General features: G+C 39.7%; 3 protein-coding genes across 5 annotated transcripts in view; 1 reads left to right on the top strand and 2 right to left on the bottom strand.

Annotated features, from left to right (window-relative positions):
• Positions 1-14,057, top strand: part of LOC143295664 (serine/arginine-rich splicing factor 4-like) — a 22,441-nt gene extending 8,384 nt beyond the window's left edge. The window contains exons 2-9 of one of the 3 annotated variants that reach the window (XM_076607280.1): positions 1-15; positions 549-619; positions 3,343-3,435; positions 4,658-4,666; positions 5,248-5,317; positions 7,452-7,525; positions 8,154-8,267; positions 11,907-14,057. The exon at positions 1-15 is cut by the window's left edge and continues 109 nt beyond it. In XM_076607280.1, coding sequence (XP_076463395.1) covers positions 1-15; positions 549-619; positions 3,343-3,435; positions 4,658-4,666; positions 5,248-5,317; positions 7,452-7,525; positions 8,154-8,267; positions 11,907-12,237 — 777 coding nt within the window. In that variant the 3' untranslated portion in view covers positions 12,238-14,057. Of the gene's footprint in view, positions 16-548; positions 620-3,342; positions 3,436-4,630; positions 4,667-5,247; positions 5,318-7,451; positions 7,526-8,153; positions 8,268-11,906 lie in introns of all 3 variants that reach the window. The other 2 variants (XM_076607279.1, XM_076607281.1) reach the window with 2 other exon arrangements.
• Positions 14,058-22,118: 8,061 nt separating this feature from the next.
• On the bottom strand, positions 22,119-57,829 carry LOC143295830 (fasciculation and elongation protein zeta-2-like). Its single transcript, XM_076607473.1, has 8 exons — positions 57,500-57,829; positions 55,156-55,264; positions 50,879-51,031; positions 38,359-38,470; positions 35,293-35,570; positions 32,489-32,564; positions 26,081-26,146; positions 22,119-25,180 (listed from the first exon to the last, which is right to left on the bottom strand). Exons 1-8 carry the CDS (start codon positions 57,811-57,813, stop codon positions 25,161-25,163), a joined length of 1,128 nt encoding a protein of 375 aa, XP_076463588.1. The 5' UTR covers positions 57,814-57,829; the 3' UTR covers positions 22,119-25,160.
• Positions 57,830-64,791: 6,962 nt separating this feature from the next.
• The window catches only part of LOC143296357 (translation initiation factor IF-2, mitochondrial-like), a 34,336-nt gene continuing 27,038 nt past the window's right edge, over positions 64,792-72,089 (bottom strand). The window contains exons 16-17 of the mRNA XM_076608234.1: positions 70,779-70,919; positions 64,792-65,518 (exon numbers count right to left, since the gene is read on the bottom strand). Coding sequence (XP_076464349.1) covers positions 65,346-65,518; positions 70,779-70,919 — 314 coding nt within the window. The 3' untranslated portion in view covers positions 64,792-65,345. The remainder of the gene's footprint in view (positions 65,519-70,778; positions 70,920-72,089) is intronic.

The following is a 72,089-nucleotide window of genomic DNA, read 5'->3' as shown; positions in this document are numbered from 1 at the left end:
GGCTATGGATTTGTGGTAAGTCCACATAAATAATCTGATATATTGGCATTGTGCTTGGTTAAATTGAACTTTGTAGTTACAGTGACTGATAAGCATATAGTGTGGAATTTTTGATAAATTACATGGTCACATGAAACATTTATTATTAAAATGAAAGGTTTTGATTAAAACAAAGGGTTTGAAGAATAGTAACTGAAATTAAAGCTCTGATTATCCCCCCTCCTTGATTTGCAGTTTTGAAGAAATAGAAAACTTGAGTTTCCAGAACAAAATTGAGAAATGCAGAACATCATGATACTGATACTGAAAATATGCCAGGAAACTTGGGACACTACTGCTGAAAATATTCTTATGCACCACTCCTCTGTTCATACTTGTCCAGGTTTGTCACGCATTGTCAGTTGCACTTACAACTTGATCTGATTACTTGATGCAACAGTTTATGCCATGATCTAATTCACTATGAATGTCTTTGATTGATGCAACAGTTTATGCCATGAGGCTAATTCACAATGATTGTCTTTCATTTTAGTTTGTTTGTTGTGCAGGAATTTGAAGACTACAGGGATGCTGATGATGCTGTGTATGAACTGAATGGCAAGGAACTGTGTTCTGAAAGGTAAGGCTTGATTGACTCTAGGCTTTTCTGAGTAGCTCAGAGCGGACTTCTCACCCAACTGGCAGGTTTTTAATCTCTCTCAATTTTTGCATTCAGCATAAGTTAATTAACCCTCTTACCCCCAGGATGCTCAGCACTAATCAACCCTGAAATCCTATGCCAAGGCAAATAACTCTTGCGATTTTCGATAGTTGGTAATTATAAACATTGATTAAAAATATAATTACCTTCTTTTGTTGCACGTTTATTTTTCATGCATTCGTCGTCTTTTTATTCTTTTTCTTACTCAACTTGAATTCCAACAATGAACATGCTGATTTTTATGTTCTTTTCATTTTGAGGGATGGTGTGTTTTCTTATGATGGTCGGGAGAAAAACAACAGCAAACAAACAACAAACAACAAACCTACCTCACATGTAATTTCTCCATAATGAAAAGAAAAATAAGATCCATTTAACTAGCAAAATCAGGAAGATCGTGCAGAATTCAGATAAGTATCAGTGCAATTAATTTGTAACAGTATTGATTCCGACAGTCTGGCGATTGATTTGTGATTTTGGAGATCCGGCAATTGATTCACAATTTCGGAGGTCCAGCGATTGATTCATGATTTCGGAAGTCCGGTGATCGATTCACACTCGAGTACCAACTGCACTCTCAATATCAGTAAAACTCAGGCAGTGGATGTCTAGGTCACTCAGTACAGTCGACTTTTACAAAATTCTCACGCAGAAATCATCTTCAGAATAGTCGTTCGGATTACGCTACTACGATCGACAGTCATCGAACTCATCTTGCAACTTTGAAACTTCAAAACTTTGGCAAAACTTTACCAAATCAGTAGTATTGAACTAGCACAATCAGGAAGATCGTGCAGAACGCCGATGAATATCAGTGAAATCAAGATGAACTCACTGACAGTATTGATTTCGGAGGTCCGGCATTTGATTCATGGTTTCGGCAAAACTTGGTCAGTCGATATCTAGGTCACTCAGTTCTATCGATTTTTACAAGATTCTCATGCAAAAATCATTAAAACTGTTCAGTCATCTTCAGAATACGCGTTCAGATTACGCTGAAGCTCTCAGCAATCATCAATCTCGTCTTGCAACTTTAAAAATTCATAACTTTGTCAAAATTCAAGCCATTCAGACTCTGTAAAGTGCAAAATGTATGGCAGGAAGTGCCGAAAACGAGGCTGTGAATCTTGCGAGAGTCTCGTTTATGTAAACAACAATGGCTGCGTCCATAGTAGGCACGTGTTTAGACGGTGATACTGGGCAGGTTCAGGTGTAACACTGCAAGCTGATATTGGGCAGATTAGGTGTATAGTGGTTAACACTCTTTCAACAAAAACACCCGGTAGCAGCATGCTGTGTCACATGCAAAAGCGTCGGGTATCACCAGCTAAACATGTGCTTACATGGGTGCAGCCATTGCTGTTTGCATGAACAAGACTCTCATGAGATTCACAGCCTAGTTTTCGGCACTACCGATTTGCTTGAGTTTTGACAAAGTTGTGAATTTTTAAAGTTGCAAGAATAGTTTGATGACTGCGAAGAGCTTTAGCGAAATCTGAATGACGATTCTGAAGATGATTTTGAATTGTTTTAATGTTTTTTGCGTGAGAATCTTGTAAAAAATCTATCGTATTGAATGACCTAGAAATCGACTGAGTTCTGTCAACAGTGAGAATGAAGTTGGTGCTTGAATGTGAATCGATCGCTGGACCTCAGAAATCATGAAACAAACGCCGGAACTCTGAAATAGGTACTGTCAGTGAGTCAGTCGTTGATTTCACTGATATTTATCAGCGTTCTGCACAGTGTTCCTGATTGTGCTAATTCAGTGGATTTTTATTATTCTTTTCATTATTGAGAAATTACATGTGAGGTAGGATTGTTGTTTTTGTTTGTTTGCTGTTTTTTTTCCCCACCATCAAAGGAAAACATCCTTCAAAATGAAAAGAACATAAAAATCACCATGTTCATTGTTGCAATTGATGTTGAGTAAGAAAAACAATAAAAAGATGTGTTGAAGAAACTGCAGGCTAGTTGACCATCAAGTTTGACACTTTTTTTTGTAAGTACAAAGCAACATGAGCCTGGAAACAAAAATTCTTTGGCAACTCTTTATGATGTGTAGAATGCAGGAAAAATGAATATGTGTAACGAAAGGTGATTATATTTTTAATCAGTTTTTATAATTATGTACTATTCAAAATCACAAGTTATTCCCTTCAATGGATGATTAGTGCTGGGCGACTGGGGGTAAGAGGGTTTAATGACACTTGCCCCTCTCACATTTTGAGGAGTCCCTTGCATCTGTCCTTTGTACTGGAGAGGTGTGAACCATGTGGAACATTAAATAATGGAGAACTTATTTTTAATGATTTCTCATGGTTTTTTTCTTGTGATTCCTTTATGTGATAAGATGCATATCACAAGTAAGTCTTGAAGGCCTTGCCGCTCTTGTTTAAAAAAAAGAAGAAAAAAAGAAAGAAATGTAGAAGCCAGGAGATAAGTAAAGGTTTTTTTTAATTGTTAAGGTTTGGATAATTTGAGTCCAACACAACAGTGTTCTATAAATTTTTTGGGGGTGAAAATATGTACAGTTGGATAAAAAAAAAGAAAAAAGAAAAAGAAAAAAAAGAAAGAAAGAAAAAAAAAAGACAATTTTAAAAGCAAAATTAAACCTGCATTTTTGCATTGTTTCTATCTAGGGTCATTATTGAGCATGCAAGGGGGACATCACGAGGTGGATATTACGGTGGTGGTGGCGGAGGTTCTTCACGCAGATCTAGCTGGGTGGACAAGTAAGTGCTTTTTGATTCTCCCTTTACATACACTTGCTTTCTTGCCTTTCTTTTTAGAGCAACAGAGCATTAGTTCCATGTTTTTTTTTGTTTTGTTTTTTAGCTTGCTTGTGTTAATACACAGTGTGAGTCTAAACTATGTCATGTTTTGATTGTGTGTATGCATATGTGTGTATGTGTCCTTGGTAAACTTAAACAAATTAATAACTCTTGAAATATTTCATCTGTCTGTGCCAGGTTGGGCTTAAAATGGGGTTAAAAAAATCACAATCTTATTATAAGACTGCACTTCTGGGAAGGGCACAAAATAATATAGATAAGCCAAAAAATGTTTTGACATTCACATTACCATTACATTTTTTCTTTTTCACAAAACCTTTTTCTGACTTTTCTGCCACACTGGTTGATATTAGCAATAGTAGGTGTTTTTTGTTGTTTTTTAAATAATTTTTAGTTGTAATGTGACTTGTTCTGTTCAGTAAAGAAGTTATTATGGTCACAGATACAAGTAACAAAGTGGCTGTGTCTAAGTCCCCACTGTCAGAACTGACAGCTATCATTTATGTATTCTGTAACTTCATATCCATATTGGTACTTTTTTTATAACTGGCTGGTCCTCCACGTGTTAAAAAAAAAAAGAAAAAAAAAAGTATGAAAGTGATATGTGACAGGATTGCTGTAGCTGCACAAAGTATATGAATCATCTTTCATGTTCACCAAATCTATTTTAACACGGTATTTTTCCTTTTTCTTTCTCTTGCCAAACTTCTGCGCACACACAGACATGGCCACCCTCTGATCACCACAGTGTGACCTGTGTCTGTCTATATGTATGTTAAGTTTCCTTTGGTTTATTGTAGATGGTTCCTAATGTAATTTTTTGTTTGTTTTTTGTATGATGTGAATGATACTTTTACAAGTTTTAGCATCCACAAACATGGCCAACTTCTGATTGCCACAGTGTGACCTGTGTCTGCCCATTCAAAAGATGTTTGTCTCTTTTTGAGCTAATTGTAGATGTTTCCAGGAAACGTTGCCATTCTTGTAAAAGACTAGTTTAAAAAAAAAAAAAAAAGTTTTTAAAATGATCGTATGGTGCAGTGATATGTAGTTTGATTTTTACTTTTAGTGTAATAGGATGTTTTAGCATTGTCAGAATGCTTTTCCGGTGAGATGATGTTGTTTTTGTGTGCAGAGAAACTAATCATGGGCTTCTGAACAGGGCGCCCAGGTTCTGTAAATTTTGTTATATCTCATTCTGATTCACTACTCTGCGTAATCTTGCTGCCATCTCAAAATTACATTAACTTTGTTAGCATGTAGTAAAGCCAGTGGTATTTCAGTTCTTAAATGTCATTTGGTATTTTTGGTAGATCATCTGTTTCTACTTAGACTTTTTTCCCCCCAGAACACTTTTGGCTAAAATGCACCAGGCAACCTGTTTATCTGGACTGTTATATTAAAGAAAGGGTGAAGTTTTTCATGTTAAGTAGAAGGAAAAAGTGAAGAAAAAAGACTTGTGTTTACTTAAGCATTCATGGCAGAGGTTATAACATCCTAAATTAAAATATTTGCATTTAACACCCAGTCTTATAAAATCTATACAATAATGTCCTTGAAAAGTAACTCTTGCAGGTTCATTTGTGTTGTATTGAAGATGCTTAAAGTGCTCAGAGTGTTATTTGCGGTTAAATGTTAAAATATGTGAAAGAAAAATGAGCAAAACAAGAAATGACCATCCAAAGAGGAGTCGGAGCAAAATTGCTATTCAGCAGAAATTTACGAATCGCTGGGCACCCTGTTATATTTCAGATATGGACCTCCAACAAGGACAGAATACCGTTTGATTGTTGAGAACCTTTCATCTCGCGTCAGCTGGCAGGTATGTTTTTCATCTCTTTGGACTGTTTAAATGTTAGAATTAAAGTATGCACATTTGATAATGTTAGCATGTTAAGATACATTGTTTGAACGGTTGATTGCTTTGGTCTCTTGTCTGTCTGTCTTCTCTCATGATCATTTTTGTTCCATGGAGATCAAAGCTGAACAGAGCAAATTCTATTGTTAAGGTTTATTTCTTGCAGAGGCTGTTATTTGCATGATTGTGGTTCATAGAATACTGTCAGAAATGTTAACACAGTTTTCTGTTCAAAGACAATTTTGTTCATCCACCGCCACATTCATTTTGCTTCAAAACAGCAGTGAATTGCGTTCTTGTTTCTTTTGTTGTCCTTTATTGTGTTTTGCACATATATGGGTCACAGAATACTTTAGCTATTGGTTTAATGTTTGACTTGTGAGATTTGTAATGATCTCAGCCAGGAACTGTTCAATACATCATGCTTGATGTGTTATTTACATCTAAACAATGGAATAGATGCTGTTGACTCTCAAGAAAGAAAACTGCATAGTAAGTGTGTGCACAGCATCGCTGTCTATTACTTCCACTTCATAAAAAGAGCTATGGTATAGATAACGCTATGGACATGGATTATGACTGCTGTGGTGCAGAATAAAGCTCTGTGCTTCATAACATTTGTTGATACTTTTATTGCATTTTGTTTTTGCTATTTATTAGGGGGATTTGTTCTCAAAGGAATAAAAGGGAAAAGATGTGAATCAGTTTAAAAAAAACAGAAAAAAAAGAAAGGAAAATGCAAATGGCTGTGAGTCTGGAGAGCATTGACATTAATGATTTAGTGAATTGCATTTGAAATGTGGTGGTGTGAAATTAACGTACAGGATGTTTTCCTATTTGAAAGCTCTTGGCTTGCTTGACTGTTGGGGCGAAAAGGGCTTTCTGATGATGGCTCACAGTCCTCAACCCATACAAGTTCTCAGATGAAGGGGTCACTGGCTCTTGGCCTTGGTGTACGAGGTGGCATGACCGAGGATACAGTAGAATCATTCATAAAAGGGAAAGAAAGTGTCTGGCTGTACTGGCTGTGGCTCTGTCAGTGGAGGAGGATCCCGAGTGAAGTCTTCATGGCCTGCATCTCCTCTATTGCACCTAACCAACGTGCTGTGGTCCCTTATCCCACTGGTGGCTGGGCTGAGCATCTCTAAAGGGTATCTGACCAGGGCTAAGTCTGAGGGGCGGCTCGGGGCTGGCAGGCTTGCAGGCAACCCAAAGAGAAATGTAAACAAAAAACAAGGGCTGGCACGCATTGGGGTTCTTTCTCTGGCAATGGGAGGCTGGCTGACAGGGTTTGGGAGCCTCCCTCCTACAGACTGCGTACGCCCAGGCTTCCAGGTCTACGCCTTGGTGTGCCCATCCCCCTGCCGCTTGATAGGGTTTCCCTGGCCTTGTAAACACAAAATGCTGGTTAAGGTAATCATCCTTCCGTTTGATGTCTTTTCTTTCCCCATTCCCACCAGTGTAAGTAGCAGATTCAGGAGTTAAATGTCTGTTGAAATCCAAGGTGATGAAGCTCAATTGGGGATGAAAAATGAAATTATTTTGGGAAAATGTTGGGTAAGATGAACAGCAAAATGAATACAAAGATGATCAGCAGTGGGGAGTGGAGTGTCGGAAATCATTGTTGAAGTTCTTCCTGTTGTTTCAGTGCTCCATTCAGTACAGCAAAAAAAGAAAAAAAAAGAAGAAAAAAGAACGTGTATGTCTTGGGAAAAGGGGCTGGGGAGAAATTTATGTGTTGGGTTTGATTTTTAAAAAAAAAGAAAGAAAAAAAGTTATGAATAGAGAGTTTATATGTCCCCAGAAAATTTGTATCATTGAAAAAAAAAAGGGCTGTCATTCTTGATGTCAAAGGGGTAATTGATCTATAGTTGTCCATGTTTTTTGCTTTGTGTGTTTTTTTTAAGTTTGGTGTTTGAGCCTCCTGGACAGAAGGAAGTGAGTATTGTAACTTTGTATTTTTCCAGCTGCTTTTAACCTTAACTGGCTTTTGATTTAAAAGAAAAAAAAAGAGATTTTTATGACTTGCTTTTGGTTTTATGTGACTGAAATTATATGCGTATCTGATGAAGCTTGTTTGGTTGCTGTTTGTTTCAAGGACCTGAAAGACTACATGCGCCAGGCTGGGGAAGTCACCTATGCAGATGCTCACACAAGACACAGAAATGAAGGGTGAGTATGAACAATGACAATACAGTATGGCATATGTTACAAGAATTTGAGGAATATGTTGAACATAAATAATTTACATGGTTTCTCAGTTCATTTATAAAGAAAACAATTCAGAACTAAACTCTAAAACAAATATTTGGAAGCTGATACATTTATCTGGAAGCTTGTCCTGTGTGGTGTTTGTTGTACATGCAATCTTAACTGTGCTTAGTTTGCTTGGTGATAGGGAGTTTACAGAATTAGAGTAGACTTTGGAAGTTTCTTACCACTAAGCAAACTTGGCAATGCAAAGATCGCTTGTGTAACCAGGCCCTGGAGTGCTATAAATAATGCAGCCTTGACCATGGCACTGCATGAAACTGGCAAAATTTTTTTCAGAAGTTGTCTGGATGGAGGCAGGTCAAGTCTGCAGATTTCTATTTTAACCAGTTGTGTAACGCTTACATTCAGTGGAAAAGTACCTTTTTAGGAAAGAAATACATGATACTTTGACATGAAGGAAATACACTATACTTCAGAGCACAGAATCTTTAGAAAAAAATTTGACATTCAAGAAACTTTTTATTATTATTTTTTAATAGTTTCCTGTGTTGGATAAGTGAATTTAACATGTACTGATTGTTTGCAGAATAATTGAATTTGCCACATATTCCGACATGAAGAATGCCTTGGACAAGCTTGACAACACTGAAATCAATGGACGCAAAATCAGGCTGGTTGAAGACCGTCCTAAAAAACGCAGGTATGGTTCTGTTCTCATGCGTGCACACACATATACATTGTGCGTGTGTGCTCATAAATGGTAATACAAAACATTCGATGTCACTAGTTTTGGTTTGAATATATGTAAAAATAGTTATTCATTATAAACCATTTACTAAAGTGTTGCAGATATTTCAGTTATTTTCCTTGCTTATACATACAGGGATGCGAGAGCTGTGTGGAAATGCAGAGATACTTTTGTGTGTGTGTTTTTTATTTTTATTTTTTTTGATTTTATTATTTTTTATATACATATTTTTTATTAAGACAAAAAATGTTTTGTAAGTTAGGCTTGACTGCCGCAGAACACCAGAAATGCCATTCCTGAGATATGTGCATATCCGGAGATAAAAGGGTGTAGGGGTGAAACTTCAGTATGATGTTGCGGACAGCTGACAAAAAAACAAAAACAAAATACCGCCCCACTTTTCATCCGTCCCAATAATGAAAGGCTGTTTCTAATCTGTTCTGTGTTGACGGAACCAACTCTTGTGCCAAATATTGATCTGGCTGAGAGTCCATTCTGAGTCATTTTGATGAAATCTAGCATGCTTTGAATGAAACAAATGTGCTTTGATTTAACAACAAATAAACAAAAAATGATTCACTCCTGTCCTCAGGAGCTTACTAGTGTTAGCATAGCCCGATGTGCCAATGTGTATTTTTCACACAAAACCTACTTATCAGGGAACACGCACACAAACGCACAGACTCTCTCCCTGCTAGGGCCATTCATCACTAATGCAACAAAAACCACAACACTTCACAATGTTTTTTTTTCTTTCTTTTTTCTTTTATTTTTAATATATATACTGAAACTTCATCAGCTGATACAGATGATGCTGACGATGCCGTGTTGCACTTATTGGTTGCAGTTAGTATATGTTATTTAGATATGGGATCTATAGCCGAAGTACCAGAGATTGATCTTGGATAAGAAATGTCTTCGTTTTCTGTCATATTTTAGGCTTATTATTTTGGAAACACCATTCATTATTCTGTATGTTTATGTGCTATTTAAAAAATGTTAATATTGACTCCTGCAGAACAATAGTTGAAGTATTGGTGATTTGTGCACTGTTATACAGGTTTGTAAACGTTTTTGTTTCTTTTGGTCAGCTCCAGCCCCCTAACCCCCTAGTGAGGTGTCATCTTTCCATTACACCTGGGGCTTTTGTATCACCCTTACACATTCGGCTACAGTACACTTTTTTTATTCAGTCCCTCTCACATCCCTGGACAAAGCATTGTAATCCCAAGCCTGATAAAAGAGTAGGTTTCTAGTGCACACAGTTGAAGGGGAATTGAATGATCAAAATGCTATAAAGGGCTGGGAATTTGTCAGTTATCAGTTGGTCTGAAATTCAACATTACAAAACACCAATCTTGAAACACCAATCTTGAAATAATTGGTACAGCTGTCAGTATCACTTGGCAATGACTACCAGCTTATTTGTGGCCTGTTGGGAATAGTGGTATGATAGGCAGAAAATCGCAATATCCTGGCATAAAACCTCTTCTTGCCTTTGTGGGCTGCACCTCCCACATTCACATGGTATCTACAAATTTGAGAAATCGATCGCGCCTTAATTTTAGCCCGATATCCCAATCGAACCATATAATTATGTGACCTGGTTTGAGACAAAATTTGACAAAAAACAAGAACGCCAGAGAATCGACAGACAGACAGAAAATACGAAAAAAAACTTAGCCGTATGGAGAGCACAGGACAGGAGTCATAATGGCTGCCGGAAAAAGAGGGCGCTAGCCAGCGGGACAAAGGGGAGGTTACCTACTTCCGGGAGGTTATCGGCCGTAGTTTCATTTTCTCCGCATAGGCGGATAGTAGTTTGCACAGGCAGGAATGTCAGACCCCTGCCGGAGTCTGCACTAGTTGGGTCATGGTTAAGTATGTGTAATTAAAATTTGATTTTCAGGTATGAGATTTACATGGAAACTTGTAAATGGGTTTTTCCATTTAAAAAAAAAAAAAAAAAAAAAAAAAGCAGGAAAGCTTCAGAGTCAATTCCTGAGATCTGAGCAAATCAGGGGCGAAAAAGGGGGAGGTGGTGAGACTTAGGTGTGGTATTGCTGACAGCGGCTGTTGTGCTGCAGTAGCCAATGTATTTGACAACAAAATCAGAAGAAGAAAAAACTGCCACCACCACCTTGATTCATCCATCCCGACAATGAAAACCTGTTGCTCATCTGTTCTGTGTTGATCCATTGAACTGCCAAACATTGTGCATTACTTAGATCATGGAGTCAATGACAATGTCCCCAAATTGAGAGATTCTTATGACAGCAAGCACATTTTGAGTAAAAGAAATATAAAACGCCAGCAACACAACATTCACTCCAGTTTTTCACACCTAACATTGACTGGGAAAACACTCTCAAACATATACACACACGCACAATTTTACCATCACTTACACATTCATATACACCTACTCCTACCCAACAGACATATACAGATCTATACAGAAGTGTGCGCGCGCGCACACACACTCTGACACACACACACCTGTCCATCCCTGTCTTAGACATCAAATGCTTTTTGTGTGCTGATACTACATCGACTAATGTGTCAGTACACTTCATGGTTGCAGTTTGTCATTCGTTATCGGCTTATAATTATAATAAATGTGACTATCCCTAAATTATGGATCTTATTTTCGTTGAGTTTATTTATTATTTTTTTGTGGCACTAGCACTATTTTCGCTTGCTTTTCTTTGTGTTGTTCCCGCTTGTGTTTATTTCATATTTCATAACCTACAGTATTGACAGCTTTTAATAATAATAATGGTACTTATATAGCGCTAAATCTTGTGCATAAACAAATCAAAGCGCTTCCGCACCAGTTTTTGTAGTATCAGTATGTGTTCCGGTACCAGAAATAAGTGCGGCTTATGTATAAAGTTCATTTTTTTCCAAAATTTAGTGTTTGTGTGTCCATGATAAACTTTAGGTTGTCAGTGCTTATTTTTATACCAAATTTGGTAAAGAACGTGAAAAATCGGCTCTTTCCACACATTCTAATTAGAATGGCAATGCTCTTTTTGGAAGGGCACAAAAAATTGTAGAGAAGGGAAAAAAATGTTTCCACAGTCAGTATGTTTCTTTTTCACAAAACCTGTTTTTTTTAAAAAATCATTAAGTAATAGCAGCCAATTTATCATTTTCAGTTCTAATAGAAACCTGCTTAGTACGGAAGTTACATTGATGCATATATTTGCCAGGAGCAGCAAAATTAGCCAAGTGATCAAACATCAAATCTGAATATTCTGGGTGAGACAGATCTTGGTAATCCAAAGCACAAAATATGATTGAAGACCGTTGAGTTCAGTGCAGGACATCACAGGTCATTTGACCGGTTGATAACAAAACCAATGGTTCGTTTTTTAAATTTCATGGATTGATATAAATGAAATTACTGGTAAACACTCCACCTGCCCCATTGGTGATCTGTTCTGTTCTTAGCAGGAATCTCCTATGAGCTGTGAAGACTGCCTCTTGTGTCATGCTTTAACCATTTACCTTCCCCTTTTTTCTTATCATTTTCATGAGAAGACATTGAAAGAGAGCTTTGTGGTGATCACTCCCTTTTCCTTGCAGTCGCTCAAGATCCCGCAGCCGGCGCAAGAAGTCAAGATCTCGCAGTCGATCAAGACGGTCTAGAAGCCACTCGAGGTCTCGCAGCGACTCGCGCAGCCGATCAGCCAGCAAGTCAAGGTCCAAGTCTGGAAGCAAAGATCGCAAAGCCAAGTCGGAGGACAAGGACAAGAGCGACTCCAAGAAGAGATCCAAATCTATGTCCCGTTCCAGGTCACCTTCCCGCTCCAAGTCGCGGTCTCCATCAAGGTCCAAATCACCTGATGACCACAAGGGAGATTCCGCTCCAAAGCACAATGGGGATGCTCAAGGAAAAGAAGAGGATGAAGACTAGTGTGCTTCTGCCCAGAAACCTGTACATTCACAGCAACGACATAGATCAGGGCAGTTTGACTTTTGTCTATTTTTGGGGGTGGATATATGGGTCGGTAGCCCCTTGTCGTGCACTGTGAATAGCCTTGCCTTAGACAGCAGGGAAAAACATTGGGTTTTTTTAATGTTTTTTTAAAATACCAGAAATGATTGATTTTGTGTTTTGTTTTTCATGGATCAGTGCTGCCCATACTGTTATTCCTCTCGTTATTTCAGAGTGGGAGAATGTGAGGATGATTGACAAAGTCTGTGTTTGTTTTGTGTCCTAAATGTATTACATGTGGTTGTGTATGCTGGAAGTGTCATTACAATTGGGAGGGGCTATCATAGTTGAGAGGTACAACTTGTTCGTTAATGTCAGTGATAAGAGGTTGAGGGATTTAATGTTCTGTGTGCAGGTGTTTTGTATGTTCATTTCATATAGACATTCAGCTTTTTTTGTGTGTGTGTAGTGATGTTTTACACCATATCACTTGCAAGTTCCAGAATAGTTTTTAGTTAAATCAGACTGAATCACCAGTGTAACCAGTAAACATAGATAATGTGGAGGTGGTAATGTATTGAGTTTTTCACTCATTTTTGTTGCTTGATTATCACTCTTCAGCTGTTTTCCTCCTTTTTTGTTTGCATTCCTCTTATTGTGTCGCAGAAAATCCTGTGCCATAATAACTCGTAATTTTCTTATGAAAGCTGTTTTCTTTGTGCGTATGCATGTGTAGGGGTGCGGGTGCAGGATAATGATCATTCATTATTCTCATAGATATGCTCCACACTAATCTATTCCTGTTTGTGAGAAAAGAGTAATTGGTTGATCATGATGAATGAGAGTGGGTCCAAAGTGTTTGCTTATTTGTTCACCTTCTGAAGTCATGCCCATTATGGATTCTCATCACATCAAGTGTCCTAAATAAAATAAAAAAAAAGAAAAAAGCGTCACATTCATTTTACATCTGACTTTTAGGGGGGAAATGCATCACTTTTTTTGGGGGGGGGGGGGGGGGGGGGGGACACCTGCAAACCATTCAAGTCCATCGGAACAGAGCGATTGTTCTCACAGAACATACTGGTTTTGGTTTTATTGGCTTTCAAATCTTCTTGAATGGAAGGGTAAAGTAAAAGTGAATTGTCACAGGATTAAGAAACTGGCAAGAATTGCCATCAGATGTCCGTTACGCTGTCTGCTCCAAGTATCATTGTATTTTGTATTAACCCTTTTTTTGTCAATTTTTTTGTGTGCAATTCGAGTTGCTCTCCCCTGGGAGAGAGTGTTGCTACGCTGAGAGTGCCACCTTTTTTTTTTTCCAGCATGCAATTTTTTTTGTTTTTTCTAAAGTGGATTTTTCCACATAAATTTGCCAGGGACAACCCTTTAGTTGCCATTTGTTCTTTTACTTAATCGAAGTGCATGCTGCACACAGGACCTCAGTTTATCATCCCATTAGTATGACTAGCATCCAGACCACCACTCAAGGTCTAGTGGAGAGAGAGAAAATGCTGACGACAATGGGATTCAAACTAGTGTGCTCAGATTCTCTTGCTTCCTAGGCAGACGTATTACATCAAGGCCAACACTCCACGGAAATAACCAACTGATTTCAGGACAAGGAGTGGTGTAGTCACCAAGGGGGATGCTAGGGTATATTGGTGTATTTATGGAGTTCTAAAAATCATCAATGCTGCTCTTCCATCTCCAACACCATTTTGTTTTGTCTGATTTCCTGATTTGTCAAGCCCTTCTTTCTTTACATTTTTGTCATTGGATTAAATTTATATTCAGAGGCATGTTTTTTTTGTTGTTGTTTTTGGGTTTGTTTCTGGTATGTTTGCAGCTTGATCTTGATGTGTGTAACAAAAACACAAGGGGAACTACACCTGAGCATATTTTCTGTGAGTGAGCGATGTGCAAGTAATTTTTATTTGGAATGTGTCGTGGATTGTTTTCAGGTTTCATTAGCTTCACTCACTGCCCTGTTGAACTCCCAGAGGATACCACCAAAGTTTTGGAAATTTGTTTAGTGTCAGCATTATCCAGATAGGAATGGTTGCACTGATCTCAGTACAATCATAGGAGTGATTGCATTGATCCCTGTACCTTCATCTTCTTTAGCAGCTAAAGTCCTTGAGAGTCCTGATACCGTCTTGTTGAGAGTTGTGCTGACTTCAAATGCAAAATAAAATCTTCAACACAAAATGGGTTAACATGCTTTTTTGTATATTTACTTCGGTGTGAAGGAGATCCCGGTGTATGCAGTGCTCTTGTGTTTGACAACATTGTTACCAACTGATACGCAGAGTTAACTGAAAGTGTGCTGACGAGGGCATGTTGAGCAATTCTGGTTTGCTGGAACATAGGCTGCAGGTCTTTCTCTGAGAAATAAGCTCCAACTGTGAATCACTGGTACAGTGTAGACTAGCTTGTAACTTTTGTTCAAGGATTCACATGCTGGACATGTCCTGTACTGGCACTGTATGGAAATTTCAGAATGTTGGAATGTTTTATCTTCTGAAACTAGAGTGGTAGTGAAGTTTGAAAAAGAAGAAAAAAATGACATGGGATGCTTTATGAAACTTTACCAAGGACTGAGGATCCTTCAGCTGAAAGTGGTGGGATCATGTTTGGAAATTAAACCGAAAATTATCCCGACATGTTTCATAGTTTAAAAAGTACCCATTTTCTACAAGAACAGTTTTATGTCTGCCAAAGGACTTCGTTGTTCCAGACAGGTATTACATCATTCTAGCTTACCGTGTGCACTTGAGAAAAAAGCACGCACGCACACACTCTCACACTGAAAACGCGATACTCCAAATATAAAAAGGAAAAATGTATATACAGCCTGAAATCTGCAAACTTGAAATACAAGCTCAATCACAAAATTGCCAGAAGTCCACATGGTAAACTTAATAAGCAACTACTGATTATTTGATATTGGGAGAGCACTTGGTAAAAAGTTTGGGAATACACAGTAAACATTGCACAGAAGCCCAATACAGCCACATTTGTTAAAAAAAAAAAAGTGCACATCTGTGAAATGCTTCAGCTGAAAGCATAACCATGCACAAACATCTAAAGCTCATTGACATTTTTACACATTAACGCAGTTGAAACACAGGTCACAATGCTGCCTCAAATCAATATACTGAACAGAACAGAAAAAAAGTTTTGATACACAGGGAAAATAGTATCCATTCAGAACAAGGTTTCATTCAGAACAAAAAAGGTTTCACACAGTATCCAAGCAAGCTCTTAAGAGATCAAAGAGCACTAACCCATTTTCTTTTTTTTATATATTTTTTTTTTACCTTTAACGAACTAAAATTACTGGTCAAGTATTGAGCACTGGTTTTATTTGAAAAATCTGAGCAGAGATTACATGGGTTGATAAAATGGATGGTGAGTTTTACTTTTAAAGCGCTGATAAAAACAACAAAATCACATAACTGAAATTAATAAGTCTCTACAATAATGCTACTTTGATAAGTTTTTACGTTACACCTGGGCTTGGTTGCACAAGTGACATTTCCAGTGCTGCTCAGTATGAAGAATTTTCCTAATTCTATCAATGCAACCAAAAGCCCAGGTCTCCAGTCAAGTTGGGTGTTAACAAGGTCTGAACAAGACCATAGCTGGAATGTCTTTTTAACTTTAATTGACCATGTTGAAATGGTCTTTTTAACATTAAAGCTGACCTTATAACATTGTTTTAGCTTCTCTCTGACTGGTCATACTGAAGAACTGTTTGATTTTCGGCCTTGTTGATCAGCAACATGGAGGAGGATACTGGTAAAGAAAACAAACCAACCCTGGAATTGTTTTCAGTCCTGAATTTGCTTTCTGACCAAACCACACATATTACTGCTATGAACTGCCTACCTGCAGGCTCATTTTGTGGTAATTTAAGGTGAAAAAACAACAAAACTCCACATATCATACTGTACAGCTAACATAAAAAATTAGGCTATTAACTGGCCCACACACACATGGCTGTTCCAAAACAAAGTGCACTGAACTCTGACTCAGATTGGCATGTTTTAATGTGCAAATTTCTTTGTTACGATTAGTATGGAAAAAGAACCAGTAGCTGTAATGACTTGAACTGATCATCATGCCAGTTTTGATATAGCTATATTGACGGCTTTTGTTAAGCTCAGTATCTGTTTTTTTGCTTCAAATAATATGCATGTTTTTGTCTTTTGTTTTCCTGATGATTGAGATAATAATTTTCACTGTCACCATGACCTAAAAAAATGTTGCCTCCAAAATCATGTGTTAGGTAGAATGTTTCATACAGATAATATGACTCACAAGTGCCTCTGTAGACAATTTTTTTTTTAAAGTTTGCAGATGTAAATTACTGCAGTGAGTACTGATTATCTGCTCCTTATTCTGGCAAATACTAACTGTTGGCCAAAAACTCTTGGGCGGCAAAAATAGTGTCAGATGCAAATTTTTTTTTTTTTTTTTGGTAGAGATTTAAAAATCCTACTCTGAGCCTGCCTCTGATATATACAGTAAATGATATTTCCTCATGATTCTGAGATCAGGAGTAGTAACACAAAGTGAAGTGGGGAGAGGAAACAAGTGGTGTCCATACAACTGAAGTTGGGCATAACTGTCATGATAAATTTGTGCTAGACAAATGACCAGCATGAAAAACTCCAAAAGCAAATTGCACATTTGTGTAGGTCTGACTAGGAAATGTTGCTAACACTGTACACACCATCCTCGGCATAAACATTTATATCACACATAAAGCTCACAGACTTAAATGACAATTTTCATCACAAATGGAAAACACTCTGGCAGAACATTATATACATTCAACAAGCTTTCCATCGTTTTTTTCTTTCTTAACACAAATATCAAGACTGCTTTCATACAAAATAGCAAGGTCAAAGAAAGAAGTGAACTGCAATAATAGGATAATACACATTCAGAAATTGAGGAATATTCATCATCATGATTGCCCATAAACAAGTTGCTGAACACAAATACACATTTAAACACGAGTAAAAGTAATATTGGTACATGATTTTTAGGCTTCAAAACTTGAGACAACTGGCAAAACACTGAAGCATTCTGGTATGCCCATGTGGTGTGAAACAATTCATAAGGCTACATTTACACTAAGTCCAGCCAGTTGCCATCAGCCTGACACAGCAATGCACAACCAGTTGCTGTCAGTTGGAAACAATACAGTGCTCTCCAGACGGAAGAAACACTGGGATTCATGCTACTGGTATCATTGAAGAGTTCCGTCCCTTGGATCAGCCATCTGTCTTCGAAAACACAAGACAAAAAAATGGCTTTAGAGGGATTGAGATGGATGGTCAAAAGTGTGAACACTTAATGCCGACATACATGATAGGAAAGCACAAAATTATGTGCACACAATTCTTGTCCAGATGCTACCAGCAACTGGCTGGGCATTGTGTGAACATAGCCAAATCACACCATTACTTTTGGAGAAAGTCTGGTGGGTGAGGGGGAGATGACTTAATATGCTCATTTTTTCAGGGTCACAATCTGCAAACATTTTATGATGCATTCTGGGGACTACATGAAAACAAAAATTCACAAGTGATCACATTTGAGAACACCAGTTGGTGATAGAAGCTTCTGGACAGACCTAAGTTTAGGTTTGATATCAAGATGAATTGCATGTTGGCAGGTGTGCTTGCAGACTTTTCTCCTCTGTCTGAACTCTCCAGCAGAAGGTGGGGGCCATCTCAGCTGGCTAACTGCTAGATTTGATGCACCCTATGGTCAAAAGTCACCAAACTGTCCAACAACACTTTCTGTATTATCTAAGCAAATGTCCTTATTTTTCTCCCCCTCCCCTCCTCCATATGTAAATACTGTCACATTAATTTTGTCATTTCAGGACATTAGAGAAAAATATTCAGCCTAGTAACAAAGATATGAAAACCAAGAACAAAGTAAATCATGGTCAGTCACTGAGATTGGTAATTTTTATTTAGACTTGAAATGTTAAAAACAGAAGTTGTGGGAGCAACATATTAAAACATCACAGTTTCTACAATGTGGTTTCTAGCACATAACATAAATCCAGAATCATTTCCAATTTATTTACATAATACAAATATTTAGAGAATGCTTCAAGCAAAGCATTAACATTTTGTGCCATTTGTGTAAACATGCTCAAAATGTTCACACGAGTCTACAGATGTCAAGAACATGAAAGAAGTGTCAACAGATCACTGAATGCAGAGTTGCTTTTATTCTTTTTGTTCATAAAACAACCTACCTTTTAACAAGAGATAAAAACACCCATATTCTCTACTTAACAAATAAACCAAACAATTCATTTTCTACTAAAAACAATGTTGTATTTTGTTTACATTCACATTAGCTATATAATAATATACACACACAATGCAACAAAGTCCTGCGCATGGATTCCAAGATTACATTAACATAATATTGTATCAACCAAAACGTCAAAATCAAGTCCACATATTCACAGACAGGAGATTTCTTACAGAGGATGAATGGCTGAGAGATGCTCCAAAAACTGGCAATACCAACTCAAAACTTCACATATTCATTCAAAGAATGAGGCACAGATGCAGATAAAAGCATTAGAGTCATGATTTGTTAGCTTCTGCAAATTATAAAGAAAGAACTGACAGATCAAATACAGTTGTTTTCAAGTTAGGTCTTTAAAGGCTATGTTCACAGTAACACCAGCCAGCTGCTCCCCACCAATTACTGTCAGCCTGGCACAGCAACACACATTCGGCAGACACAGCCAGCCGCTACCAGCTTGAAACAATATGGCACTCACCTCACAGAAGAAACAAATATTATTGTGGTGGATTTTAAAACATAAAACATTAAAATGGAATTCTCTTCAATAATGTTTTCACCCCATTCAATGGAATCTCAGCACACATGGAGAATACTATCATTTAATGCCCCATGTGATGATTGATCTATAGAAATGATTGGAACACGTAAGAAAGCAACCTGAAACTTTTCAAAATCTGCTAAAGTATTGTACTGAAGATCTGACAGTAAATAAAATTTCCATCCACTTTATCATTAATTAACAGATTGTTTCTGTACAGCAATGGTAAGTTTTTCTTCATCCATCATGAATCATAGGGATTCATACTTCTGGTATCATTGAAGAGTTCTGTACCTTGGATTAGCCATCCAACTTGTGTGCACAAGTAAAAAGCTGACTGGTTCTGCCTGGTGACCAGTGTGAACACTTTTCGCCAGCATCCAGGATATGTGCACAATTTCTGGCTTGCAGCTGTCGGCAACTGGCTGGGTTTCGTGTGAACATAGCCATAATATTCACTAAATTTGGCCTCCAGTTCCGACCAAAGATATCAAAACATATATCTGCTGACAGCTTTTTTCCATGTTTGCCTTTTAAACATAAAAACGCAAAAAGCATGAGAGAGAGAGAGAGAGCTGACAGCCCCAACATGTAATAAGTTAGGCAAGCAATCAAATAAGACTAACGAACTAACTAATTAACTAACTATATATATCTACACACACACACAAACACACACACATACACACACACACACACATATATATATATATATATATATATATATGATCTGGAGCATTAAAAAAAAATTCACCAGTTTTCTGTAATCAGTTTGAAGAGATTTTGTTTCCAACTGTAAAATATGTGTCATTTCAAACTGGAGACTCTTGGCCAAAACACAAGACATCATTTTGTAGGCTACTGCAATAAAAAAAAATATATAAAAAAAATTAAAAAATTAAAAAAAAGCTCAGATGTAGTCAAAGGTGACCAATATATTGAATAAAATGCTCCCCAAAGCAACAACAACCCGAGGTAAAATGAGAGAAAACCAACAGCTATACATAACATCTCTTCCTACCAACCATATGATTTTGATCAGAATAAAGTAACAATCTGTTGATGAACAGCACATGCAAACACTGAATTTTGTTGTCAGCACAATCTATGCAAGAAACATTTGCAACATACACACATCTGCACACTTATGCGCTGATACACCTTTATAATTTTTCAATCTCCCTTAAACTACTGTAATGCTAAAACCATGACTAAGCCATGTACACACTACTCATATACTGATCTATGGTTAAAAAAAAACCCAACTTAAACACAACCAAAGCATTAGCAATTAAAGTATTCCAACTTGGTGACAGCATGGTTTAAGTTATTCCTTTCAGTTTTCTAAAGTGCGGGAATGGTTGGGAACAAGTGACCATATTTTAGGAAAACTTTTTTAAGCAGCCAAATATTTTCAGACATAATTTTCAGTTCACACATACATATATTGGGTGTCCCCCCAAAAAGTGAACCTCTCTTTGACAAGTATTTTCTCAGTGATAGAGAAACCGAATTCACTGAAAATTTTTACACAGCAACCTTAGGGTATTGTCAACAAGTCTGCAAATATCTAAAAGTTTGGACACACATTATGCGAGTATTGTCAAATTCAAAACAGCATGTCAAAAAATCCAGTATCAGAGCTGTGCAATGTGACCTTCATCATGTTCATGCCAGCTGCCAGGTGTTGGCATCTGTCAATCAGTGTCAGTCTAAAAACAGCCTATCTGGGTGTCAAGTCTATTGATTTTTTGATTTTTTTTATTGTCTTCTGTATCCAAAATCAGTTCTGTCCAAAGTTTCAGTTTGGAAGGATCAACCATGCCTTTGAGTGAAAGTGATAAGGTTACCATTGAAAACTGTTTCAAGGAGAATGGCTCGGGTGGAAGAAGAATCATAAAGGAATTTCCGGGCAAGGGGTGGAGTCATGTCACTGTAAATCGCTAAAATACGCACTACAGGGTCTGTAGCACATAAAATGGGCAGTGGGAAACCCATGACTGCATGTTCAGAGGAGAACAAGGACCGTGTTAAGGAACTGATTCAATGCCAGGAGGAGAACCCAGGGACCCACAAATCTCTTAGAGAAGTTGCAAGCGATTTACAAGTGAGCAAGTCTTCTGTCAAAGAATGGCAAAAGAACTGGAGCTGAAGCCCTTCAAGAGGATACGGGTATCAAGGAGGGACCAAAATGTTAGAGGGAAAAGAAAAACTCGCTTCCCTAACTTGAATGACGGCTACTTGGCCACTGATGTGAAAAAGATCATTTTCACAGACGAGAAAGACTTTACGTTGGAGAGATAGATAAAAATCACCCAAACGATCGCGTTTATGGGAAACGGAAACAAGAAATTCAGCCATCTCGTCTCTATCATGAGACTTCTAGATTTTCAAAAAAGATAATGGTTTCAGCTGGAATATCCTGGAAAGGAAAAACATTCATTTTATTGACACTGATAGAGCCAAGGTTAACAGTGAAAGCTAAATTCAGTTACTGGATGACAATCTTCTCCCGGATTGCAGGCGTTTTTATCCCACACACAAGTAGGGTAACCCAGGCCCATCTGGAGGAGGCTATACCAGAATTCATCAAGAAGGATGAATGGCCTCCACAAATTCCTGACTGTAACCCAATGGATTATGCCATATGAGACTCTCTGAAGGAGAAAGTTTACTGGGGAGTGAGAGATAAATTGAGCGAGCAGGCGTTAAAGGACAGGATAATTATGTCATGGGAGGAGATATTGGTGAACAAATACGTAAAAACATTTCTGCTTGAAAGAAACGGCTTCGTTTAGTCATGGAGGAAGATGGAGGCCACACGGAGCATAAACTGAAATAAGTGAGTTTTCCTCTGATACTGGATTTTTTGACATGCTGTTTTGAATTTGACAATACTCGCGTAACTTGCGTCCAAACTTTTAGATATATTGCAGACTTGTTGATGATACCCTAAGGTTACTGTGTGAACATTTTCAAAGAATTCAGTTTCTCTATCACTGAGAAAATACCCGTCAAGAAGAGATTCATTTTTGGGGGGACACCCGATATACTTGCAGTCATGACAGCAACAACAACAAATAATAATAATGATGATGATGATGACTATGTTCACCAACTGAAAATCCTTGATACAGGACTTGCTAAGAACAATACCATAGATCCTGTAAGTCATCATCATTATCATCACCATCATGTAACTAAAGTAAAATATAAAGGAGGAAGGCCAAAAACATACATACCTCTCTCCAGCCAACTACCAAATGTATTCCACCTCTCCATCCATCCATCATAATTTCCTGGATGTTTGGTTAATTTTGCTGTTAACTTCATAAATATGCTATCCAAGTGACGTACACCATGCTCCTCTTTAGTTTGATTTTAATCCTCCTCTCATACATTTGCACAAACTACATGCACACCTCCTTATACGTTGGATCAATGTCTCAGTTTCCAGTTCTCTCTCTTTTCTTTCCTGTCTCTCCAGTGCTGTTTCCAGGTTACTGTCAAATCTCTTTAACACACATTAATGATGCGACAGGTATCAAGGTGGGATTCCTATCATTATTGTAAATTACCATGTCTCTTGGATGCAAGTGTTCCACCCCCTCTCCTCTAATCCCATCTCTTGCTCATCCCCTATTCAACCACCTCGATTCAAGCTTTTAGTTTGTTTGATTTGACTGGTTTGTTTGATCTATCACATGTTATCAGTCCTGTGGTTCTGATATCAATGGGTAACATACAAGATGATTATAAACTTCTTTTTAAAAGTTCCCTGAACACATATTCCAATTTGATTTATCAATCGGATACATATATAACTGTTCAAAAACAATGATTTACTATCACAGCCTATTTAATGGGGGTGTGCCTACATTTACAATGATATTTCATGTTGAAGTTTCCATGATGTCTACTTGTTTGCTCAGCATTTGATAATAAGAAAAACAATGATTCTCTGATGACTGTTCACCATGGCTGTGGAACAATAGTTATAAGATTATCATCCATATACCCATTTGTACATTCATCTTCACCTTCAAGTACTCAATGGTTATTTGCTGATATCTCACTTGGGTGCACTCAAATCTGATAGCCAGGGTACAAAAAGAATCAGAGACCGAAAGAGAGAATGTGTGGTTTAGTTCATGGTGGCTACAGTATCTCTCAAATTATTACCGGAACTCTTTCTAGGAACTCATTTTCTGCAGACATGAACATATTTTCTGCATGCATAAAAAAACAACAGACAGACAAATGACTGAAGTGAACACATCCCTGCAAAACTGAGATGTAGTAACTGATGAATACTTGCACAAGTATATATGACTGTACAAAATAACCATCACTTACTCTGCTTCACTGAGAATTGCTATAAAAAGTAACCATTGTTTACAATGGATTACAAAGTATAACTAAACAGAGTGACCATCATTACCTGCTGTTAATTCCATGCATGCCAGATTTGACCAGATATACTGCTGCCTCCACCCCTGTGATTTTATTTCAGGTCCATTGTTGGATTTCAAAGGTAATAAAGTACATCATATTTCTATCATATGCCCAAATTTCATGATTAGATTGATCCAGCTCAAAAATATCTTCCACATGTGCCTTCATTTCTCTTGTGGGTAGGATACTGAGTGTATGACTTTCCTGGGCAACGCTCCATGTGTTTTTGACATCCAAAAGTGAATTCCACATTCAAACTGGATTTTCATTTTTGCTGTATAACATTAACAATATGAATTCCACAAACCAAAACCAGAAGTACAGAATCATTTGGCAGGCAAGGTAAAGAAAAAGTGTTCAGTACCTTGCAAAATTTTCCAGATGTGGGATGCAAAAAAGTTGGTACCAGACATTCTTGAAAAGTTTAAAATCAAACAGCTATTCAGCCTTTTTCCAAAAATCCTGTTCAGGATGTATGAAGCAAACCCTCAGCCTGGATACTAATCTTGTTTTTCACGTTGTGTCAGTGTGAAGATCCTAATATTTTAGGCAGGTATACAACTTCATTAGAACACTTTCTTGTGTTGGATGTAAATGTAAGTGTGTGCATGCAGGCATACGCGCATGTGCGTGTGTGTGTGTGTGTGTGTGTGTGTGTAAAATGTGAGAAAGGCCAGACTTTTCCCTGAGAAATGTGGATTATTCATGTTTACGCAGAAAGTGATAGGCTGGGCTTGTTATGTGTTATGAGAGGTCAGAAGATGGCAGAAAGACTGAAATAATTTCAGACATGTTGGAGTGAATGAGTGGTGGTCAGTCCTGTAAATACAATATTATGTTTATAAATCATCTACTCACTTCACTGTGAATCACACATGACAGCAGGAAAAGCAACAGGAGGAGAAGTGAAGAGACAGACAGAAGAAAAAATAAAACATTACCTGCTCACTTGAGTTTAAACATGGTGTTTGTGTGTGAACAAGAGAAACACACTATAGTGCACATGGCAAGCAAGTTCTCTGTCAACTGATGAATCCACTCTTATTTCATATGAAGTTTACCAGCTGTTTGATCTTCTCTTCCTAGAAACAACTGTTAGAACACTATCACATCAGTTTATGACTTCAGCTGGTGAGCTTTACCCACACAATCCAAATAATCTTAATTTTGTTTGTTTGTTTCTGTGGCTACAAAGATACTGACTGCCAATCTGACATGGGCTATTCTTCCTCGCTGTCTACTATTTGAGGCTGGTTAAACTGCACTGATCCATTGTTTAATCCTGATTTTAAATAAATGTTCAAACTTCTCATTCAAATTTCTTGCATGGGAATCCTGAGCCGGTTTGTTCTGAATAGCTGTTATTCTCCACCATTAAAGGGTAAGAACCACTGTGCATCCTACTCCAGGAAAACTGAGTGTTGGTGAGTGTCGATGCTGACAAGATGTGCTGACAGCAGTGTGGTGTCTGGCTGGGGATTCAGCAGTAGGTCAGACTGGTGTGACAACTTCTCATCAGGGTGACAGTGATCCACTTTCTTGGAACAGCTGTTTGTGATTAATGGGCTGGACACAGCACTGAAACCACAAATGAAACAGAAATTAGAACAAAAAAGGCCTGGCCTGTATAATGTTTGTATTTTGTTTGTTTGAAGAACAGTCTGGAGTGTTTTAAATTCTGTGAAACAATCAAAGTTCACCTGTTAAAATTCCTGTGTTGTATAACATTCCATACTTTTGCACCCATCTGGTATCAGATATTACAAATTTTGTGCTTAATTTCAAGTGAGTATGAGTGTGAGTGCATGTGAGTGTGTGCGTGCGTGTATGCATGCGTGCATGCATGTGAGTGTGTGTGTGGGGGGGTGCATGTACGTATGAGCACTGTGTGTGCATGGATGTTATTTTTAAAATGAAATGGATCATTCGAATATCAGACAAAATTATCCACAACAAACCAAAATCCTAACAAAGAAGCACTGCACAGAGTCAGTTACAGATTGCATCACTGTTATGCTTTCAGACTCAAAAGGGCACACACTTCTACTCCATGGTTATCTTTATTCCCCATCATGTTTTATTTTGTTTCACATTCAGACTCAAAGTGCACACAAAATCTACTACAAGCTTATCTTTATATTTTATTGTAAGAGATAAACTAAAAATGAACTATAATGCCTTTAGTTTCTCAATTACTTCATCCCCAGAAAATTCACTGTCAATGGTCTGGCAGCTGAAAAAGATTAAGAAAAAAAAAAAGAAGTATGGGGAAAGGAATATCAAATATTGGACAGCAGACATCCAACATATGTTACTCCTTCAAACATACACAACCTAAAGCCAATACCTGAACAACACTTGTATAAATGTAATTCAGGGTCAAAGTTAAATATAAACAGGTTTTGTCTCTCTGTAAAATCTGAGGATGTCTTTAAACAGGGTTTTTCTGCTCTGATGTGTGCAGTGGATGGCACTGACCTTTCAGGATGTAGTCGGTTAGTAGTGTTGGCACAGTGGAGCTGTCCTGACCAATGGCCTCCAGAACTGAAACAATGCATGCATTATCAACATGTGTCATCGTCATCACCATCATCATTATCACCATCCTTCTGACCAATGGCCTCCAGAACTGAAACAAGGCATGCATGTCAACATGTGTCATCGTTATCACCATCATCATTATCACCATCCTTCTGACCAATGGCCTCCAGAACTGAAACAAGGCATGCATGTCAACATGTGTCATCGTTATCACCATCATCATTATCACCATCCTTCTGACCAATGGCCTTCAGAACTGAAACAATGCATGCATATCAACATGTGTCATCGTTATCACCATCATCATCATCATTCTGACCAATGGCCTCCAGAACTGAAACAAGGCATGCATGTCAACATGTGTCATCATCATCACCATCATCAGAACTGAAACAAGGCATGCATATCAACATGTGTGAAGGCATGCATATCAACATGTGTCATCGTCATCACCATCATCATTATCACCATCCTTCTGACCAATGGCCTCCAGAACTGAAACAAGGCATGCATGTCAACATGTGTCATCGTTATCACCATCATCATTATCACCATCCTTCTGACCAATGGCCTCCAGAACTGAAACAAGGCATGCATGTCAACATGTGTCATCATCATCACCATCATCAGAACTGAAACAAGGCATGCATGTCAACATGTGTCATCATCATCACCATCATCAGAACTGAAACAAGGCATGCATGTCAACATGTGTCATCATCATCACCATCATCAGAACTGAAACAAGGCATGCATGTCAACATGTGTCATCATCATCACCATCATCAGAACTGAAACAAGGCATGCATGTCAACATGTGTCATCGTCATCACCATCATCAGAACTGAAACAAGGCATGCATGTCAACATGTGTCATCATCATCACCATCATCAGAACAACGAAGAGACAGGTCAGCACCTGTCACGCTTCAAAAAGACCAGGAGATGGTGACAGGGAGAGAGGCAGCAAACTGCTTCATAGACAGCTATGAGCAGATCAGCAACATCACTGTGTCAGAGGACAGAAAACAACAAGTCCATGACGAAATAAAGAATCATCAGGATGACCAAGACCAACCTGAATATATGGACAGGCCTTTCAAACTGAAGTTTGAAGAAACCGTAAAGTCTTTGCAGGACAAAAAATCTCCAGGTCCTGACAAAATCACCAACGAAATGCTAAAACACCTTGGCACCAAAGCAAAGACCAAACGCCTTGCTCTCTTCAACAACAATTGGAAGACGGGGCATGTTCCACAGAACTGGCGAGAAGCTGACATGGTGCCCATCCACAAGAAGGGCAAAAACAGAGCCAGGGCTGACAGCTATCGCCCAATCAGCCTCACCAGCTGCATGGGCAAGCTCCTAGAGCATATGATCAATTCGCGCCTAGTTTGGCACCTGGAGAAGAACAACATCGTCACTCCAGAGCAGGCAGGCTTCCGCCAACATCATTCTACTGAGGACCAAGTGACCTACACAGCCCAGAAGATTGAGGATGGCTTCCAGGACAAACAGCATACACTGATGGTGTGGATAGACATGGAAAAGGCATACGACAAAGTCTGGAAGGATGGTCTCCGGAGGAAGCTCCAGAAGAATGGTGTGACTGGCTGTATGTACCAGTGGATCTCGCAGTACCTGAACAATAGGAAGGCCCGAGTCCATGTCAATGGAGCATACAGTCGGAAGAAGACACCGAGAGGAGTTCCTCAGGAAGGTGTCCTCAGCCCTACACTATTCCTCGTCTTCATCAACGACATCGTCAAAGATATGCCATGCAAAGTCCAGGGAGCCATCTATGCAGACAATCTTGTCCTATGGTGCTCAGAAGAACACCTCACAACTGCCAACTACAGACTACAGCAGGTGCTGAATGTTCTCGAAAGCTGGACAAAACAGTGGCTGGTGACAATTAATGCCAAAAAGACCACTTACACTGTTTTCAGCCTCTCACCCAAAGAACTTAAGGCCAACCTGCGCATCAATGGACAAACTCTGCTTGCTGAGAACAACCCCACATACCTGGGAGTCACTTTTGACAAACACCTGACATGGAAGAAGCAAGCCTAGAAAGCACAATCAAGAGCAAAAGTGCGACTTGTCCTCATCAAGAAGCTGGCAGGAACAACATGGGGCGCAGACAACACGACCCCCAGGAGGCTGTACACTGGTAAAGTCAGGCCAAGTTCAAGAGGTTCCAAGGCCACCCCATGAAGGACAGACCGTCCCAGCCAACAAAAGGACGGCTGAAGAGAGGGAGCTTCATACACGAGCAGGATCCTAGAACGGCAACATCAGGATATCCTTGACCATGCCCCCAAAGTGATACCCTGGTGTCTTGCCGTCCCTGCCTGGAGTGAAGGAACCCCTCCCCTCATCCAGTGCAGCATCCCTGGTGTTGGCCCCAAAGATTCCCAAAATGGCCCTGAAAGAAAGTCCCTCACCCTTGAACACCACACCCAGTTCCCCAAAGAGTTCTGGACTCATGTCTACACTGATGGCTCTGCGACAGATGCCATTAGGAACGGAGGGGCAGGAGTCTATGTTCAGTATCCAGGAGGCAGAGAAGAAAAGATCTGCCTCGCTACCGGCCTGTACTCCACCAATTACAGAGCTGAAGCAGAAGCCTTGAAAACAGCAGCAGCCCACACTGAAGTCAGCCCCTACGCCAGCCACAACTTTGTCTTCCTGACCGACACCCTGTCCATTTTGCAGGCCCTTTTGTCCAACAGAGATCCAGAACTCAACGACCTGTCCTCCTCTCTCGCCTCCCTCTGCACTAGTCACACAGTCACCCTGCAGTGGATTCCCTCCCACTGCAACGTGCTTGGCAACGAGACTGCTGACTCCCTGGCAAAGGAAGACACTACGAAAGAGCAGATGGACAGGTCTACCAACTACTCTGAATCCAGGACCATCATTAAGGCCAAGCTGCAGAACAAGTGGAAGCAGCAGCATCCATGCCACAACAGAGCAGACCTGTACTACCTGCTGACTCATCAAGAGCAGGTAGCCATTTTCAGGCTCAGGACAGGCCACAACCGCCTGAAACACCATCTATACACGAAACTCTGTACTGGTGACACAGAGCAGTGCCCATGCAGAACAGGCAGTTAGACAACAGAACATCTGTTGCAGTCCTGCCCGCTCCACCAAGCTGAGAGAAAACCTGGCCTGTCCCAATCCCAGTGGCCCGGAAGCTCTATGGAGGACCGGAGGACCTGCGACGTACTGCCACCTTTGTCGAGGAGACAGAGGAATCCATCTGATAAATGATGAACGAGACAACATTGTATGAAAGGTTCACATCAACTTAGCATTTTATGTCTTACATATGTTCATGCTGAGTGACTTTGTTTCCTGTGTATTATTTTCATAGCACACACCACACATGAATTTCTCTTGTTGAAATAATATACTATTCTGCATTCTGTATTCTGCATCAACATGTGTCACCATCATCACCATCATCATTATAATCATCATCGTCCAGACCAATGGCCATCAGAACTGAAACAAGGTCTGCATATCAACATGTGTCATCATCATCACCATCATCATTATAATCATCATCGTCCAGACCAATGGCCATCAGAACTGAAACAAGGTCTGCATATCAACATGTGTCATCATCATCACCATCCTGACCACTGGCCTCTAGAACAGAAATCAAGCACTGCATATAAATGTGTGTCACTATCATTATCAGCAGCATCAGCATCACCATCCTGACTAATGGCCTCCAGAACTGAACCAAGGCATGCATATCAACACATCATCATCATCACCATCCTGGCCAGCACTGTTCCAAAGTAGGCAATTTGCAACAGAACTTCTAGCAGTACCGTAAAAATAATGCTATTGAGTGCATCGTTATATAAGCTGCATCCCCATTTTTTTTTTATTGCGATTTCATTCACACATTAATCAGTGCCAGATAATTTTGTAAAAAAGTGCTCTCCCCTTGCCAGGGAATTTTGAGGATTTGGGGGCAATAAATCACAAAAAATTCTAGCACAAAAGCTATGGGCGATACAGAAAGAAAGTAAACATTTTTGTGAAGGAAAATGAGTGTAGATTCTGCTTCTGGCCTTTTTTTTCCCAATTAGGTTGATTGCAGGTAACTGTTCAGGCATGTAAAGTCACGATAATATTTTTTGTGCAACAAAAAAGTCTATTTCCACCTCTACATGATGACATCCATAAAGAAAAGAAACAAAATACAGCTAGAAATTGCATGCCTATTGTCAGATTATACCTGTAGAAGAAATTAAAACAGGCTATAAGCTTATGAAAACAAATCACAGCTCTTGCAGACATGTAAGTAAATCACTGTCCCAACAATGACAGAAGTGAGTAGTCAACGTAAAAGGTCAATCACAGTCCCAGAAACTGAACTGGCAAGCTTTTTGACAGCAAAGAGTGTTTGCAAGTGAGAGGGTGAAGTTCTTTGATGACATTCACTCCTTTCAAGCTGCACGCGGGCCGTTAAAGTGTCTGCAGTGCATTCAGCTTGCCACCTCTTCAAATAAGTCATCCCTCTTATTCAGCGAAAATAAAAGTGTTAAAAACAAAAAGCACTTGTTTCACAGCCAGTGCAGGTCCAGCACTGTGTTTTGTGAAAATCGTGGGGCATTGGCGGTTGTCAATTGCCTTCTGTCTGCTTTGAAATGTGAGTACACTCTTCCCAGAAGCCACGCCCCCTTGATGACCTCTGGCTGGCATTCAACCTATCGTCTTACATCACTCCTCTCCCTCTCCTCTTCTTCCAACACTGGCTGTACGTATTCTGTCAGTCATAGCCAGTTGTTCAAAAACGCTGTCTGATTGGATGGATGGACTGAATTACCATAAAATGGGCTGTTAGTTTCATAACTGTTTTCAAACCAATCATCAGACAAGACAGATCCTTCTCCATCGCGAAAGCTGTCCATAATCACAAGCAGAGCTTTCAGAATTGTGTAAATCTGCGGACTGTGACTAATTGCTTTACTGGACAAAGTTTTCAATGCATTTGTTTGCACATGATGCAACCCCCTTTTCCATGCGCGTATCATGTGGTCAGTTAGCAAATCATTATCGAGTAGAATGAGTTCTTCTACCTGATGTATGTTCATTTAAATTTTATTTTTATAATCCAGACACATCAAACTAAGTGTTCAGAGTCTGTTTACGTGAATTGAACCAAACTCCGATGAAGGAAAAATTGGAACATATGCAGGACGTCAGTGGACGTCTTACAGGCACTATGGCAATACTTTTTGTAGGATGTCAGCTGACGTCTTATAGGCACTCTACTGGTTAACCGCAGTGGTTTATAAGCTGCAAATGTTACACCAAAAACAACAAAAAAGTAAAAGTGCAAAATCTTCTAAAGATTAGCCAGTTTGATTGCCTTCAATTTGAAAGCTTCATCTTAAGCATTGCACTGTGTTTTCGGCATGATGGAAGTTGTCTGAACAAAGACGATCAGCTGAATGTTTCATGTGCTTCATGCATGCATAAATTTGGTGGGAAAAAACATGAAGAGTTAACACTAGCACACTTTCACAATGAGCTTTGAATTACAAAGAGTTAAAACCAGTTTTGAAACCTAACGTAAATCTAAAAAATAGATTGGAGACTGACAGCAACACCTGATTTGACCTGAATGTGTCATCGGGAAAATATACAACATCAGAAAAATCTACAGACAGGCTGTGTCATTATTTTTGCCGCAGGGGTCATAGCTGAGGGAAAAAGTTGCAGTTAATAGGCCAAATTTTACAGTATAGAATAAATGAAGTCCCACACACTAGAAGAGACGCCGTGCATCATAATGAGTTATTATCATCATCACTGTAGCTTACAACCCAGCTAATTGTACAATACTGTATCAGTTCTGAAAACACTACTGACCCCACAGAACCCGATAAGAAACAAACTTGGAGAAGAAAATGAAGTGTAAGTGCAGTCATCTGCATGTTTTTAATCTAGGACATGCCTCTGACACTGACCATTCCATCTGTTGTTGTTTTTCTTTGAGAGCATTAAAATAAACAAACAGAAAAACATGTAACCTGAACATAAACATATTTTTTCACACAACACATAAAAATGATATGTCAAAACAGGTTATGAAACAAACAAAAAATGCCAGTGGGCAACTCACAAATCTTTGGCACAAAAACCCAACATATTTTAAGAATGCCAAATTATCAAGTTCAGAAAAAGAAAAAAAATATTTTCAACAGGCTAAAAATATTTATTCCAGAAGAAATATGCAGTTTTTCCCCCCCACACATAACATATACTTCATTTCCAGCTCTGCAAATCCTAATCTTTTGCAATTCTATGACTTACTTTTTATGTAGATCTGAAGCTGTTCAGAGTTGGGAGGACCATCTTGTGGGAAGTATGGAATTTTTGTCGTCAGGAACTGAAACATACAGCTAAAATCTACACTTGTCATCTTATACATTTTACTCATAGAAGGTTCTATCATTTCTCTAAAAGAAGGTTCTATATTTTGGTAAAAGGAGGTTATATAGATTACTCAGAGAAGCTCTTATCTTTTACTCTGAGAAGATGATGTTCATGCCTGAGGCAGAGCAGCCAGAAGCAAATCTCTCTTTGCAGTCTTTGTCCATATAATAGTCAAACACAAACTCCCATAAGCCATCTTTTAACTCACTCAGGACAGAAAGTTTTCCCTCTTGTTTTTCCCCGCAGATGGCCCATTTGTTAGGGTTAGAAACAAAATCACAAAAAATACATAACATAAAGCAACTGAATGAAAATCACTGTACTTGACCAACTGACCCCTCTCCTCACGTCGTATGTACACCTGCCTCCCTCCCTCTTCACTGCCCTCCGAATCTGAGTCACTGTCAGTACCTTCTTGCTTTCTTCACTGCAGATACTTTATTCAAAGTCTTCATTATCCTCGTCAATGTTGGAACCTTCAGTTTGAAGCATTTCAATCTTCAATCACTTCAGCAGCTGTAAATGCCGCTATCGTGATCTATTTTGCTCCAAAAGTTTCCACTTGTGTCGCCTGCGACGCCATTTTCAATACGTATGCAGATTAGCTTGTCATGTGGGGTGCCAAAGTGAACTGGTCGCCAGCAAGTGTGTTGTTAGGGAATCTCACGATGAAACTTTCTATTTTACCCTTGACACGTTCACAATGCCCCATGTAGCTGCGATTGTTATGCTACCTCATGAGGAAAATTTTTTGAATGTCGAAACGACAAAACCATTATAGCGTTCTGTCATCCAGAATGCTGCTTTTCATCAGGAACACTATAACCTTCCATCGTCCAGAGTAAGTTAAAATGTTTTACTTGAACATGAAAGGCAGGTCTACAAACCAATGTGATACATTTTTATTGGCTTTGAAAACCAAATTCATAACCCTACCCCACCCCTCAACAAAAAAGAAAAAAAAAAGAAAAAGAAATAAAAGTTGCCACCTCTTTTACTAAATCATGAAGGCCAAGTGTTGGTAAAAAGAAGATGACTGTATGATCTGTGTTAAAGAGAGTCAGCAGCTTCTACAACCCGCAGACTATGAAACAGCAGCTGACAAACAAACAGGGAAGAGGTTACCCGCCAGTCTCCTAAGTGGGTGGGACAATTAAGCATGCACTGAATACAACATTTTCCAACAAGCTGTAAGCTTTATTTTTTGTGGAAGCCTATTGTGCAACTGGAAATATTTGCTTTTCCTCATTTAATCATAAATCTTTACCCTTACACATTTTATCAAAAAAATTCTCCCATAGGCATTTAATCATAAATCTTTTCCCATACACATTTAACAACAACAACAAATAACAATAATAATAATGACAATAACAAAGTATTCATAAAGAGGTGAATCATGTGCAGAGACAAATCAAAGCCCTTTCACGCCAGTCCTTCACTCACATGCATGATTCAGAGGGATGAAAGACACAACTTACACATGTAAACAGAAACCAAGAGAAACTGCAGATTGGAAGGGGAGAGGGGAGGGGAATGTTAGTTTGGAAGGAGGTAGGTTTTAAGGCCAGAACTAAAAGATCTGAGTGCAGAGATCTGACAAAGTGAAAGAGGGAACACATTCAAATTATGAGGTTCAGAGACAAAGCAACGTCTGACTGTGAAGTGTTTGAATCTGTAAACATGAAAACAGCAGATCAAAGAGGAGCAAGATGGGGTGAGAGGTGAAGGATGTCACACAGATATGAAAGGGTAGATTAGTTTACATATTTACAACACAGACAGCTGATCTTGTACTTTATTTGGTGCAAGATAGGAAGAAATTGAAAGAGAGGAATTTGTGCTAAGATCTTTTGCATGGGCAAAGTGTTGTCAAGGACAACATCCAAGTTCTTGACTAAGCTGGAAAGAAGGATGATGTGCTGCCCAGTCTGAATGAGTCTACTGTGACAGAAGAGATTCTGTTTGGTTCCTGTGCTGACTGCTTCAGTTTCGTCAGCATTCAATTGCAATTCTGAGCCATCCACTTCTGAATGCCCAGGACACAACTGGATTTTCTTGCAAGAGAGAGGACACATTTTCACAGTGACACACTTTTCTAAGTGCCATCTTTGTAAGAATGATGACTGACACTGTGGTGGTTTATAATTTCAGCAAAAGCAGTTTACAATGTAAAGAACGCAGGGCCTGTAACAGATCCTTGTGGAACTCTGTGTATGACTTTAACCGGTTCAGACAGGCAACTGTCAACTGTAACAGACTGGAATTGGTCGGTAAGGTAGGATCTGAACCAGCTGAGAGTAGTGCTGTTGATAACAAATGTACAAGGAAGAAGGGAAAGTAGGATCAAATGTTCTACTGTGTCAAATGGTTGACAAGATAGGAAGAGTTAGATAAGAGATTTTATCATAAATCCTTTCCCATGCACATTTGATCATAAATAATTTCCACATACACATTTGATCATAAATCCTTTCCCATATACATTTAATCATAAATCCTTTTCAAAACACATCTCATAAAAAAATCTGTTATCACACACATTCAATTATAAATCCCTTCCCCAAACATATCTAATCATGAATCCTTTTCCCACAGGCATCTAAGCATAAACATGCCCTCAAAACCCCACCATCCCTTCAAGGCCCCCACAAAACAACACTGAACGAAAGCCCACTCACAGAACTGCCTTCCTCGCCCTCTGCATCAGCCGCCTCTCTAACAGGATGGCCCGGACCTCCCCGGTACTTCTTCTTCTTCTTGTGGTCCATGCTGGAGTCACGTAGCTTCTTGTGGATGGCCAGGAGGAGGGAGATGAAGGAGTTCTTCAGCTCCTTGTCAAAGTCCAGCTCATCCTGCAGGGCCTTCTCCGAGGCCAGCACCTCCCCCAGGATCTTGTTGGCCTGCCGGTACTCCACCACCAGCTCCTGCAGGTCACTGCACCGCAGGCCCTTTAGCTCTGTAAAACAAAGCACATATGTCCAGCTCTGGCAGTGGAGAGAGAGAGAGAGAGAGAGAGAGAGAGAGAATCAACGAACAAATGAATGAACGAACAAAATTTTATTTTACGACAGTAAAGGAGTAAGCACAAAGTACTTGTTTACATCCAGCCCTCTGGGCAAGAATAATATTGAGAAGAAAAAAGAAAAAAAAAGTGAGTGAGAGAGAGAGAGAGAGAGAGAGAGAGAGAGAGAGAGAGAGAGAGAGAGTGTGTGTGTAGGGGAGGGATGGCAGGAACAGTGGTAGAAAAACAGTCATGTTTTCAATTAGACGCTTGATTCAGAGTTAAGTTACACAAAGCAAAAATAAACAATCAAGTGTCCAAATTCAATGCAGAATGGAACCACTATGAACCATTGTTATCTGATACCCTGTCAAAATGCTTACTGAATGATGCCTACTTGTTATACCACTTTGTTCTAGAGTTTAATATCTAATTGTTTTTTGCTGTTGATTTTTTTAGTTGTATTTTTGTTTGTAATATGTATCTTTTTTATCTAGAGTGCCAAACCAGCCACCTGAGCACAGCTGTAAGCATTACAGGATGATGAAATGGAAAGCTGTGAATTTGATCCTCACAAGTCACTTCAATATGACAGCGCTATTGTTCAGCCCTGACTGGTTCCTCCCTATCCAAATTGCTTAAAGTCACTACAGAACCAGACAAATGCTAGCACTCTGCAAACCTCTTGACAATTTTTTCTCTGAACCAGTTTCAGTCCGACAACCATTATAAGGGGCATCACTCAGCAACCTCCACAATCCAAACTTGCTTCAACTTCCACACAAGCAGACAAGCCAGTCTTATGCATAAATGATTCAACACACACTGGAAGGCTGGGCTGAAAGCTGATTACTTTCTGGCTAAAAGTTACTGCAAGTGCACTTGAGATACCTGAGATCAAAGGTTCTTCCCGGTTCACTGACTGGCACTGTGACATGCTGCCTTCAGCTGAAGGTGTATTTTACTTGAAAATGTGGATGCTAATCCTGCTGTTTATAACCAAGCTGTGTTTGTGTGTCTGTTTATGTATTTCTTTGTCAATTTGCTGTTGAATATGCTCTCTCTCTCTCTCTCTCTTTGCTGTTGAATATGCTCTCTCTCTCTCTCTCTCTCTCCATCTCCCTCTCCTTTTGTGTTTAATTTGCTTTATTTATTCACTTAGTTAACACTGATGGTGGTGAAGAATTACTGTAATCTAATCTCAGCTGTGCTCAGACACGTGATTGTGAGACAGAGAAAGGGAGAGAGAGAGAGAGAGAGAGAGAGAGAGAGAGAGAGAGAGTGAGTGTGTGTGTGTGTGTGTGTGTGTGTGTGTGTGTGTGTGTGTGTGTGTGTGACTGTTATGCAAACAGATGCAAGCACAAAGCAAAATACTGCTATATTAATACTATAATATTGCTATAACCTAGTTTACCCACACACTGCATCGGTCAGGTCTCAAAACTAGACAGAAAAATCTCAACTCTCAAAAAAACACACAATGACAACCACCACCAAAAAAGTTAACATGGCAGTCAAATCACAATCTATAGTCCATATGTAAGTATACAATGCACTGATATGCATGAATGCATGAAGACTACTACATGTATTTCACAATTTGTGTGTATATCTGTGTGTGTATGCATGTGTCCATGGGGATGTGTGCGAGCTTGTGTGTGTGTGTGTGTGTGTGTGTGTGTGTAAATGTGGACACACACATCTAAAAGAGGCGCTATGACTCACTCATTCTGCAAACACACCCTAAAGGACAACCAAAAAGAAAAAAAAGAATCCAACCCAAAGAACAGAGGGAAATGAGCTGAGGAAAGACAGCAAGGGAAGAAAAATCACACAGATGCACACATGCCAGGAGAAAGCCAGCTTAGAAAAATCAATACAGAAGTGACTCACCGGAGGACAGAAGAAATATTTAGAACAAGACAGACACTTTTACCTGTTCCCTTTCAGCCTGACTTTAAAGATAGTATATCAACTGAGATTTCATTTCTTGAGAGCAGAGAGAAGTGCAATGGAAAGATCTGCAGCCATTGTTCTTTGTGGTTTGAAACTAAAAATCAGGAGTCTATAAAAAAAAAAAAAAAAAATTTTGACATGAAAATGACTTCACAAAGAAGAAAAAAGGAAAAACACCACCACCACAAAATGAGTGGAAATAATGCCATACATGACTTATTTTTGCTGTAAAAACCTTTCAATAGAGTATTACATGGCACGGTAAACATAGTAGCTATCCTTCTTCAGGCATCAAGTTTACAATTCAATAACCACAACCTCTGAACAAGACTGGAAGAGTGAATATTATAAAGCAACCATACCACAACAAAGAAATCTTTGGGAAGCAGACAGCATGAACCTAGGAAGTGGTGGGGATGAGATAATACTGACGATCACACCATTATTTAGGTTTCCAATAAAAACTCAGCTGAACTGTTGTCAAGAATATACCGCCTAGAATCTGCAGTACAAAATCCCCCTAACCTTGTCACTTTTGTAACTGAATCAGCAGTACTAAATATTTTCACATAAAGTATGCATTTCTTCTGCATGCAAGGATAAACATTTATGCTTGACAGTTAACAAATCTGTGTCCCCGAAACACTGTACGTTTAGCACAATACTCATACTTACTGATATTTTACGATTAACTTTATTCAGTGGATTTCTGATTTTGTTGAAGGAGATACCCCTCATTCCATGATGGCCCTTCACTTCAGTACCAAGCTGAACTGTCAGGGAATACCTTGCTCAGTGTAGGAAGGTAATTTGTCAAGCATAGCCTTCAGTTTTATGTGCTGCTCATCCTCTGTGATGGTTGAATCTTCTTCTTCTTCATGTTCTTCTGCAGCTGGGTCCTGGAACATTGGGAAGATAAAGAGACTTAAATAAATCATCAAAAACAGAGTACACTGAGAAATATCTACTTATTTTCATGTTCAAGTTCAATGCGCCACAACCATTGTATTATATTTAAAGCTTACTTGATGTTAAACACACACACACACACCCAAGGTGTTGTCCCTGGCAAAATTCTATAGAAAAATCCACTTTGTCAGTACAACAAATACTCCTGCAGACCAAAGAAAGGGTAGTACTGCACTGTGGCAATGTGCTCTCCCTGGGGACAGCAGACCACACTGCACAGAGAAATGACAAAAAGTGACAAAAAGTAATATATCAGGTGTCCCCCCAAAAGTGAACCTCTTTTTGACAAGTATTTTCTCAGTGATAGAGAAACCGAATTCACTGAAAATTTTCACACAGCAACCTTAGGGTATCATCAACAAATCTGCAAAATATCTAAAAGTTCGCACACAAATTATGCGAGCATTGTCAAATTCAAAACAACATATCAAAAAATCCAGTATCAGAGGAAAACTCACTTATTTCAGTTTATGCTCAGTGTGGCCTCCATCTTCCTCCATGACTAAACGAAGCCGTTTCTTCCAAGCAGAAATGCTTTTACATATTTCTTCCACCCATATATCTTCCCATGACATAATTCTGTTTTACGCCTGCTCAGTCAATTTGTCTCTCACTCCCCAGTAAACTTTCTCCTTCAGACAGTCCCATATGGCATAATCCATTGGGTAACAGTCAGGACTTTGTGAAGGCCATTTATCCTTCTTGATGAATTCTGGTGTAGCCTCCTCCAGATGGGCCTGGGTTACCCTACTTGTGTGTGAAGGAGCCCCATCTTGCTGAAACACATAATTGTTTCTAGGATAAAGACGCCTACAATCCTGGAGAAGATTTTCATCCAATAACTGAATGTAGCTTTCACTATTAACCTTGGCTCTATCAGTGTCAATAAAATGAATGTTTGTTTTTCCTTTCCAGGATACTCCAGTTGAAACCATTATCTTTTTTGAAAATCCAGAAGTCTCATGACAGAGGTCAGATGGCTGAATTTCTCGTTTTCACTTCCAATAAATGCAATTGTTTTGTCGATTTTTAGCTATCTCTAATGTAAAGTCTTTCTCGTCTGTGAAAATGATCCTTTTCACATCAGTGGCTGAGTAGCGGTCATTCAAGTTACGGAAGCAAGTTTTTCTTTTCCCTATAACATTTTGGTCCCTCCTTGACACCCGTATCCTCTTGAAGGGCTTCAGCTCCAGTTCTTTCGGTATTCTTTGCACAGAAGACTTGCTCACTTGTAAATTGCTTGCAACTTCTCAAAGAGATTTGTGGGTCCCTGGGTTCTCCTTGTGGGATTGAATCAGTTCCTCAACACGGTCCTTGTTCTCCTCCGAACATGCAGTCTTGGGTCTCCCACTGCCAATTTTACATGCTACTGACCCTGTAGTGCATATTTTAGCGATAAGTCTATTTACAGTGACATGACTCCACCGCTTGGAAATTCCTTTACGATCCTTCTTCCACCCCTGCCTTTCTCCTCGAAACAGTTTTCAATGGTAACCTTGTCACTTTCACTCAAAGGCATGGTTGAGCCTTCCAAACTGAAACTTTGGACAGAACTGATTGTGGATACAGACAAAAAAAAAAAAAAAAAAAAAATCAATAGCCTTGACACCAGACAGGCTATTTTTAGACTGACAATGACAGATGCCAACACCTGGCAGCTGGCATGAACATGATGAAGGTCACATTGCACACATCTGATATTGGATTTTCTGACATGCTGTTTTGAATTTGACAATACTTGCATAATTTGTGTCCCAACTTTTAGATATTTTGCAGACTTGGTGATGATACCCTTAGGTTACTGTGTGAAATTTTTCAATGAATTCAGTTTCTCTATCACTGAGAAAATACTTGTCAAAAAGCGGTTAACATCCGATATATGTACATCAGAACACACATGCACTTTCTCTCTTTGTCTTCAGTTTGTTGGCTGACAACATACTGCCTGAAAAATGTTTTTCTGTTTATCCAAACATTTCCTGTCTGTAATGTGTTGTCTGTTAAAAAAAGTGTTGCTTTACACTTTTCGGTTCGTTTTGCAGTCTCAAATGTTCTCCCATCACTGAATGCTGAAATACCAGTCTCTGAGAATCACAATTCTGATGTGAAAGACGTCTGTCAGATAATGGGGAGTTGCTCTTTACTGAAATGGGAATGCTTCTCTTCAAATGGTACTTCATCAACCCTTGCAAGAGAAGCTGACCTTAAGGACAAATGCCAAAAAGTTGTTAAGCTGGCAGCCTGGAGCAAGCAGCAAGCCTAATGAGATTTTCAGAGAAAAACAGATGTTGCTTGCTGTACTGAACAATACTGAACTCTCTTTGGAAGAAACAACTGGCTTACACATCATTTAAACTCTCATTGCCCCCCACCTATCCACTGTCCTTTGTACAAACCCTTCAATGAGTCACTTTCTATTGGAAAATTAAAACATTCAGGACATGGATTTATTGTTCTGTGAGTGTGCGCATGCATGCAGGCCTCTGATTCCTTCCAAACATGTCATTTCTGTTAAATTCAACCATTTTCACAATAATTCATTTACTGTCTTAAACATTTTACAATCATATCAAATAATGGCTTTCATGTAATAACTGTTGATGTGTAATAAAAACAACAGCTTGGTCGTGCTTCACCATACCTGTTGCATTCAGTTTTCACCAACAGGAACTGAAACCCATCAAGATGACTTGAGATTCAAATACTGATACTGATACTGATCTAGCCCCGTTTGTTTGGTTCTCCTTCCTGAAATTCACTCTCACCACCCACCACAGAGCATCAACGTATCAAGACATTCAGCAAGCTGATTTGTCTGTACAAGACGGGTGCTGCTTACTAGAAAAAGCATCATGGAGTAAAGTCAACGAAGTATACTAGCAAAATGGCAAAGTTTTAAATAAAAGTATAAATAATATTCAACAACCGGAATCTATCAATCAATCAAATACATTCAGTAATTTAATCAGATTAAGGCAAATTCAGGCATTATCAAACAGGATAAAGCTGAACTCTTTTATAAACAAAGTTCAGCAGAGATGTAAAATGCATATGTGGAGAATCTATTTCTAGCAAACACATACTCTTTGAATGTCAGAGTCTGAAATCGTTTTTACCAAACTTCTCGGAAAATTCTTGTGAATGTATTTTTGACAATTTCAAGATGTTATCTGCTATTGCAGAAGGTTTGCTGCATAGTCCAACTGGACATTTGTTATAGTTGTTACAGTTGTTTGATGTTAGCGTTTCCTTCTATATCATACCTATGTCTCCCCTTTTAATGTTTTATTTTTTCCAGTGCTCTGTATCTTTCCCCACCACACACACACATGCGCACACACACATACACCATTCTTCACCCTCTGCCCAATACTGTTCCCACCACCAAGCCCCCCCCATACCCCCCCCCCCCCCTTTTTTTTTCCTCTCTCGTCTAATATCACTTAAAGTGGAAGACGTTAAACTGAAGACTACTACTACTACATTCAGCAAGCATTCTCCTCCAGTCAGTATTAGTCGGCATCAGGCCTGATATCACCTTGTCCTGTTTTGCATCACCTTTCCCTAATGTTATCCTGTCAGCCTCTGTGTCTCCTCCCAACCTCATCACACCCATTCCCCAAATAGTAGAAAGAAGAAAGCAAAAAAAGTCATGTTTGCCTTTCCTGCATTCAGATATTTGTAACTAAAAATCAAGGGAAGAGGCCCTATCTCCACACAGCAAGCTTAATTTAATCATGTTTGTAAGAAAGGGAGGAGGGGGTGGAGGCAACAACTGCTCACTGCAAAATCTATAAAACGTCCTCAACACTCCCTGTTTTTCTCTCTCCTGGCATCCACACCCACTTCCACCCACTCTCTATTTCTCTCTCTCTCTTCATTTCCATCAATGGCATTTGTACCAGGAGTTATTTTTGTCCTTGTCATTCTGTTTCATTTCTGCATCTGTATAATCAATGATTAGCAGCCTTTGCTCTCACCCAGTAACTGCTAATCTCCAAATGGCTGTCTGTTGTTTTGTTGCAGTCTGTCATTACTATCATGATCTTCCTGTTTGTGTTTCTCTGTTAATATCTTCATTTCCCTCTCTCTCTCTTCTCTTCTCTTATGATGCACCAGTAAAACCAACAGCCCAATATGGTTCCAAAATATGGGGATTTGAATCACGGTGTGACTGCACTGACTGAACAAACAAAACATGATTAACCAGTTGAGTAACAGAGAATTTTGTTAAAAAAAAAGAAAAAAAAAAGCGCTCTCTCCTTGCCAGGAAATTTGAGGATTCAGAGGCAAAAAATCTAGTGAAAAAAAAAAAAAAAAAAAAAAAAAAAAAAAATCATCTAGTAAAACAACAACAACAACAAAAACAACAACAACAAAAAACAACAAACCCTGTGAGATATAGAAAGAAAGTAAAAGTTTTTGTGAAGGACAATGAATGTAGATTCTGCATATGGACTCCCCATCCCCCCTCCAATTAGGATGATTGTAGATAAATGTTCAGGCATTTAAAGTCAACAATAATTTTTTGTGCAACAAAAAGGTCTATTTCCACCTCTACATAATGACATCCATAAAGAAAAGAAACAAAATACAGCTAGATATAGCATGTTTATTGTCATATTATACCTGCAGAAGAAATAAAAACAGGCTATAAGTTTATAAAAACAAATCACAGCTTGTGTAGACATGTAAATGCATCACTGTCCCAACAATGACAAAGGTGGGTATAGTCAATGTAAAAGGTCAATCACGGTCTCAGATACTGAGCTGGCAAGCTTTTTGACAGCTCAGAGCTTTTGCAAGTGAAAGGGTGAAGTTCTTTGATGACATTCACTCCCTTCAAGCTGCATGTGGGCTGATTAAAGTGTCTGCTGTGCACCCAGCTTGCCACCTCATCTGATTCAGCGAAAAAAGCATTAAAAACAAAAAGCACGCGTTTCATGTTCAGTGCAGGTTCAACCCGGCATTTTGTGAAAATCATGGAGCATTAGTGGTTGTTGATTTCCTGCAGTATGCACTGAAATGTGAGTCTACTGGTGTCTAACTGCCACGCCCATTTCATACCCTCTGGCTGGCATTTGACATACCGTCTTACAACATCACTCCTCTCCCTTTCCTCCCCTTCTTCCAATGCTCACAGCACATATTGTGTCAGTCATAACCACTTGTTCAAAAAAGCTGTCTGACTGATGGACTGACTTACCATCGAATGGGCTGTCAGTTTCAGCACTGTCGTCAATCAACTTCGTGTTCAACCCAATCATCAGACAAGAGAGATCCCACTCCCTTGCTATAGCTGTCCACAATCACAAGCACAGCTTTCAAAATTGTGTAAATCCACTGACTGTGAGCACCTCCTTTACTGGACACAGTTTTCAATGCTTTTTTTTTCTATATGATGCAATCCCCTTTTCCATGCGCGATGCATTTTCATTTAAATAGTATTCCTATAATCCAGACACATGAAACAAACTGTTCAGTCTGTTTATGTGAATGAACCAAACTCCAATGAAGGAAAAATCAGAATATATGCAGGACATCAGTGGATGTCTTATATCGCTCAACTGGTTAAGCATTTTCAGTTGTTGGTAATCTATACAAGTTTCATATTGAAGCATAAAATAAACAAAAAATATATGCATATGACTGATACGGTGCTGGAGAAGAAGGATGCTGAGAGTGCTTATAGATAGATAAGAGTGAAAAGCAAAGATAGAATCAGATGCATGGATATGAGAAAGGTTGTTCAAGACATGAGGAGCAGCAAAGAAGAAAGAATGTTCACAATAGGTTCTTGTATTGACACGAAGAAGTTTCACAAGGTAACAGTCAGAGGAAGAGTGAAGATTTCTTGAGGGTGTGTAAACACTGATAAGGTCAGAAAGATTGGTAGGTCCTGCGGAGTGGAAAGCAGAATAGCTGAGACACGCAACTTTGTATTTAATTCTCGCTTCAGTGGGGAGCCAATGTAGAGTGCGGAGGTGGGGAGAAATGTGATCAGTATGTGGGACCCTGAGACTGAGAGTCAGATGGGCAGCATTGTTCTGAAGTTTTTGAATTCGCTGAAGAAGATTATGTGGACAGCCTATGAGAAGATAATTACAGAAGTTGATTCGTGACAGCACAAAAGCAGAAATAAGACTTTTTGTAGTTTCAACAGAAAGGTACTGAACGACAGAGTTAATCTGATGAAGTTCGCAACTGACTATGTGTATCAGATTCACTAACAGTGTGCATACTGAGGTTTGAGTCAAGAATGACACTAAGGTTCCTTGCTAATTTTGACAACTAAACTGTGGCATCATGAACCACAATAAAGGCAGGAAAAAAAAAAGATGTGGACATTCTTAAAGTGGAAACAATCATAGCTTAAGTTTTGCCATAATTTAACTTTAGTTTGTTGAATGTCATCCAGGATTTAACACCGAGAGTGCTATCCTGCACTGAATCATACTGTCTATTTGTTAGGTTCTGCAGACATTTGTTGCTGAGTATCATCAGCAAAAGAGTGGTGAAGAACAGAATGACCAGAAATAATATCAGAAAGAGGAGCAGTGTACAGAACAGACAGAATGGGGCCCAGGACGGAGCCTTGTGGCACACCCTAGGAAATCAGGGTTGGATCATACTTAAAGTTGTTAACAGGGACAATCTGATTATGAAACCAGAAAAAGAAAAGAATCATGTATTCTCATCTCACCCCACTACCGTACAAAAAAAAAAAAAAAAAAAAAAAGAAGAAAAAAAAAAGAAAAAAGAAAAAAGAAGAAAAAAAAAAGTCCACACTTTTTGCGGGAGGAGAAAGAGATACCAGACAAAAATTCAAACCTGGGGATCAAAACTGCCAACAAAGAAAAGAAAAGAAAAAAAAGATCCCCTTTCATGAATTCTAAGCTGGGGTCAAACCCCACCCAAATAACCAACCAGTAAATTTAGCAAACTCATTTCATCAACATTAAAACTCATTGCATAGATAGATTCTCAACTAGTAGAAAAAAAAGAAGAAAATTCTACAAAGAAAACTATTGATGAAAAATGCTTTCCAACTCTGCAGAGAGGGTGCCAGAGGGGATCTGAGCAAGCAGCCACTGATTGATTGCTGTCATCTTTCAGACTGGCACAGGCTGTCATGAGAGCTGTCCAGATCAATAGTGTGACCTGGACAGCCATGACGGCAGTGCACCCACAACCTTGATGGACCCAGGCCCCCACACGCACATCTCTGCAAACAGGTTTGTGACTCATTCTCTGGACTGGAACGTGGGGCAATGGGGGGAAGCTGGAGAGGTGTCATAATCACTGTGTGTGCATGTGCATGTGTGTGTGTGTGCGTGCATATGCATGAGAGTGTGTGTGTTGTGTGTAGTATGTGTGTATGTGTGAGTGCACTTGTGTGCAAGACAGAGTGTGTGAGTGTGCTTGTGCTGTGTGTGTGTGTGAGAGAGAGAGAGAGTGCATATGTATATGCATGTGTGTGTGTGTTTGAGTGCACATGTGTAGGTCACTAGGTGTGAATGCATGTGCATGTATGTGTTTTGAGTGAGTGTGTGGTTGCACATGTACTGTGTGTTTTGAGTGAGTGTGTGGTTGCACATGTACTGTGTGTGTTTGTGTGTGTGAGAGCATGCATCCAGGCCAGGAAAATGATGCATGCACATCAGTGTAACCAAGCTAAAAATATGGCATGAATAATAATAATAATCATAACGTACATTTATATAGCGCCCTTTCTCTCTCAGAGATCAGGGTGCTTTACATGAAAGAAAAATATTAAAAGTTACATAAAACATTCATTAGCACTCTTTCTCAAAAACCCCTCCCCCCCCCCCACACACACACTCTCCCCCTCCCACTCTACATACATCCAAAGTGAGCTGACATGGGTGGTGTTGGAGAACAAGGAAGCTGAGAGTGCTTATAGATAGGTTTTAAACAGATGAGTTTTTAGTGATGAGCGAAAAGCAGAAATAGAATCAGATGCACGGATATGATGAGGAAGATTGTTCCAGATATGAGGAGCATCAAAGAAGAAAGAACGTTCACCATAGGTTCTTGTATTGACATGATGAAGTTCCAAAAGGTAACAGTCAGAGGAAGAGTGGAGATTTCTTGTGGGAGTGTAAACACTGATATGGTCAGAAAGATATGTAGGTCCTGTGGAGTGGAAAGCAGAATAGCAGAGACATGCAACTTTGTATTTAATTCTTGCTTCAATGGGGAGCCAATGTACAGTGCTGAGGTGAGGAGAAATGTGATCAGTATGTGGGACTCAGTCAGACAGACAGCATTGTTTTGAAATTTTTGAATTTGCTGAAGAATATTATGTGGACAGCCTATGAGAAGAGAATTACAGTAGTCAATTCGTGACAGCACAAAAGCAGAAATAAGAGTTTTAGTAGTTTCAACAGAAAGGTACTGATGGGTAGAGCTGATGCGACGAAGTTCACAATTGACTATGTGTATCAGATTTACTACCTGAGCATGTATTCTGAGGTTTGAGTCAAGAATGACTCCAAGGTTCCTTGCTGATTTAGAAAACTGAACTGTGGCATCACCAACCACAACAGTGGCAGAAAAAGAAGTAGATGTGGACTTTCTTGCAGAGGAAATAATCATCGCTTCAGTTTTGTCATCATTCAACTTTAGTTTGTTGAATGTCATCCAGGATTTAACATCGAGAATACAATCCTGCATTGACAGAATCAGACTGTGTACTTGGTTTGGTTCTGCAGACTTTTGTAGCTGAGTATCATCAGCAAAAGAGTGAAGAACAGAATGGAAAGAAATGACCTCAGAAAGAGGAGTAGTGTACTGAACAAACAGAATGGGGCCCAGGACAGAGCCTTGTGGCACACCATAAGAGATCAGGGTTGGATCAGACAAAGTTACTAACAGAGACAATCTGGAAGTGGTTGGATAGGTATGAAGAAAACCAACTCAGAACTGTTGAGTGAATCCCAAATGCATGTTCAGGTCTGGAAAGGAGTATACTGAGGTCTACTGTGTCAAACGCAATCAACAGATCAAGCAAAGTTAGCACAGATAATTTACCTTCATCAACATACAGTAACAGGTCATTAACTACTTTCAACAAAGCAGTTTCAGTGCTATGGGCAGATCTATATGCTGACTGAAAAGAAGAGAACAATGTTGTGGGAGAACAATTTTTTCAAGAATTTTGGACACAAAAGCAAGGTTGGATACAGGGTGAAAACTTTTGAGGTCATTATAATCTAGAGTGGCTTTCTTTAGCAGGGGCTTAACAAGTGCAATTTTGTATACATCAGGGAAGACACCGGAAATTAAAGAATCATTTATAATTTTTGTAAGTGCAGACAAAACAACATCAAAACACTCATACAGTAGTGGTGTGGGAAGGGGGTCCAGGTCACATGTTTTTGGAGCAGACTTTTTCAACACGCTAAGTACATCTGTCTCTGAAACGGGTACGACAGCAACAAAAGGAACACCTTGAAATTCTTTTCCCAAGGGATGTGACACAACTGACTGAATCCAGTTCTTTCCTGAGGTTAACAATTTTTTAGCAGAAAAAATCTGAGAAGATACAGGGCAGTAATGAAAATGGATAGATAGAAGGAAGCAAAGAAAATTTTGTTCTGCCACAAAGCTAATTTGTAATGCAATACAGTTCTTTGCTTGATTTAGCTTCGGAGATCTTGGTGTTGAAAAACGAGTCTTCTCTTTGTGCACAAGAAAGGTAACAAAGTTCTTGGCTTTCTGGTAGATTTGTTTGTAGACAGTTAAACCAGATACCTTCCACTGTGCTTCCGCATTTCACCTCTCTCTCTGCGCTGCTAGCAGTTCTTCACCAAGAAGCCCAAACCATGGACACGACACCTTCCTGGACGATACCCTGCAACGAGATGCACGGAGTGCTTGTCCAGAGCTGCCTGAAGGGCAGTGTTGTACTGGTCAGCCGAACAGTCCAAAAAGCACTCAAGTCCTGATTTCAGGTCATTGCGAAAAGCTGCTCTGTCTATAGCACGAATGCTGCGCACACTGTGATACACTGTCACAGAGGAGGGGAGGACACTAACAAATGGTCAGACTCTAAGTCATCATTCACATTAGACGATCGATGAACTCCATCACTGGACCTCTCAATCACCAATTCAAGAGTATGACCATGCTTGTGGGTAGGTCCATGCACAGTCTGAGAAAGGTTGTACATATTCAGAAATTCCAAGAATTTTACAGCACTACGATCAGTGGAACTGTCAACATGAAAGTTAAAACCCCCTAAAAGACACAGATTTCCATGGAGACAGCAGGAAATTGTTCAAAGAACATGGTCTCCGTTAACTTATTAACAGAGGTGAGCCAGAGGCGATACACACACATGAAAGGTAAGGTGGGGAGTGAGAGTGTCTCTGTAAATGACTGCAATACTGCCGCCACGACCAGAGGCATGAGGGAGTGACTTGATGGCATAACCACTGGCAGCAAAATCAGCACATACTGCTTTGTCTCCACAGGGCCTGAGTCACGTCTCCACAATAAACAGTAAATCAATATTGTTGTCAACAATAAAAGAAGAATTAATGGTTCTTTTCTCCCTGCAGTTGGGACCAACAGACTGTGTGTTGAAAGATGCAATTTTAAGACCAGAGAGCTTACAATTGTTGGATGAGTGGGGGTGGAGGGGAATGGAGATCAGGTTGTTGAAGTTTACAGAGGGAAGAAGTTTGATTGGCGATCAGTCATCAACTGGACAGGGGGAGCGGAGGACTCGATGTCTTGTCAGCACAAGCACTGGGATGGTCCTACTGTGTTGAAATCTCCGGCGCCCACCTCGAAACAGCCGTCGCTTTCTCTTCTTCGATGAGCATGAAGCCCACTGATCTGACTGCAGATCTGAGCATGGAACCGGACTGTGAATACCAAGATGACAAAGTTTGTCACACACGGACAGAGTAAGGTTAGACTGCGTACACTGAAGCAACAGTAATTCAGTTCTACTGTAAAAGACTTGAGTGGTCGGCAACGGCACTGGACAACTCTGCTCTGCAGTTTCTTCCGCACATTCAGGTTGCTTGTTCAATGGCCGACAGCCGGGCAGCTCAGTGTAATGGATGAAGAAGTAAGTGAGGTTGACAAATCGAACCATAAGTCCCTTGTCCGTGGTCAAAAAGTGACAGAAAGTACACCAAAATGACCAGCAGTAGAAACAGTAGAAAGACTGTCATACTCACAATCATGAAAACACTGTAATTCACATGCAGACATACATTCAACACCAGAGCTATTCCCTCAAGCACATAAGGTGAAATGATGAATACATATGTTCATGCTGAAAACTTCAATTATCTCCAATGTGGTGGAGATGTGGCCTAGTGGTAATGCGCCATACCAGGAAACAAATGTACACAAGTTCAATTTCCATATGGGCCCAGATTTTTCACACCCCTCCTTCACTAGACCTCGAGTGGTGACCTGGGTGCTAGTCTTTCATATGACACAAGATGAAAACTTGGGTCCTATGCACAGTATGCAGATAATGAACATAAAACAACCCACAAGAATCATCCCTTAAAAAATCACACAGAAAAATAAACCGTGATAAAAAAACGCGTCCACCTGCAGAAAGAAAAAGATTTTGAAAAAAAGACAAGAAAAAAGCACAGTTGTGACGTGCTCTGCCTGGGGAGAGCAGCCTGAATTTCACACAGAAATCTGTCCAGATGAAAAGTAAAACTATACAAATGATTTTGACAGCAATATTCACTACTTTTATCAGACTCTGGGAGAATGGAAAAATACTGCTTTTGCCGATTTAAAAAAACTAAACAAAATATATATCATAATCATTTTATACAATAATATCTATAACAATAATGGTGACAAAGCTCATGATAACACTTAACAATAACAGCAATTTAAAAGAAGAAACAATCATGGTAACAAGTACAAACAATACAAATAATCAATGAAACATTACAGCGCACAAAAACACTGTCATGGTAATTTAAAAAAAAAATAAGGGTGAAGATAATTGTGATGATATCAAAAAGCAATAATACTAACTACTGAAAAGAAGAAACAGTCACAAGGTCAGTATTAAACACATTAAGCGATAAATGAATTCAACACACATTATACACTCAAAAGCACACACAAACACATAACCACAAAATTAATGACTAACACAAAAACACACACAACATGTAACACACACAAAGAAAACCACACATCCAACATCATATGTACACACAATCAACCATACACATATGCACACACTAATGTGCACACACACACACGCACACACACACACACGCACACAACAGACAGACGATAAAAAGACGTGTGTGACCAACCTTCAGCATGTGTTCAATTTGTTTGATGACATCTTCAGCAGACTCCACACGATCCTCATCCTCGTGATGCAGTGTGGCCACAATGAGGGAATGCATGTCGAAGTCCTGTGGCAAGTCCTCATCTGACAGATACAATTCTGGGTAGTCATGGTCCTGTTGGAAGCAAACAATACACAGCATTTTTTGTTGTAAATTCCACATGAGGTTTACATGCATGGTGCCGGATAATTGTAAAGTTGTTTTATTTCTGCAAGACAGTTAATTGGTCAGTGAGTTTGAAGTGACAGCTTCTGGGGGTGCCTAAGAGTGGATCCTCTAATTATTTGGATAAAATATCATTTATATAAGCAGAAGCACTTGGCCACATAGAACACTCAGACATTTTAATCATGTGCAGGCCTGTGTGCATATATGCTGCGCCCATATCAAAGCAATCTTTCATGCATGCACACACTCACAGACACACACACAGATATACACAATACATACACATGCAAAAGAAATGGGCAGATATTATATGCCATTGTGTGTAAACATAAAAACATGCATACATATACACTCACACATGCACACACACAAGTACATTCACACAAAAGTATGAAGGAAACAACCATACAACTCAGCATTAACTCACTGTGCTTGCAATGTCTTGATATTTTCTATAAAACTCACAAATTTACAAGCGCAAATTTGAAATTGCTTACAAATTCTTTTGAGTGTACATTTTAAAATGTTTAGAAATTCCTTTCAAATTATTATTTAGAATGAATATACCTATATGTCTAGTGTTATACATGGTACAAATGATTCAGAGAACAGCCAGATATAAAGATAGAACACTGCTAATTAAGTACATATGTGGCGGCACTGTGACTGCAAATGCCATGGCACAGTAATGAATTAATAATAAGAATGATCCTCCAAGAAGCATGGCTGACAAAAAAAAGCATGCAAAACGCATAATAATAATTAAGTATTACTCTGAGTGTTCACCCTTCCAGCCATGAAAGAACACTCCTCTCTGCTTTATTATTATTATTGTTATTATTATTATTATTATTATTATTATCGTTCAGCCGCCCCCACAGGGCCATATCAGGACTCCCAACTACACAAATGTCCAATTGCGTTGAACAAAAAATGATAAAACAAAGAAGAGATAAATCTACATAACACAGTTCATGACACAGTATCTTAACCATTTAGCTCCTTCGGGCAAATAAGATTAGGCTGTGCTTAGGACATCAGCCCTTCTGCTTAATTTATCATCCCCAGATTACAAAAATTGTAAAAAACAAACAAACCCCAAAACAAACAAAACACACACACACACACACCAGCAACTTCAAAGCCAAACAAAAAATACATAAAAAGGCCATACAGGCAAATAACACTGCAGAACAGACAGCTAGTGCCCATCCCAGTGTTTACAATTTCACCACCTTATCTCCTGAGCAAAACAGCACAGACACTGAGATCATAGACTGTGGAAAAGAGAAAGAAAGTGTCAAGGCTTGCTTAACTCTCTCCATATGAACGGTGAAAGAGACGACATTAACAGCGTTTCACCCCAATTACCACCATCAAAATATTGCAAGCGGAAGGCTCTTATACTGAAGAGGTTAATGTTGACAAAGAATACCACAATTCTGACGACGGAAGCTAAAGGTTGGGTCATTCAGACACCCACTGGACATCCGAGGGGTCTGTGTAGAGGAGAAGAGAGGACTGGACGTACTGAGTGAGTTAAAAACAAGAAAGGGGAATGGACTGGGAAGGCAGAAAAAGGAGACAACAGTGAATGAAGAATAAAGGCAGAAATAAAGAGAGCTATAGAAAAGAGGAAATTTCTAGCACAGAACTTCCAGGTGGGGATGCTATTTATACTGAAAGATCCCCAGCATCCCGCAGGGGATCCTCTGCTAATTGTAATTTCATTCCCACACACATATACAAACGGATTACATTTGTACAGTGTCAGCTACAGAAAATGTTAACCTCACACCAATAAAGTAGATATATTACACAAACAGAAGACTTTTTGTTTATCTTGCACAAAAACAGTCAAATGCATTACACAGGCAGAAGTTTCAAACCTTGACTTGAACAAAGACTTGATTTCAAGCAAATAGAGGAAGAAATATAAAATTTCCCCAACAAAGATTTGAGGAGAAAGACTATACTCAACATCTGAATATAAAGTTGCATCTGCATTAATCAAATCAGCAGTTTGCAGATATTCAATGCTTGTGGACTGAGATTACTTGAGAATGAACTTGTGTGTCATGTATACACTAAAACGTAGAAGAAAAATAATGAGGCAACGATGTGTTTGTTCTGTATTGTTCATATATTATATCTAGCATATTCAGGATTAAAAGGCAACGCCAATTTTGAATAAAAGCTAATTTGTGTTTGCACATTTCTTCTGTCATTGCTGCTGTGTGCACATGTCAAAGATCGGTATGAGTAAGGCCAAGCACGGAGCTTCCTTTCTGAGGTGTCTGGATTTGTTCCAATATACCTATTATTTACCTTGGTAGCATAAGCAGCATTGACTTGAGGTTGAGCATTTTGTGTATGAAGAGAGTTACCACTCTTTATTGTTTGTTTATATGTTATGAAATAGAAACACCCTTTTAAATCAATTAACGATGTTGTACCCTGCTCTAGCTAAATGTGTTAATGCTATATTTCTTCTACAGTGGTATGTATGAACTGTGCAAAATTCTGGTAATGATGACGATGTTTCTTATTTGAGAAATGTAACCTTCAATGCAAGGGACAACCTCCAACACCCCCCCCCCCAAAAAAAAAACACAACAACAACAACAACAAAAAAAACAACAACCCAAAACCAAAACAAACAACAAAACCCCAACCTCTTTATTGTTTGTTAATCATTTACTCTCCTGGCCTCATTGTTCTTTTATTCTGAATATAATAATGAAGAAAAAAAGAGGAACATCAACTGATTTAAGATACACCATGGTACCAGTTCAGGAGCAGAGGAGGTGGTTAGGAAGATATAACTGTCTATTCAGCAAAATTGCTGCTGTTTGTTTTTTGCTGTAGTTTGTTAGCCTGTCTGTTATAATTCAGAACTAAAGTAGTCCCTTTTCTGTTGTTTCACAAGACATGATAAGAAATCAATAAGGATTAGTTATTTCCTTTTTTGCATTCAGCAGTCCTGAAGCACATTCCTACCACATTTTCTTTCCGATCTCCATTGTTTCTATGCATCAGATATCTGAACTGGGTGTGCCTTCAATAAATGTATACTTCTTGCACTAAATAATTTGTTTTGTTTGCAGCTTGCCTTATACTGAATAAATTTGTCAAAACCAATAACCTCATCCCACACATATCATTCATTGGAGATATTTCATTCTGAGCAAGAATCCCTGTGTTTAAGCAATTAAGACAACAGTCATACTGGGCAGCGAAGACTGGTGCATTACTTTAAAACAGCAGTACTGCTAACATTCTTATCAGTTCTGTCACTGAAGGACAACAGTTTATAGCTGTCACATAAGGTTGACAGGGATTAAAAACCCAAACCAAATGAACAAAACATCAAAAAAGATTTTGGAATCCTTAAAAATTGAAGTGACAGTGCATACTTTTCTGTCTTCACTATGTTCACAACACAATAAAAGGGGAAAATCCATTATCAACAAAAGGACTGATGCTGAATCCAGATGCAGCAAAGACAGACAAAAATGAATTTAGCATTACTTTTTCAAATTTCAAAAGTTTATGTTTATATATGGTGGGCTATGGAAACAAGAACATAACCAGCATGCACACCCTTGAAAACGGAGTATGGCTGCCAACATGGCGGGGTAAATAAACAAAATGGTCATACAAGTAAAACGTCACATGTCTGTCTGAATGTGTATGTGTGCATGCCTGAAACCTGATTAATGACACAGGAAACGAATGATGAGCACCCAATGGCAGCCGTCAGTCAGCTCTACCCAGGTAGGCAGCCTGTTGTGCAAATGACTCCATGTTTGTAAAGCACTTAGAGTTTGGTCTCTGACTGAGGATAGGCTCTATATAAGTATATGTCTCATCATCATCATGTTATAAACACACAGAGAGAAAAACTTTTTTTTAGATGGGGCTTTTCTTTTGTTGTTTTGTGTGCACACACATGTGAATGTGCATGTGTGTGCTCATTGGTTTTGGGTGTATAGGGAGAGGGGTGTAGGTGGGGGTAGGGGTAGATGTTGGTTTTGTGTATGTGTGTGTGTGTGTGTCAATTATTTTACCTGTTTATCCCGCAAATGTATCACTTTATTTCGAGGCTGTGGCGTGTAGTTCTTTGACCAGTCTATGGGTAATATGTTGCCATAATTTCCTGTTATGGTCCACCACATCCTGCAAATGAAAATCACTGAATCAATACAACAGTAAAGAAACAGACAAAGATATAAATGTCATGGGAGGCATTCCCTCAGTCTGGCTCAGCAATAAAAGTGATTATTGTCAACAGCAGCATGCCTAAAGGATGGTGACTGCAGCAGTGCATGGTTGTTAGCTCATGGCACCCGAACACTGGTAACTCCTTGTGGAGTGCTGGGACAGTGACAGAACAAGCCAAGGGTGCCAATTATGGGAATTTGGGATAAGAAGCATGAGGATAATGCTAATGAAACAGCACAGATGTTGGGGCAGCACAATAAAAATAAGCATATACTGATATAGTGTCAACAGTGTCTTAAGTTTGGAAGTTAGGAAGAAAGAGAAAATCAGCGAAGATAATACTGTGTGCAGCATGCACTTTGCACATATATAATTTATAAGAACCCGAGGCAAGAAAACAGTGTGTCCCTGCAAAATTCAGAAGAAAAAGAAAATTCAGAATAAAAATAATAACCTGAGTGTCAAGAACTGCATTTGTTTGTTCCTGATCACAAGCACATTGTTTCTTTCACAGACTTCATCACAAAAACAGGCAGTGTTTGTCGACTGGTCACTTGTAAAATGCAAGTTGATTTGGTGGCTAGGAGATTTTCTTTGGTACACTGAGCTGGCAGCAGAAGAGAGGGTGAACAGGGTCCCCTCTAATGGCTCCAGTGGTAATTATTGGCAGGAACACTCACAGTTCCAACCTTATGTTGATTTGAGCACTGTTGGGGTGCAGTAAAATGTTACGTAAAGGACAGCTTGTATTTATAGGAAAAATGGTGAAGTGACTTGGAAGATGCATTTTACTGCTGTGGTGATGTCAAAATGACAAGTGGAAAGGTTGGTGAAATATCTAAAGATGATAAATCAGTGTGAATCAAAATACAGTAAAGTATGTTTTCTTTCCTTTTCAGGGACTAAGAGAACATTTGGAAATTACTAAATTCAGGAACAGGTACCAATAATATGATGGAGAAGGTCAGAATTCAATGAAACTGTAGCCAGTGTGATGTACTTTAGTTGTTTTTTTTACCCACCATATGGATATTTTGATTTGCTTAGAATCATGTAAGGAATGGTGTGTGTGTGTGTGTGTGTGTGTGTGTGTGTGTGTGTGTGTGTGTGTGTGTGTGAAATATATTTTTATTTTAAAAATGATTTTATAAAGAGAAGTGATTTTAAGACTGTGCATTCATGTCTGAGAGGTTGAATCTCTAAGTTTATCAGTCAGTACTGATAGGGGTTGACCCCGAATGCAGATGTTGTGCAACTGAGCACATTCATGTTTGAGAGGTTGAATCTATAATTTTGTCAGTCAGTCCTGATAGCGGTGACCCCGACATGCAGAAAATGTGCTTCTGAACACATATATTTTTCCTTTGCATGAATCAAGATACGGATCAAAATAATTTATTTTCCACAAAACTCAGCAGTCTATAGACTTAATTTTAAATCTGTCCACTAACATAATTCATTTATACTGCAAATACACACACACACACACACACACACAGAGCCACACAAATGTGACACCTAAATTAGAACCATATTTTCTGCTGACAAGTTCTACTTTCACTAAAGCAACAAAGAAAGAAACTAAAATGTTTCTGTGTCAATCACCTGAACAAAATGTGCACTACATACAATTAGAAATAATGATGTCAATGACAGAAAGCAATCATAACCTTTAAAATATAACCCCCCATCAAAAGTATTTAAAACGAAAGGCTGAGAAACAGGCAGAAAATAATCTATGGTCCACCCTTAGTCATAGAATATGATTCTCTCCATTCGCATGAGTAAGCACCAGAAAATGGAAATGACTGATAATGAAACAGACAGATCCTGAGACACACCGTTTATAATACCAAATCACATAATGTATGGAATAATTAATTCATGCTCGGAAATAAAAACAATGCAGAAACTAATCAAATCTCTGCTCAAACATAAGTTTGTGCACCCATCATCGGTTGTAAAAATAGTACATCTATGCACGGCAGTCGAAACTGAAGCTTTGCGAGTTAGTGTCTCTAATATTTGCTAAATTATGATAGTGTACGCAGTGCTGTGGAACCAAAGCAGACGACATATATTCTGGCCAGGAAAACGCTGTTAGTCACCTATCGATCGCGCTGCATTTGGTTAAAGAAAGTAAGGAAAGACAGACAAACAGCAAATCATAAATTCGTCAGATATACTTACTGACAATCATCCATCACTTCTTCTTGTGATCGTACTTGTACAGGTGCAATTTTCTCCGCCTGCTCCTCAAAATTACAAAAACAGTTCGAAATTCTCTCATCGAATGAATTTACGAGATCCTCCAGGGAACCAGAACACAGTTCCCTGAAGTTTTCTGCTTCGGAGCCGGCCTGGGTCGGCTGTTGAAGATGTTCATCTTCATGGTTAGTGTATAACTTTGATCTGGTCAAACTGCCGTCATGAGAATCCTCATTATCGTTCCATTCTTCGTTTTCGAAGGACGCTAATGGAGCTTCGAATCTCAGCTCCGCCATGTTCGGTCGGCCTCCTCTCCACTCTCGCTCATGCAGCATCGATCGAACGTACGACCTTGACCTGTAACCTTTCACCGACATCACGGTCGTTAGACGGTTTGCACGAGCTCGTACGTGGATTGGCATTGCTGAATCATGTGACATGGAGCCGATCCTTTCTGGATGATGTATGGTCATAGTCATCAGCGACGATGGATATTAAGTGGCTTTCTTAATGCCAGTTCATTGAATCACTGGAAAATGTGACACGTGCGGCGGCGCCGTCTACTACTTGTACAGTACGTCAACTAGTCTCAGTCTCAAACGACACGTGTGTATGTGTGTGTGTGTGTGTGTGTGTGTGTGGAGGGGGAGGGGTGCCGGTATGTGTGTAGGGGGCTGGGGGGAGGGGGTCCTGTGTGTGTGTGCGCGCGCGCGCGCGCGCGTTTGTGTGTAGTGTGTGTGTGTGTGTGTGCGCGCGCGCGCGTTTGTTACGGTGTGTGTGTGTGTGCGGCGCGCGCGCGTTTGTGTGTGTGCGCGCGCACGTTTGTGTGTGTGTGTGTGTGTGTGTGTGTGTGTGTGTGTGTGTGTGTGTGTGTGCGCGCGCGCGCGTTTGTGTGTGTGTTAGTGTGTGCGTGTGCGCGTTTGTCAGTGTGTGTGCAGCGTGCGCGCATTTGTGTGTGTTGGTGCGGTGTGTGTGTGTATTCATTAATTTTTCGTGGTTTTTTTTTCACAAAAAGTGATACTGGGGGGAAAAAAAAAGAGAGAAAAAAAGATGTGTGCTGGGGAGCATGGTGATGGGTCAGTGGGGGAGGGGGTAGGAAGTGTGACTGAAGGGACTCGGAGGGGGAAAGGTGCCGTGGTAATGTAGACAGGTTATGGAAATGTGGTCTGTTTGCATATGCTGTGTGTGTGTGCATGTGTGTGTGTGTGTGTGTGTGTGTGCGTACGTGCGTGCATGTGTGTGCGCGGGCATGTTTGTGACCATTTCAAATTAGCACAGTCATACAGGCTAGTAATCATTAAGAGTCTCGGTTAATATGTTGACTGATATAAAGTTTTCCAATGAGTATGATTTTTTTTAAAGAATTAGAAGCAAGAAGAAAAACAAACCCTTCAAACAACAAATCACAGATTAAGGCTGGTGAGTCAACTAACTTTAACAGTGTTTTAAAAGCACTTGGATCAATTGCTAACAACATCAGTCACAGGGAAAATATTCAGGATTGATATTTTGTTCACAAATGCATAAAGTATTTCTCGCATTTTTTTAAATATTTTTTTTATTGAAAATCATTTTTGTTATCCATTTACACATGAGGCTTGGACACTATTTCAGTTTCTGTTTATGTGGATTTTTTTCCCATTCCAAATCATAGAATTCTTGTACTTTTCATAATGATGTATTGTAAGGGACTTTCTGACACGCATATGATTCTACTCAGTATACTGCAGTATTCATATAAGTGCAAAGAAATACCTGTATGAACTGACTCCGAACGACATTTTGCTGCTTTTGTTTCACTGTCTGTCAACTTTATCACAACAATAAAATGAAGAATGAGATAGTGTCTTGCAGAGAGTAGTATCCAGCAGAGTTTGCCTTGCAAGCAGTTTGTGTGTCACAGTATGCGTGTCACAGTGTGTGTGCCTGTGCCTCTGTGTGTGTGTGTGTGTGTGCGCGCGGCTTGCGAACTGAGTTCAAGTTCAGTTCAGGAGACAAAACTGGGGACGAATGTGTTTAATAATCATTATTAATGGGTATTTCTGTAGTGCATAACTAATGAGCACTATGCACATAACAATGACACAAAGAAAATCGTAGGATGCATGCATAAAAACTGACATGAAAATAAAACCAATGCTCATTATATCTATAGCGTGAGGGCATGTACACACACTTGAAACCCAGCTTTAGAAAAAAGAAGAAGAAAAAGACGCCCACACAAACATATGGTTTGAATATGGATGTTAGAAGGCAGCTAATTCCCATCAGTGCCAGTGAATTGCAACAGAACTGAAATTGGAAAAAAATGCTGGCTATAACAATTTTGTTTTTATTCGCACCAAGGGTTTGCAGAGAGTTCTGGTGTCTTGGGAGGAACAAAGCTGTCTGGAAGGTGTGTACTCATTGAGAAGACGGGGAAGGTGGGCAGGGAACAAGCCCGAATTTCAGTTTCAGTTTCAGTAGCTCAAGGAGGCGTCACTGCGTTCGGACAAATCCATATACGCTACACCACATCTGCCAAGCAAATGCCTGACCAGCAGATGCTTGAATTACACAACGAGTTGTAACAGTTGCTGGGGATTTTGCCAAGACAGGAAGAAATTGTAAGCATTTCTTTCAGCAGAGGCTGTGCTTTCCAGCTTTCAATACTGGCCTTGCAGCAGCGTTATGAATTTTCTGGAGTTATTATAAAACTGCACTGTTACACATGATGAAAATGTGTCCACCTTAACCAAATTGATAGAACAATTATAAGTATAATGACTTATGATGACGGTGTTATTGTTAATGTATACTGTATTCATTTTTTTTTCTTGCTTTGTTTTTTCCCCTTTCTTTTCCATCTACTCTGAATTGTTATAATGAATTCATGTATAAAATAAAACAGTGGTCGACCCAAGAAAGTCCGGGAAAAAAAAAAAAAAAAAATTCTGGAGTTTCTTGAGGAGATAGCAGGGTACTCCTCAAAGTGGAGAATTAGAGTAGTCATGTGTGGAAAGAACAAGGGCACATGCCAATTTTTCTTGGATTCAAGATTGAGTTTCAGTTTCAGTTTCAGTAGCTCAAGGAGGCGTCACTGCGTTCGGACAAATCCATATACGCTACACCACATCTGCCAAGCAGATGCCTGACCAGCAGCGTAACCCAACGCGCTTAGTCAGGCCTTGAGAAAAAAAAAAGAAAGAAAAAAGATAAGCTTACATAAATAAATAAATAATAATAATTATGATATAAAAAAAAGGTAGTAGTAATGAAAATAATGATACAATAATAATAATAATAATAAATAAATAAATAATTAAATAAATAAGACAACAATGATGATAGATAAGCAAATAAATATAAAACGTGAAGACACACATTCACACATACACCCACACATGCATAACAGATATGCCCCAAAAACGCAGTTTCACAGATATGAAAGCACAGTCAAATACATATAAACGTACATGAGCTCCAACACACACACACACACACACACATTACCTTGCACCTCCTCTACCCCCTCCTCCACACACTCATTTCTAGTCTATGTATCGCAGCTTCCACAGCACACACACACACACACAAACATGCACACACACACAGATGAACGCTTACTTGTACAAGCACACACACACACGCCCATATCTCCCACCCCCAACCCCACACACATATATACAAAGATATATATATAATATATACGTTCCAATATCCTGTTGCTCCCACAGTGTAGGCATGCATACACTCACATACCTCATCCTCTACCCCACCTCCTCCCTGCACCCCCACCTCCCCCTCACACACACACACACACACATGCACAGAACTCTCCTGACACTTGTGTACACTTACACTCTCACGCATGCACAAACGCACTCAAAGAACACAGACCCACACATACACACAAACACACACATGCACAGAGGCTGCCACTGATTGGCCGCAAGAGGGATGGGAAAAGATCTCTGATGCCAAGAACGTGGCGTCTAGTGTGTTGCTCAGTCTATTGTATTTGGAAAAGCCCACAGAGACTCTGTTCCGTTTTGAAGAAATTTGCGCAATGTTGGTTTGGAAATGATGCCGATATTTGTTTGATTTGCAAAGCATCGTGCTCTACCTTTCATGTTAGACTTACGGCTGCTCCCTCTCTCTGCTTTTATTTCTTTGAGGTGATCGATGGTGTGATGGCCTTGTACCTGTTCTTTTTGATATTCTTTGACTTTTCTGAGGATTTCCGATTTTCCTAGATGTAGGCCGCTCGTTGGTGTTGCGTTACCAGCAAGTCTGTCAGCTCGCTCATTTCCCTGAACTCCTGCATGTCCCGGGCAGTATGACCATATGAGTTTTTTAATCTGAAAGTTGCGCAAACATGGATTACAGGACCTTTAACGTGCGTATTTGATCGTCTGCGTGCGTATACTCACAAAGGGGGTTAAGGCACTGACAGGTCTGCACATATGTTGACTCGAGAGATCGGGAAAAATCTCTACCATTCAAGATTGAATAGATGGCGAATGCTGCTGATTCTCTGAATTTCAAAGTATGCTGCTTTTCAGATATTGGAAACATGCGCATCCATTGACTAGATGTTTGTGATGGTGACACCAAGATTTTGGCCATGAGATGAAGAGGAAATATTGAAACTGCCTTTGAGATGGAAGCATGGAAATGAAATGGAAGCGGTAAATTTGTTGACCAAATTAACAATGCGTCGGTTTTGTCATCATTCAATTTCAGCTGATATAAATTTTCTTCACTTCAGAAATAGTTTTACATGCATTGTTAGTAAAACTAAAAGCAACCTGGTTCAGTGGACAGCAGTTATAGAGCTGTGTGTCAACAGAACAGAAATGTTGTGGCGGTTTATTGGATTTTATAATGAATTTGTTTAAAGATAAAATGATAAGGGACCAAGAATCGAACCCAAAAGGAACAAATATAAAAAGGTTGTGTTTTTGTGATTGGTTGTGACAGGTTGTGTTCAGCTGCTTAGATGATTTGAAAAAGAAAAAGAAAAAAATCCAGGGGGGAACCAGATAGGCCATTCGTGTTATCAGATAGTGAAATACCGTTTGGTGATCAGATGCATCAAATGCAGCAGATAAATCCAAGAGCTTTAGTACATATACGTTACCAATATCCAGTGCATACATTTGAAGGATATATATTCCTTTTAGGTGCTCAGAGTCAAACCAACCAGCACACTAACATTCTGGCTGAAAGCTTGACATTAATGAACACACCTACCCACCACTCATGCTAATCCGTGTGTGAACACGTGTGTGTGTGTGTGTGTGTGTGAGAGATAGAGTTTATGAGAGCTGATCGTGGTGCTTGTCTAAAACAGTTTTGTGATGTAAGATCTTGACAGATCGCTACAATATATTCACAATTGTATGTAATTGTATTACTCTTTTGTCACAACAGATTTTTCCGTGTGAAATTTGGGCTGTTCTCCCCAGATAGATCGCATCATCACAATGAAAGCACCACCCCCTTTTTTCTGCCTGCAAATGTATTTGTTTTCCTATCAAAGTGGGGTTTTCACAAATTTTGCCTGGGACAACCCTGTTGTTGCCTTGGGTTCTTTTACACGAGCTACATGCACGTTGCACAGGGGACTTCTGTTTATTGTCTCATCTGAATGACTAGCGTCCAGATTACCACTCAAGATCCAGTGGAGTGGGAGAAAATACTGGCGAGTGAGGGGATCAAACCAGTGCGCTCAGATTCTCTAGATTCCTAGGCAGACGTGTTACCACTGGGCCAACAACTACAATCCTTGCATGCATAATAATCTAGCAGACTGAGTGAGAGACCTGATGTCCAGACACCCCCCTCATCCCACAAGATCTGATGTACGTTTCTTAGCCGTTTGTCTGGCATAGAGGATTCTCTGCAAGTTTCCCAATTCCATTCGTCATCTCCATCAAGATTTCCTGTTGTCTACATGTCTGTAAGAGTACAGTCTTGTTCTTTCAGTTTTTGTTATTCTTTAGTTATTCATTTCTTTATTTTTTCATTGTTTATTCATGTCATTTTATTTCATTTGCAGACAGCTGGTTCAAATTATTCATTTGATTTAGTTATTCTATTATTATTACTATTTTGTTTTTATTCAATTTATTTCATTCTATTTGCCAACAGCTTCCTTTGACTTCCAAGATACAATACTCTCACACTGCTTGTCCTGTACACAGCCACATGCAGGCTTTTTCTCTTACAGTGCCAGCACAAGGAGCTGTCAAGGTCAGGCTGCTGTGAGGCCACCATTATGCAGGACACCAGCTGCCTGACTCCCCACTGATGATTACTGCCGTGCTGCAGAAGCAGACTGCATGAAAATGCCTGATAATAATCCCTTATTAGTTGTGCAGCCAGGCTGAGTGAGTGTCTCCCAGGAACTGAGACCTGCACTACCTCCTTCCAACAACAGTTCCCATGAAACTGCTGACACTGAAGACCTGGACAGGAACTCACTACATCATGGAAGTGCAGGGGGGTCGAAACAGGTCACCATGAGGCTATGAAAGCCACAGAATTTTGTACAATTTTTCATATATTTGATGATGAATGAGAATGAGTATAACAATGCAGCTATGGAGATCCAATTACGTTTAGGACTACATAAAAAGGCTGTACTCCATGCTTCCGTTCATGAAGCATCTTGGCATCAACTAGACCTCAGATATACAGACAATAGTAGTGTTAGTCATGAAATTTCTGCAAAACTCCCTTCAGTCTAATCTGTAAAATGGATGACACATAAATGTGTGGTCTCAGTCTTTTGAATTAAGTTCATTGCATAATCAATTGTGGGAATGAACCCACCATGGGCTGATAAATCACCTATTAATATTTGCCTCTGATGGGGTTTGAACCAGCATACTCCCATTTGTCAGTCTGCAAAACTAACCATATCATCACAACAGTTGCTCTTCAGTTTGCAACCATGAAACGTTTTAGTCTGCATTTATTTGTCCACACTGTGTTAGACATGGTTAAAAAAGTGATAAATAAACTCAAAAGTTAAAACCATTAAATTTGTAGACATGTTGCTTTTAAATATTAAGCTGCACTGAAACCGTCCCAGCAATGTGCATGATTTCAAGTCAAATCTTTTAAAGGCTGATCACACAATTCAACTGGTTCATGGGCAGTTTTGAAAGCATGTCACAGTGTGTATAGTCATGCATTTTTCACATTTATGTACACATGCATTCTTCATTTATCATTCTCTCCCTCTTTCTCACAGGCACACAGACACAAAAGCTGAAACCACTGAAGAGTTTTCTTCCCTTTAAATTACTGAAACATCAAAACATGTTCACAGTTCCAGTCATATGCTGGTGAATACCTGCTTGAATCATGTATTGCATCAATTGTTCACACTTTCAAAACTTTTTTTTTTCATTCCTATTAAACAGTCTTTTTTTTTTATTATTCATGCCTTACAGGCAAACACACACACACACACACACACACACACTTCCACACAAAACATGCATGCACATATATATGCACAAGGTGACTTTAAACGAGATAAACACAAACTTTCTTTTGCAGTTTTCAGACAGTTGTACTTCACCTACATTCCAAGCTAAAAAAGTACATAATAAATCAACAGAGACATACAATATCAATAATTCATAATTCTCATTCATAATTTTCATTCAGGTGTTACAGAGTGCAGGGTGTGTCACCTGCACTACAACCCTCTCTTACCCCTTCTCTTACCTCTCCTCCCGCCCCCTGCTAACCCCTCCTCTTTTTTCATCTCCCTTTTTACACGGTTCTTAAACTGAAACATGAATACAACAGTTCTAAACACAAGCTGTTGTCAAAAACCAGGAGTCCAATCAATCTCTTGCTCCACTTCTTTGGTCTCAAAGCAAACAATTTCATCCCCCACTTGAAAGTGAAAGTCCTGATCATCAATGCTGATTCCACACTCCCTGTCCATCTTCACGCTGTCCACCTCCGATTTGAAGTGTTTCAGGGAGGACAGCTCTCCTGCATGTGCAACAGTCATGTTGTAAAAAGAATGTGCGACAGTCATGTTGTAAAATCAATGAGCAAAAGTCATGTTGTAAAAACAATGTGCAACAGTCATGTTGAAAATCAATGTGCAAAAGTCATGTTGTAAAAACAATGTGCAACAGTCATGTTGTAAAAACAATGTGCGACAGTCACGTTGAAAAACAATGTGCAACAGTCACGCTGTAAAAACAATGTACAACAGTCATGTTGTAAAAACAATGTACAACAGTCATGTTGTAAAAACAATGTGCAACAGTCAGGTTGAAAAACAATGTGCAACAGTCATGCTAGAAAACAATGTGCAACAGTCACATTGTAAAAACAATGTGTAACAGTCACGTTGTAAAAACAATGTGCGACAGTCATGTTGTAAAAACAATACATTGTAAAAACAATGTGCGACAGTCATGTTGTAAAAACAATGTGCAACAGTCACGTTGAAAAAACAATGTGCAACAGTCACAACAATGTGTAACAGTCACGTTGTAAAAACAATGTGCAACAGTCACGTTGTAAAAACAATGTGCAACAGTCACGTTGTAAAAACAATGTACGACAGTCACGTTGTAAAAACAATGTGCGACAGTCACGTTGTAAAAACAATGTGTAACAGTCATGTTGTAAAAACAATGTGCAACAGTCACATTGTAAAAACAATGTGTAACAGTCATGTTGTAAAAACAATGTGCGACAGTCAGGTTGAAAAACAATGTGCAACAGTCACATTGTAAAACCAATGTGTAACAGTCATGTTGTAAAAACAATGTGCGACAGTCATGTTGTAAAAACAATGTACAACAGTCATGTTGTAAAAGCAATGTGTAACAGTCATGTTGTAAAAACAATGTGCGACAGTCAGGTTGAAAAACAATGTGCAACAGTCACATTGTAAAACCAATGTGTAACAGTCATGCTGGAAAACAATCTGCAACAGTCACATTGTAAAAACAATGTGTAACAGTCATGTAAAATCAATGTGCAACAGTCATGTTGTAAAAAGGAAATTTTCTATCTAAAATTACGTTTAAATAACATATTTACCGTGACCCAACTAGTGCAAACTCCGGCAGGGGTCTGACATTCCTGTCCTGTGCAAACTACTAACCAGCTATGCGGAGAAAATGAAAGTAACTACGGCCAATAACCTCCCGGAAGTAGGTAATCTCCCCTTTGTCCTGCTGGCTAGCGCCCTCTTTTGACGGCAATATGCCATCACCAGCGCAGCGAGCAGGGAGAACAGGAAGCGGGGAGGACGGGAGGGTCTTAAATTTGGGTCACGGTAAGTATGTTATTTAAACGTAATTTTAGATAGAAAATTTCCTTTTAATTACACATACTTAACCGTGACCCAACAAGTGCAGAATAGCACGACAAGGTGGAGGGCTCACCTGTTCTACTGTCTGTGTGCTGCGATGGCCTGTTGTGCAACTACCACAGAAGCGATGCCTCTTGACCCATCATCCCGCAGGCGTGCGACAGGTAGAAGTCGATGAAGGTGGCAACGTTTTTCCAGTAGGCAGCATCCATGATGTCTTGCAGCCGTGTTGAGTGCGCTAAGGCAAGAGAAGAGGACCATGCTCTGACTTCAAGTGCTCTGGTTAAGGAGGCATCAAGTCTCAATCCTTCTGCTCTATCACCAGTGCGCTGCGATGGCCTGTTGTGTGACCACTGCAGAGGCAACTCCTCTTGAGCCATCATCCCTAAAGCGATAGATGTCCCTCAAGTAGAATTCGATGAAGGTAGAGTGTACTGTGTCACCTAAGGATATTGGTGCGGGCAAAGAAGACTGAGGTCCGCAGCTGTATTGTGGGAGAGGTCTGTGGACCACAGCTGTGCTGATAAATGTAGCGCAAAGAAAATCGGGTTGGTGTGTTGAATCTACACTTTACTGAGAGGCCTTCGAATCAAAGGAAGGGAAGGAAACACATACACTATAGGGTTGTCTCACTTGAGCGCGGCTGAGCGTCAATGCAAGAAGGTGCACATGTGGTTTGATCTGATGATTCCACAGTGGTTGTGGGCTGATAGTGGAAGTGATATATGTGTTTGAAGGAAACTGTGGCACGAGACAGAGGTAGGCCACCATGTTGGGCTTGCCTTAGGTGTGACAGCCAGATCTGTAGAGCTCCTCCATGAGAGCTGACAGGCGATAGGCGCTCCCCCCGCCACTTTTCTGTTGTTGCCAAAAAAAAGAAAGCACTGGCATGTTGACTATGCACAGAAGGGCAGACATTTGGCAACAAGAGACTTGAGGTCCCTGGTGTCTCTGGGACAGGGCTGTGTAATTGCCCAGGTAGGTACCATCATGAAGGGGCATACGGAAGGCTTGGTGGCTTCTCTACCTGAGTGTGGCATGTTGGAACAACCTGCAGAAAGTTGTCGGCAGTCAATGGCTGGGTTGGATCAGGCTGTGGGAGTGCACTTCATGTGCCCGCAGGTCACTGAGTCTCATTCTGTGGTGGAATTCCTAATGGAAGAGGGTTTCCATGGGGAAAATTTTCGCTGAAGGATCTTTAGTGAGAAAGGGGACTGGATCCATGACAGGCCTCTGGCTGTGTGTGGTGCGCACTGAGTCTGGGATGGAGCAGGGCGGGGGCAGGGAGGAAAGTGGCTCTAGATGTGTTGTACTGGCCATTTACATCAAATCACTGATCTGACATGCGGTTTCAGTATGACTAACAGTAAAGTGAGAGCTGTATTATCAGCGGTTTCTGAATTGCAAAGGGAAATCATTTGCAGCTTAGTCTTTCATGAAGGACTATGTCTCTCAGACTAGAAGTCAAATTGCACTGGGACTTAGTGCTGTAGCCTTGGCTATGTGTCGGCGAAAGTAACTACAGTGTCAACCGCCTAGGTTACAAATGCGAAGTTGCCTCCCTTGGTACTGATAATCAGTGAAAAGGATGGTGTCTTTAGAGCACATATCCCCTGGTGCAACACGTCCTCGCTGTAGAGGGAGGAGTGTCATGCTGCGTGTGAGAGTCCGTGGTTTGATGCCACCATAACCGACACAGGTGAAAACGGCCGCAAGAGGAATAATTATAATGTCCCTTAGTGCCGTGGGCATCCCTTCCCGAAATCGGTCGCCATCGGACGCGAGACAGTCGGGGCATGTGGCATGACGGCGCCGTAATCCAGTGTTATGGGCGTCGTGGACGAGGGGGTGACTAGTCCGTTGGCTTGCCGTGGGATGTGCATCCCCCTGTAGCTGAACGGCAGTCCAACCTCGCGAACAGCTCCTGCGAGAGGACCGATGTTCAGCTGTTGTGTGTTGATGGATAAAGGGATAGACAAGATCGGCCCGAGCACTGCCAAGAGGCAGGATCGAGTTATCAAGAGGCACTCCGATGTGGAAGTGCCGATATTAGTACAGCAGAGTTAGGCGATGGGGCAGAAGAATCCAGCACTGCCGAAGTTCAATGGGCCGTGCACGTACCTGCTCTGTGGGTGAGGGGCAGTGCAGGTGCAAGGTGTGGCACCGGGAGGCGTCAAGTGCGTTCGCGGATCGATAAAAATGACATTAAAGGCAACACTGACCTGAGTGTGGGGCTACAAACCTCTAGAAGTCACCAGAGGAGGTGTAGGAGGTGATGGAGGTCTGGAGTCGACCGGAGGGAGTGGAGGAAGTGGAGAAGGCGGCAGGTTGGTGTTGTTGAGAGGGCCAGGAGTAGAGGGCCCAGAGTGTCAGTGAATCGATTGCAATCGTGCCTTAATTTTAGTGCGATCGCCCAATCGAGCTACATAATTATGTGACCTGGTTGGAGACATAATTTGACAAAAAACAAGAACGCCAGAGAATCGACAGACAGACAGAAAATACGAAAAAACATAGCTGTATGAAGAGCACAGGAACCGGAGTCATGATGGCTGCCAGAAAAAGAGGGCGCTAGCCAGCGGGACAAAGGGGAGGTTACCTACTTCCGGGAGGTTACTTTTGTTTTCTCCGCATAGGCGGATAGTAGTTTGCACAGGGCAGGAATGTCAGACCCCTGCCGGAGTCTGCACTAGTTGGGTCAAGGTTAAGTATGTGTAATTAAAACAATGTACAACAGTCACATTGTAAAAACAATGTGCAACAGTCATGTTGAAAAACAATGTGCAACAGTCATGCTGAAAAACAATGTCCAATAGTCGTGCTGAAAAACAATGTGCAACAGTCATGTTGAAAAACAATGTCCAATAGTCGTGCTGAAAAACAATGTGCAACAGTCATGTTGAAAAACAATGTCCAATAGTCGTGCTGAAAAACAATGTGCAACAGTCATGTTGAAAAACAATGTGCAACAGTCATGTTGAAAAACAATGTCCAATAGCCGTGCAACAGTCATGTTGAAAAACAATGTCCAATAGTCATGCTGAAAAACAATGTGCTATAGTCACTTTGTAAAATAAATGAGCAACAGTCATTTTGTAAAAATTTTTTGCAACAGTCATGTTGAAAATCAATGTGCAACAGTCATGAAAAAACAACGTGCAACAGTCATGTTGAGAAACAATGTGTGATAGTCACTTTGTAAAATAAATGTGCAACAGTCATTTTGTAAAAACAATGTGCAACAGTCATGTTGAAAAAACAACAACAGCACGTGCAACAGTCATGTTGAAAAACAATGTGCAACAGTCATGCTGAAAAGCTGAAAAACAATGTTCACTGTGGGTTCATGACCCATTCCTAAGCTAGTTATAAACGTTTGATAGACATGAAACAAATGGAACATGTGGTGATCAGATATCATCTAATCTTAAACTTTCTCATTCCACTCATATTTTTCAGCTGTTGTAGAACAAATCAATGGACCTGCTATGGTCTTATTTTATTAATTTATATAAAAAAAAAAGTGGTAAGTTTGTAACGCCATGACCTGACCTGTTAGGAACTGGGGCTACTTTCTGACTTAGTTTGTAACTTTTGGGTGCATGAATAAAAAGAATATATTTTTCTTTTTCCTGAGAAGTAATGCTGCTTGGCAATCAAGAACTAAATGCCGGTCATGCATATTTCTACCCATCTCAAAATTACCTCCCTTCAACTAGTTGAAGCAATTATTCTGACCTTGAAGTTGAAGGACACTTTAGCATGGCATGTCCAACTCATTCTTATGTTTTATTGTGCTTTACTTGTTTGATACTCGTCAGCAAAGTCCTGAAATGGTTTTTGGAATCAGCAGGGATACAGAGATACAAGCAAATTGATCTGATGCTGGGAAGAAAAAAAAAAAAAAAAATCACTGACCTTCGTAGAGGACTTCTCCTTGTCTCATCACCTTAAAGTTTCTCTTTTTGTCCAGCATGCCTTTGGTGCAACGACACCCAGCCACACACACTTTCTTGCGGCTCTCAGTCACATAGAACACCTGCAGCACCCTGGCTTCACCTGACAAAGAAAAAAAAAGCCTGTAGAACACTGAAGCACTGTTCTGTTCACTAGACTCCAGTAAAGTGCACAACGTAAGTTACAACCCTGAGTGACATCAGTGACTATCACAATAATGTCTTCTCTGCTGACTGTGGAAGGGATACGACCCAATTTGATTTCAGAAGTAATGTTCAGTTATTGTTTTTATTCTGCTTGTTGTCACCATCTGCATTGCTGTTTTACTTACTTTTTTTTTCAGTGAAAAGTGGTAAAATCACAAAGCAGAGATCTTCACAACTTCAAAACTGGGTTGGGAGTGAAGTAAATCATTTTCAGCTACTGTTCTCTTAGACACTGTGGATGAAGTTTGAACATCACAGACTGCTGATGTTTCATCAGTGCCTTTTGTCTGCAGGGTACAGAGTGGGGAAGACCTATTGATGTTTCATCAGTGCCTTTTGTCTGCAGGGTACAGAGTGGGGAAGACCTGTTGATGTTCCATCAGTGCCTTTTGTCTGCAGGGCACAGAGTGGGGAAGATCTGTTGATGTTCCATCAGTGCCTTTTGTCTGCAGGGTACAGAGTGGGGAAGACCTGTTGATGTTCCATCAGTGCCTTTTGTCTACAGGGCACAGAGTGGGGAAGACCTATTGATGTTTCATCAGTGCCTTTTGTCTACAGGGTACAGAGTGGGGAAGACCTATTGATGTTCCATCAGTGCCTTTTGTCTGCAGGGCACAGAGTGGGGAAGACCTGCTGATTTTGTTCCATCAGTGATGTTGCTTTTAGAACTCACCCATTACAGTGAGTGGAGTCAGTCACATTACTCAGCCACATCAATGGAATAAATCAAATTCATCTATTGATATTTTGACAGTGACAAAGTTAACATTGTCCTATCAACTCAGCTTTTCATGTTTTGACAGTGACAAAGTTAACATTTTCCTATCAACTCAGCTTTTCGTGTTTTGACAGTGACAAAGTTAACATTTTCCTATTAACACAGCTTTTCATGTTTTGACACTGACAAAGTTAACATTTTCCTATCAATACAGCTTTTCATGTTTTGACAGTGACAAAGTTAACGTTTTCCTATGAACTCAGCTGTTCATGTTTTGACAGTGACAAAGTTAACATTTTCCTATCAATACAGCTTTTCATGTTTTGATATTGATATAGTTAACATTTT

The sequence above is a fragment of the Babylonia areolata genome, chromosome 21, assembly GCF_041734735.1.
Source record: "Babylonia areolata isolate BAREFJ2019XMU chromosome 21, ASM4173473v1, whole genome shotgun sequence".
Taxonomy (NCBI): domain Eukaryota; kingdom Metazoa; phylum Mollusca; class Gastropoda; order Neogastropoda; family Buccinidae; genus Babylonia; species Babylonia areolata.
Note: the sequence above shows the minus strand (reverse complement) of the source record. Positions and strands in the feature narration are given on the sequence as shown.

Bases quoted from the DNA above. Each gene is read 5' to 3' on its own strand.
- LOC143295830 (XM_076607473.1), bottom strand. From the start codon at position 57,813: ATGGCGGAGCTGAGATTCGAAGCTCCATTAGCGTCCTTCGAAAACGAA. The intron at 38,471-50,878 runs GTTGGTCACACA...CCAATGTTCCAG, and splicing joins AAATTGAACACATGCTGAAG to GACCCAGCTGCAGAAGAACA. The intron at 32,565-35,292 runs GTGAGTGGGCTT...TGTATGTTTCAG, and splicing joins AGGGCGAGGAAGGCAGTTCT to TTCCTGACGACAAAAATTCC.